This window comes from Protopterus annectens, chromosome 6.part1 (assembly GCF_019279795.1).
Source record: "Protopterus annectens isolate FY-2018-M chromosome 6.part1, PAN1.0, whole genome shotgun sequence".
Lineage (NCBI taxonomy): Eukaryota > Metazoa > Chordata > Ceratodontiformes > Protopteridae > Protopterus > Protopterus annectens.
In genome coordinates this window covers 220,624,216-220,696,304 of record NC_056738.1, presented here as the reverse complement: position 1 = coordinate 220,696,304, position 72,089 = coordinate 220,624,216, and positions in this window count along the sequence as shown.

Sequence of the window (72,089 nt, the reverse complement as noted above, 5' to 3'; positions counted from 1 at the left end):
GGTTATGTACAGACTATGAAGTAATTTTGTGTATGTTTTTCCCCACATACTGTATCACCTTTAAAGATTGTAACATGCTTTCCATTCTCATATATTATTCCATTCTTGTCTATCAAAAACAATAACCATCTATGCTTTTCGTCTAGTTTGCAATACCTCCTTCACACCAACAGTTAGCTTTAAAGTTAGGTTTGATATTGTTATACCCACATCTTTCTTAATCTGTACTGCACTCTTAATGGTTTCATGTCTTTATCTTGCCAGTCCTCATCTGGATCTCACCCTTTCTTCTTTGCAACCATGTTTCCACTAGTCATTTTTCTGCAGCACTAGTCTACTCTATAAGCATGGAAAATGACTTTATTCCACTCTTATCAGTCAGTCTTAGTTCTAGTTAGGACTTATCTCTTTTAATTGTTTTTTTTTTCTTTTTTGACATTTTCCTACATCATCTATGCTCAGGAAAATCATCTTTTTTTACCTTCACCCAAGTTACTCACTTCCTAGTTTACCCCATTTCATACTCCCTTCTCAGTAACCCTGTTCCATATTTGTTATTTTCTCACAAAACACTCTCAGCTCTTCCTTTTTATCTCTCTGTAGCCCCAATTTCTATCTCCACTTTCTATCTCTCATATCCATTGTCTATTACTAAAGGCTAATACAAAACCTATGAAGCCAAACCGCCACACTCCCTGTCTTCGCTGTGCTCTTGTTTTCTTCTTCACATGCCTGTGGTATCTCACAAATACATCTAGATTTCCCTGAACACCCCAGTACTGTGTTTCCAGATGGCTCAGGTAGAGTCTGACGTACATGTGGAACTAGTGAATATATCACAATCCTCACAACATTAATTCTCCTCAAAATTGCAACAACTTTCCCCCTCTCTATTCTCAGGTACTCACATTTATTAATAAAAAAAAAAAAATATATATATATATATATATATATATATATATATATATATATATATATATATATATATCTGTGTGTGTGTGTGTGTGTGTGTGTGTGTATATATATATGTAATTTTTTTTAATTATTTATTTTTTTACTATTTTAGCCAGGACACTAGAGTGAATATGTTTTTCTTATTACATTGTGCTCACGCTGCAATTATTTTATTATTTTACTTTCTACTTGTTGCATAAATACCTGCATATATTAACTTCCAAGTTGCATAGATTCCTATTTGCTCATTTCTGACCTTTAAAACATTGTCCCCTTTTTTCCAGTAAAATTAACAAGGCTAAATATATTGAGCTCTGTTTTTCTTCAGAAATTATTAAGGAACTTCATCTCTTATGACTCGGCCACAAAAAAATCTGCTTTTTTTCAGTTACATTGCAAAACAGAAACTCAAGTGAATTTTGAAAGCTTGCAGGGCTGTTTCAGGTACTCCTCTTTCCTCTTCTCTCATTATAATGCAGCTCTTCATGAAAACAAATGACCCAACTCTATTGGCTGTCTCCATGATTTTTCAATCTACATCTGACCTCTGTTGCTAGTGATTTGATCTCAGATATGAAGAGGCTTGAGGACAGTGTGTAACTGGATAGGCCCTATTTTTTTTTTCCAGCCCATTTTTCACCTATCTCATAAAGTTTATTAGTGCTCATCACTTGTCAGTCACATGCATCCATTTCACAAATCCTCATTGAGCTGTTCAGTGGGTTGTAGGAGTACAATTTCTAGTCACAATACTGATGTCTTTGCTGATTTTACATCACTATTCATTAATGAGACAGGCCTGTAGTTTACAGTATCTGTTAACTCTTTCCTGCCATTTAAAATGGCTACTACTGTTGCTCACATGACATTCTTCCTTTGTTGACTGTCTTAAATGCTTCAGTCAAGGCCTCTTGTTGTGCATGACTTACTTACCTCTAGAACAATATGGGGAAAACACTGGGCTCCACTCCCTTTCCTAGTTTTATCTTCCTAATAGCCTTTTATTCTTCCTCCTGGAGATCAGCTTATCTGGGTTCCAATGGTATTCCTTTCCCAGTTTAGAACCATCTGCCTCCATTCCATCCCAAAACAATCTGTTATCCTCTGCAGATAGTTTTACTTAGAATGAATTAAAACTCTGATTTTCATGATCCATGTCTTTTCTTAATTTTCTTTTCTCTCGCCATTTACTCTGTCTTTCAATATCTTTGTTAACTAAATTTTCTCATGTACCACTACATCAATTTCAGCTGATATTTACTAGATTATACTTGTTAATGAATGACAGTGAGCGAGTGAGCACAGGAGGTTAGTTATGTACATTTCTACAGAGGGCATCTTGAATACCATTGCTTTTGTTTATAAGGATTTTCTGTGTTCTTCATTCTGCCAGGGTATCTTTTTTAAGACAAGCAGGGCATCCTCCTCCTTTCACACTTGTACCGTTGCCTTCTTCTTCGACATTACAGCAATGTTAATCTACCTCTTGCTTCCACTTTTACACCCTCCAACCAAACTTCTTCTAATTCTCGACTTTTGTTTGATTTTCCTCAGTCACTTGAATTGCTACTATTCAGAGTCTATTATCTTGTTACATGCTTCCCCTTTTGTTGTTTGCTTATCTACAGTGCCATATCATCCTGGTGACCCCACTAGACTTAGAACCATAGGACTGGAGCATAACCAGGCATTCTCTTTTCCTGTACTATTGCTTCCTTTACCATATTGATATGCAGCCTTATTCCCAGAAACGTATTCAGATGACAAAGCTGGGAAATGTCTGCTTCCTGTGAAGGTATAATTTCCTCCAAATATCTTGCCAATTCCCATATCTCACCACTGCCTTAAGACTGTCATTCTTCTTATAATGGTACTTACATTTAACAGAGTATAACACTGTAATCCCCAATATGTTTGGTTTCTATTTTCCCCTCTGCTTGGTTTCAATGTTCAAGTAAAGTTTTGTAAAGACACTCCCATCCCTGTTTGGTGGGTAAAAATTGCTTAACTTTATCACAGTATGCATGGTTGCTCAGAGTAAAAATCTCTGCCTCACAGATCTAGGACTCAGTCCAGAGTTCCACTCACTGTCTATGTGGAGTTTATATGTTCTCTCTTTGTTTGTGCGGGCCTTCTCTGGTATGTACATACTAATGCACTGGCTATACTAAATATTCCATATATTTACATATAAAACATTTACCAATGCATTTGTGGGGCAGATCATGGCTGAAAAGAGTCTATGATCCAACTCATTTATCCAGTTAACAGATATTAATACAAAATAAAACAAAATTAACTAAAAAAAAGGAAGCCAGCAAGTATCTTCACAACTGTGGTCTTTTACCCCTGATAAGAGGCAAGCCTATATTGATACATCACTTTCCTACTCTTACCTTGTTGTTTGGGAGCACTTCTAGGATTCTGACACAATGGCAATTATAGATAAGCAAGCTGTCGTCACCCTTCAGGTTAGATAGTTTTAATTTATTTTCTTCTGATTGATAAAGTGTGAACATTTCCATATATTTATGTGCCAACTGAATTGGAATTCTTTTTTGATGACATTTGCCCTCCCTACTTTGCCTGTCAGTGTTCTTATCCTAACAAAACCCTTCCCCGATAATCTGAGTTCCCCATTCCAAGTCTGACCAAGATTCTTTAGCCAAGCCTACACTTGAGTCCCTTTACCCCTACAGCCCAATACATCCCATTCTTTATTTCAAGAAGAAAGGTCTGTGCTCTCTTCTAGTCCATGTCTTGCTCCTATCTGTAACTGTGTGTTTCCCCTTCTCCCCTATTTTCCCTGAAGCACCTCATGAAATCTATATCTCTTCTTCTGTTCATCCATTCCCTATAATCCCATTATTAAAATCTCTCTCAAAGTATTGATTAGCTCACATCTTAGTTCATTACATCCTATGTGCTTGTTCTGTATCCCATGCTATCAAGTTTTTTTTCACATTTGTTGCTGCTGCTGCATGTATTCCACTGTATTCAGACCTTTTACCCTTTGGTACAGTTGTCATTGTTTCATTCTCAAAGACTGGGTTTTAGCTTATACTTTATTTAATGATTGTATTATTGTTCTATGGTGGCCTATACTGTTTCATAAGTTGCTACTTCAGCTGGCTGCAGAAAAAGAAAATGGATTTGCTATGCAGTGAGGATTTCTCTACAGTCTGTTAATGTTTTGTCTGTATTCTCTAGCTCTCTAGGAAGCAGACTTTTTTTAATCTGAGATGAACGTTCTGTCTGGAAATAGGGAGGTTTACTCACCCTCCAGTCAATGACTGCTCATTGACTAAATCCACATGCCAAAGTGTTCCATTCTCCAAAGATTGCATTAGCCTTCACAAATAAGTCACACAGGTGGGAACACTTGTGAGGGGAAGTATGATTAAAGAGAGGCGTGGAAGACTTGTGCTGAGATCTCATGATAAAAATGAAGTCCTGGAGAGTATTCTAATAATGTAATAACTTGCTTAGCTTCATAGTAAAACTTGGCACATAGGCCTCATAAATCCATCATGCTTCTATCTGCTTATTTTCACATATGCAGATTAGAGAGGCTGCTCCAAACTGGCTAAGAACATGGGAATTTGCTGATTTTATAAATCCTATATGCACCTTACTGATTTGTATAGCTCACCATTGTTGAGTATATATATATATATATATATATATATATATATATATATATATATATATATATATATTTAAATATCTATATATATATATATATATATATATATATATATATATATATATATCTAGAGAGAGCTTTAAATAATTTTAAATGCATTTTTTTTTTTATTTTAGCAACCCATTTGTTTAATTAATTCATAAAAAAAAATAATTTCAAATGAACACCAACTCTATAACCAAAATCCTGGATATGCTGAACGCTGGATAAACCGCTTGTACACAAGGATGTAGAAATTATGTTATTATCACACGAACACAGAGTAAATACTGGTTAAGCGCTTTCAACTGTACATCACAGTCTTCTTCAGAACAAATAATTGTAAGGCATTCTCCATTTTATAGTCATCTAATTGATTAATTAATGGATTAATTGAAGAAAAAAATGCCAAAAACCTTAAAGGAATACATATCCATGCATATACTATTTATAGGACTAGCAGCAACCTAATACCTATAACTACTAAAATACAATAAAAATTCAATAAAAAAATAAATAATTAAATCTCCCTTGTTAATAAAAAGACGTGTGTGGATGTGTGGATGCAGGAATAACATTCTTAAATATGTTAAAAAAACAGGCTTATGAATAAAGTATATTTCCTGTACTAACTAATACATAGTATATAATAGATAAAACTCTTGTGATGTTAAAACAATGAAAATATGTAATATATAGTCATAAATACAATACATGAAACTTTATGATAAAGCTAAAAAAGGTTTTATACTAATGAAATCATTTAAACCAGGCCATCTAGTAGAATCGGTGTAGATCTGCCACCTGCTTTCACATAGTGCCAACATCATTTTCCAATTTCCTCCAAAAGGTATGTGGGTGATCTGATCAATAATTGCAAATGTGAAACCATGATCTTTCCCTTTCTCTGAAATGTGTCTGTATAACGCATTTTTAGTATCACACTTCTGTATTTTGTATTGATGCTCGTAAATTCGTTTTTTCAGCTGTCTTTCCATTTTACCAATATAGTATGCAGTGCATCTATTACACATAGCTGCATAAACCACCTGTTTTGTATTACAATTCCCCATCTTACACTTAATGATAGTGTGGTTTATGTCATCTAGTCTGATGGACCTGGCTTCATTAATATATTTACATTGTTGGCATCTTCCGCATTTAGATGTGCCTTTATATATGACATAAACCACACTATCATTAAGTGTACTACATAGCAGGTATGGTGTAAAACATACCCATTGAATTGTGTATTTAGATTGTTACAGATATGGTAGGGGGGAGAGAGAGATGTCATTTAACAACTTGTATATCCTTGCAGTGCTCACAAATTTAATGATCATTGCCCTAATCATTACTCTACAGGTATTATTACAATACCCTATGGCCTTGGTCTGGGCAGTGTTATGTTAGTGCATAGTGTATAATTCCACCATCTTATAGCTACATTCTACTTTTCTTACCTGGAAGACCTGTGGGGGGAATGTTTTTTGACACTACCTGACAGTTTCTACACATATTCACAAAATCCTAGTTGAAATTATACATATAGCTACCACTCTCGGGATTTGAACCATGGCTGTGTCTGCTAAAAATACAACAATTTGTATTTCATCCAAGTGAACTATTCAGAACCGGATTCTTTTTCCTTCACTGTTTTCTTTCTAAGTCTCTCTTGGTTGTACAATCTGACCTTGTAATTACAACATTCATTTACAGACATTCCTAGACATATTTTTATGTATCACAGTGTGGGAAACAGTGGTTAACACAACATTACTATACAGATATCAGATATCGGTAATGCAACATGTCAAGACATACAATACCAGAGTAAACACAAGTAGTCCAGGATTTAGAACTTTATTGCCAGGCAGTTATAGTTCTCTTACCTGGAAGACCTGTGGGGGGAATGTTTGTAAACACTACCTGACTGTTTCTACACATATTCACAAAATCCTAGTTGAAATTATGCATACAGCTCACTACCACTCCCAGGATTTGAACCATGGCTGTGTCTGCTAAAAATGCAACAATCTGTATTTCATCATAGTGAGCTATTGCAAAACTTCTGCCACTTCCTTCAATGTTTTATTTCTATGTCTCTCTTGGTTGTACAATCTGACCTTGTAATTACAACATTCTTATACAGACATTCCTATACATATTTTTTTATGTAACACAGTGTTAACATGACATTACTATTCAGATATCAGATCTTGGTGAATGCAACACACAACCAGTCCAGGATTTAGAACATTATTGCCAGGCAGTTGCAGTTTTATTTAAATATGACCTATGTGGGACTATTACTGTTGTATTGTCTGGTTTATTCAGTACAACCATACACATTTTTTATTCTGCCAGGTGACATTCTACTCCTTTATATTTATTTTGTGTGACTACTACAAGCAGGATTGTTACTCATCAGCCTCATGATGCAGCCTTTGCAACCTACTGGCATGGGCTTCCTGGTTCGGAGCTCACTCAGCTGGAGCTGTAATGAAAATAGAGAAACATTTAGGCATACCTATTCATCACATACACAGGCTGGACTTTGGTAAACAGTTATTGCTATGAATACTTACACACTGCTGGGACATCCCCCTCTGTCTTCCTTCTTGGACCTACTGTTCCAAGAGCTCCCTCTTCCTCCGTTTCAAGTTGGCATAATGGTGCTGGACCTGCTCACCAGTCCAAGGAATACCAGTCGCACTGGTGAGATCATGGGCAATACTTTCCCAGGCTTCCGCTTTATATTGGGAGCCCTGGTACTGGTCCTGCAGCAGTATCATGTCATTTTTTTTTTACCAGGAGTCCTACCATGACTTTGGACTCCTGTATGCCTCAGTGCTGCAACCAAAAGCACATACCCTCTCCAACACCTGCCATACTGCTTACAGTGGGGAGCTGCAACCAGTTATGAGCTGTATTCCCACCTGTAGAGCTGATTTCCCACCCTTTGCCATGATTGAATATGCTGAGCTAAACTAAGCTACAGAAAAATCTGCTTAGCTAAGGTTGGCAGTGCTTAAAGGGGCAGCTTAAGCACTGCTTACTGATGGGAAAATCCACCTAGTTGGGCTAATCATTGCTTACTATTCATATGTACACAATGCTTACACCCGGTCAGCATAGCTGTGCAATGCTTAGGATTGCTTATGTTTTATTTTATTAGACTATCACCTGTATGGGATTGATTCATCATTCATTACATAATATAAATTTGTTTACCTTCCCTGAAATCCCCCGATGTGCCTTAATTACATTTATTCTTGTGTGATTGTACTCTATGGGGCACTTGTGTTTATATGGGAGTTTCACTACTTTATTACACTGACACATTACATCTGGGCCTAATACACTACTCTGGTTGAGAAATATAAATTACTTCATACATAAATATACAAATAAATTAAAATTGTAATGTTTGCACATACAAAATGGAAATGGCTTTTGTGAGGCTTGAACCACGAATTAATACAGGCAAGGTGTATGCGCTAACCAGTACACTATTGCACTTATGCTTACATTCGATGTCTACTGCTATTTAACTTATCATGCCATTTCAGCTGGGCTAAGCATAGCTAAGCAACAGGCACACCCATGCAGCTACGATTAAACTTTATTGCACATCTGAAAAAAAAATATTTTCGTGTTTTTTACTTCGTACCCTTCAGAATATCCATGCTAATGATAAACCTGTTATTCTATCGACTTTCTGGGTTTGTAGGGACAATTGTTTCTTATGACTTTGTCCAGATTTCTTACTCTGATGGGTGGGGAGGTGTGCGTTATGTACCTCATACCCTGTCGGAAATTCATGCTAATGTTAAACCTGTTATTCTATCAAATTTCAGGGTTTGTAGGGACAATTGTCCCTTATGGCTTTGTCCACTTTTCTTACCCCAATGGTTTGAGAGGTGTTATGAGTGATCTTGCTCTATTTAAATTTCCGTACGGCAATTCTGGTGTGCAGGGGACATGTGTATTGTGAGAGCACTGCTGTCAGATACATCCCCTGCACTCGTACACAGAACTGTGTCTGCATTACAGCATGGCAGCACGCCTTCATGAATATGCATGGCACGCTGCTGTGCTGCATGGGAATGGTCCCTTCCATGCAGGAATAAGCTATTCCTGCACGGAAGTTTACTGAATCCAGGGGTAAGGGCTATGGTGTGATAGGGATCTTAAGGTTAGAGAGGGGAATGCTGTGGTCTGGGTAAAGGATGGGTTGGTAGTTTTAGGATTTGATTTGGGGTTCTGGTAGGGCTATGCAGGCTGGCATGGTCAATTGGTGGGAGGGATAGGTAATTAACTAGGATCAGGTTAGTGGTAGTTAGGACCCTTGCCATTTACAGCAAGTGGTAGAAAGCAAGTGAGATGTCATCTACTAGCATGCAAGCACTTGCAGCAGACCAGTCCATAGCTCGTGGGACTAACTCATTCAAAAAATGCAAATATCTTCAGAAAATATATTGTTTAATCTGCAAATCAATTTGCCCAAATGGCAAGAGCTGTTAAAAATCATACCAAGATTCTGTCTTATGTGCTACATTAGAGTCTATGGAAGAAATCTAAAGCATTCACAAAGGTGCATTCCATACTGGAGCCACATCAGTCAAGGAGCACCTCTCTGATTTGCTGAATACATGCAAAGTCTTATCTTACAGGCTCATTATGTAGCTGAATGGAACAATTATCATTCAGTACAGAGAAACCAGCTAAGCCTAGATAATAACAGATTTCTGTAAGTATGTATTGAGAATATGTAGTATTGGTCAACAAATATTGAAATGTGTTTCTATTATTGTTCCATGTTGAAATACTATCATTGGTGGCCTGTTGCTATCAATGTAACCTGCATGCTGTTGTAATGGCCACTGTGGTTCCATATATGCATGTGTTCTGTTTGCTATGCAACTGTTCCACATCTCTCGTTTTTGGGTTAATGGGAATATCTATGCATGCTGTTATAACTAAACCTGGATTGTGTTGACTATTACTAACTGACATATGTTCTAAAACTGCAATATCATAGCATGTTTGGGGAGGCCAGTCCAAACGGACCCACCTCTCCCTCCTCATCTGGCCATGGCTCCCGGACCCAGCACATCTTGGAACCAACCCAGGACCTCCTCGTCTGCTGGTCCTGCACCACCTTCAGGTAGCACCACCTCAGGAGATGAGGATCATCCTCCCCCAGGAGAGGGCACAGACAGGATACCGTTAACCGAAGCCAGGTCTGGGAATTGGTGCGTAGCAAGCTCCGAAAGGAGTTTGGAGATCTGCTACACCAACTTGAGGGCCACTTGGCACAATTAGATGGTCATCCTGCCTCTTCTGCTCAGCCCCCAACACAGCCACCTTTGGAGCCATGAAGGTGCAGTGGTGACTGGCCAAGGGTGGGGATCTCACTCCCACTGTTTCTATTTCGGGGCTCATGTCTTCTGATTTCCAAACATCCCTCTCCATCCAAGGTGTTTACCCGCCAAGTGTCATATACTGCCTCTGTATGCTGTCTTGTCTGTCTTCTCTGTCTTCCTACCAAACCTACCTCTCCAAATATACCTACTGTCCTTCCCCAACATCCCACTCTCACCTTAAAAAAAGGGTAATCTGTTCCCAAAAAAAATAAAAAAATTGCCTCATACATAGCAGTCCATTTCGCACATGAGTCCACTAGGCACATGTAATCTCATCTAATTAGCTTCACAATGCATTATTGTTGTCCTCACCACTCTCTCAGAGGCATGAGTGTCCAAATATACCTCCAAATTCAGTATATATGCACAGCTGTTGCTGCAGAAGAAAATTACAGCTATGGACCTTCCCTACACCCATCCTGCACATCCCTAGATACTTTCCCTACTGTCTTCCCCTCGGTATGCCCCCCTTTTCACCACATTCTTATCACCCCTTTTTTCTTTTCTTTTAAAGAAATTAGCACAGGGGTAAGCAGGAGTAAGCTGTGCCTACACAGATTAAGCATTTTTAAAGCTAACTGTCTGTAAGCATATTTAACTGGAAATTTGCATTGCTTACCATCACACAAACCTGCACAGACCCACTTACAACTGCTTAAAAGTGCCTTAATCACTCTGTATCCAACAGCCCTTGTTCTGCCCAACAACAAAATAATCAGCCCTTAAACCCATGACCCTGCACACCATAGCCACAGCAATTTACCACATATCTACTGTAAATATGTCTGATGTTTTTTCAAACATATCATGCAGCACAGTCGTTCAACAGTAGGGAAAATGTATTTATATATGCATATGCATATGTATGTATGTATATATATATGGGTCTACTTCTAAAGACCGAACCAACGATTCCCCGACACAGAAATCACCGACGCCAGAAAACCGACAACACACAAACCCGACAACGCGAAACACCGAACACCATAACACCGACACACTACACGTAAACAACACAGTACACTACAACACATATCCACTAGCCCTAACCCAAACCCTAACCCTAAGGTCCGACACTACCGCACACTCTCCCTACCTGCACCCTAACCCTAACTCACTTACACACCTCGAACCCCAAGCTCCGACACTACCGCACACTCTCCCTACCTGCATCCTAACCCTAACTCACTTACACACCCCGAACCCCAAGCTCCGACACTACCGCACACTCACCTATCACACACCCTAACCCTACATCCCTGAGTATTGCACACTTACCTGTCCGCTCCCTACTCCTAAATCCCTCACTATCGCATACTTACCAGGTCGCCCTTACACATTCCCCTTGTCGGTCTTCCGTCTGTCGGGATTCGCGCGTGTCGGTCAACTGCGTTGTCGGTCGTTTCATGTCGGTGATTTCACTGTCGGCGAATCGTTCGGTCATTAGAAGTAGACCCATATATATATATATATATATATATATATATATATATATATATATATATATGTATATGTATGTATATATATATATATATATATATATATATATATATATATATATATATGTATATATATATATATATATATATATATATATATATATATATATATATATATGAATAAAACATATAAATGTATATATATATATATATATATATATATATATATATACATATATATATATATATATATGAATGTAGTGCAGTTGGACTTCGAATCCACACTCTGAACCTCTTACTGCAACAAATCTGACCAAATGCTGTGTAAATGGGGGTGAAGGGGCCCAAACTAGGGACCTCTTGCAATTATTGCCCTTATTCCTTCCTCCACAACAGAACTGTTCTACCTTGCAAAAAAATAATAAGGCCTGCCAAGTCATGGCCCCAGGTCCTTGTAAACTATGATCAAAGCAATGTACCATTACACCATCTGAGCCTTACAAAATAGTGATGACATTCCAAACATATCAGTTAGTATAGTCATCCAACAGCATGAAAGGAGTCTGTAGAATCAGTCAGGTAATCTATATGTCCATGTATATATGTATGGTGATCCATATATGTGGACAAATATATACATGATACATATATATATATATATATATATATATATATATATATATATATATATATATATATATAAAATTAACCGCACTCAAAAATAAACAAAGAGAAGAAATTTTAACTAAGAAATGAACATTGTGACAGTAACAGCATTCAAAGAATAGTAAATCACATCAACTCTTGTAGTACTTTAGTGCTTTCATCTTATTTATTATCAAGACTTCTTCAGAAAGGCATGTTTCATAACTATGCTTCATTTATATTATTATTATTAGAGAATATTAGTGTCCAATTCATAACTAACATAGTTATGAAACGTCTTTCTGAAGAAGTCTTGAAAATAAATAAGACAAAAGCGCTAAAGTACTACAAAAGTTGTTGCTGTGATTTACTATGCTTTGAATGCTGTTTTTGTCATTAAGTTCATTTCTTAGTCATATAAATATATATATATATATATATATATATATATATATACAGAGGGAGAGAGAGAGAAAGAGATATACATCCACATTGATATCCACATATATGCATACATACATATGTATAGAAAGGTTAATAAATCCATACACACACACACACACACACACACACATATATATATATATATATATATATATATATATATATATATATATATATATATATAAATATATATGTATACATAAGTATACATAAATATATGACAGCTACAAAGACATGCAATCAGAGGGTCATGCTGCTGCACACTGGAATTCTAAATCTGGAAATTCACTCACTGGAAGTATTACTTAAAATGGGGAACAATGACATCTGTGCTGTAACAGAAACCTAGTTAAAGGCAGCAGGAAGTACTCATGCAGTACCAGCCTATAAACAATTCCACAACTTTTGGCTGCAGAACATGGACTGAAGCTCCAAATATGGTGGTATTTTCATATTCATAAAGGATGCACACACCTTCAGAATGGTAGACTAGCATTATGCATTACAAATCTTGCAGTCGTAGCTGACATTGGGTAAGACAGTGGTTCAGGTTGTAGCCTGCTATAGGTCTCCATACATGTCCCAAGACTCACACTCCATGTCCATAAACACCCTGGAGAATATTAGTGTTCAACCTTACACTATCATACTGGTTGACTTCAACTACCTCACCATTAAGTGGGAAAGCTACTCATGTACCAATGCACATGCCCATCACATCGACATGGTCCTTCCTAACATGGGTGACTGTTGCTCTACACCAATAGTCAACACCTCCCTTGTTATATTTGAACACAAATTAATCACCTTTGGAAATCCACAGACCTCATACTCCCACTACACAGGTAACCACCATGCAAATCCTTTCCAAAGCTAACTTTAGCCTCATAAAATCAGAGGTGGCTAAACTCACAGCAGCCATGCAAATGGAGACTAGTTGCATGACAGCTGAATCAAGCAACAATGCACTATGAACATGTACACATATGCATGGATACCCCCTTACCCAATACAACCAGGACCCTCTCCTCCAAAAAAAAAAGGAATCTGATCTGGTAGTCCCCTGCCATAAAGAAACTGTACAACATGAATAGTTGAGATCCCTCATCAAATACTACAAAGTTAGCTGTGAGACCAGAATTGGAGCACATACTAAAGACAACCACAAGGCCTCATACAGTTATGTAACGAATCTCCATGGCAATACCACAAATTATTCTGAGCTACTAGACAATGGTACCTCCCAGACTGAGCCAACAAATAATGCCAATATACTGACCGGCATCTTGAGTGCAAACATTGCCATTAACTACCCTCCAAAGGACCGATCACAATACTTGTGCACCACCAGGCACCCAGTATTACTGCAGTACAGGTTAAAACACCACTGTCCAAGGCCAAGAATACAGCTTCTATGGGACCTGAGAATATCACTGGCTGTGTTCTGCATGAACTACAGAGTGACCTGGCACCTAATCTTTGTGTCCTGTTCAAGCACAGCCTCACCTCAGGCTTTGTCTCTGCTGAACTGTGCACTGTTACAGTCACCCCTCTTCACAAACGAGGTGTAACTACAAACCCTGGGAAATACCGCCCCAACTGCCTGACAAGTCTTTTTATGCAAAGCTATGGAATGTGTCATCATGCATCTAATAAACAGGGATTTGGGAATCTGCAGACTCAGGATCCCACACAGTTTACCTTTGTGAAGGGTAGGTCATACTCCCTCATTCAACCTGGTCATCTTCTTGCTGTCAGTCACCTGAACTGTGGATAAAGGCAAGGTGACACATACAGCCTACATTGATCTGGCCAAAGCCTTTGATAACATTCCTCACTCACTAAGCTTGGCATCAACCCCTATATCACTAGGTGGGAACAGAGGCACAAACACAGGGTTAGATTGGTCAACCTGCTGTCATACATTGAGACAGATGCAGATGTCGCTGGGTTTGTTGCAACATTCTTTATGAGGAATATGACATTGGTAATATCAATAGATGTGAGTATTTACTGACTGTGTTCCCCAGAGTCCACAACTGATTAATCACGTCATACATTAAATGCAATTCCACACAAACCCTGTCAATCTCTCAATCCATCATGTGTATAACAACAATGATGACATAGAATCTGTTCACAAATCTGAGTATATGCCCCCCATGTTAGTTGGCTGTCTCCACATGTCCTGTTCTGTGATGTATTGCCATCCACTGTATGTGAATCTGTAGGCCACCACCTCAGTAATGTCCCTCACACAGGCAAGGAAATGAGGAAAGGCCCACATTAAGGAATGTCCCATATGTTGGAATTAGCAGCAGTGTCCAGGACCACAGCACAATACAATGTGGGCACATACATAGTGGTATGGCCATTGCAATACCTGACATCTGCACATATGTACAGAGGACAGACAGAAAGTAGATAGCCAACAGGTTATGCACTAGGATGAATGTTTTGAAAGATACACATCTGAAACTAAAAGGTATGCCATTACTACATAACAGCAGTCCTCAATGACATGTCCAAAAACATAGTAGTCTACAGTTAATATCAGCATATCAGATCAATATCCAGTAGGAAATACATATAAACATGCAGCTCAAACACCAAGAACAAGATGCTCAGTACTCAGAGTCCAGCTTTGCATGCAGGAGTGTATGGGTCCAGTACTGCAATCTGCAATCTACTCTTACTTGAAAAATCAATGTTAAAAGTATTAATGTAATGATAACATAGTTGTTGAACTATTTATGTCAACCAGTGCACTGTAGCTGGATAACATGCAAGTGTGACTGCAGATAACCTGGGATACTACCCATGTATGAAACAAATCCAAAGAGAAAAGATGAAGGTACTACTCATGTATACCCAGGTGTCCCTTACAGTATAATCACACCCCTTGCTACTGTAATGACAGCACATAGAAGCATGTTACGTACAGAACATTAAATACACTTATTAAAGGTGTCATTACCCTGCTATTTTATCAGACTGGAATGTGATCACTGGTTACCAGGACTAAGTTATGCTTAGCAGGTTTCAGCATTGCTTAAATGTAAATGCAAAGCAGATTTATTCACTGGTAAGCGAAGCATATATGGTGTAAGTGCCTTTTCATTTAACCATACATTAGCACTGCTTACCGTCACACAAACTCGCACAAACACACTCAAAGCTGCTCAAAACTGCCTTAACCTCTCTGTATCCAACAGTCCTTGTTCTGCCTAGTAACAAAATAAACAACTCTTGTAGGTCTTGAATCCCGCACACTATAGCCTATCTAATTTACCAGTAAGCCACCTCAGTTGTACTGCTTGAGGAGGTTTTCTCAAACATACCCTTCTTTACAGCCAGTTTATGATAGGGAAGAGACAACTGTGCAATTAGAAAGGATTGGTATCCATAAATATATATATATGAATAGAAACATACATAGAAAGAGAGAGTGAGATATGTAGGGAGATCCATAATTGTGTACAACAATATATAGATATAATACCAAAAAATACTGAAGTGTACATATATATATATATATATATATATATATATATATATATATATATGTGTGTGTGTGTGTGTGTGTATACATATATATATATATATATATATATATATATATATATATATATATATATATATATATTATATATATATATATATATATATATATATATATATATATATACATATATATACACACACACACACACACACACACACACACACACACACATATATATATATATATATATATATATATATATATATATATATATATATATGTACACTTCAGTATTTTTTGGTAATATATCTATGAGCATGTTCAGCATAGGGCCACCAACCTCAAATGCCATGACCATCAATGGGCTGCTGTTATACCGAGGGACTGGCTATCCACAGGTGGGGGCCCTGCCATCCAGCCCCCACTGACACCCATCGAGGAGCTCCTCATCACACTTGGGCCAAAGGCCAAACGCACAAGTTATGACACTGAGGGAAGCATTGTGGAGGTGTGTTGCACACACACACACACACACACACACACACACACACACACACACACACACACACACACACACACACACACACACACACCCACACCCACACACCCACACACACACACACACACACACACACACACACACACACACACACACACACACACACACTGGATGAGGAGCATGAGGCAAGGGCCCAGTGGGGATTAGTACACTAATGTGTCAGACATACATGTATCTTTAGTATATCTTCATGCATGTGTCAGGTCCAATTTCAGTTGTGGATGGGGTTTTCTAATGCACAGAGGTGCCCAGCTATGGTGAGGACATAACACTGTGTATTGTTGCAATTAGTACTGTAGATGTGCAGACATGCTGCATCCATCCTCTACCAAGGCCACATGTGCGTCAGCTGACAATAACTCCCTCTCACAACTACCTAGGACCCTCTAGTCTGCATATGGGAAAGTAGCCTGAAGCTGGTGAGTATTACATTGTTCTGTTGTTGCCTGGCAATGCCCCAGACATGTGAAGTGCATGCAATTTACCATGCACACAACCATCAGTAATAGCTATATTGCTTTATGTAATAGCTTCATTGCTTGTTGTGCATGTTCACTCGTGCTGGGGTTAACTGTATTGCGTCACAGTGGTCACCACTGGGGTCTATCTGACATGAATTCAACATTCCTGTAGCATACTTCATAACTTGTCAGTGCCAAGACGTCTGGACAGAGGCCAGCAAATTGTGATGGACAAATGGCATAAGATAAGGTCATGCGTGACACATTACTGGTTTACAGTGGATATAAATTGTGTACACACTCCTCTTAAGATGCAAGGTGTTCCTGTTACATACTAATTAGGATCACAATATGACAGTACACACATTTTCTGGCCTTTAATGTTCACTTGTAAAACCAAACATCTGTACTCATGTATTGCACCTACAAGGCAGGCTACCTGTGAGGGCAGCAGACGTCCTATCAGCATGATGTTTCAGTCAAGTTTGTTACCTTATGCTGCCATATGTGTCAGTACACTCACTGTGGCCTATTTTTCTATAATATCACATACATGGGCATTGTTAAGGCACACAGACCACTTCTGACCACGTATAGGTTTCAAACATATGGATTTTCCAGACACATCACTACAGAGGCTTGTACAATGGTTTAACCTGCTGCATGTTAGGCAGATGCTGTTACTACACTATATAAAGTAATGGCAGCAGGAGGTGGTCACCAGCCATGTATGGTATACACATCAAAATGGTGTAAACCACACATGATATGATCCTCACACACACACAAACAGCTGCCAGCATTAGGAGTAGAACTCCTGACTATCTAGGTATTCCTACTATAGTGCTACATAGGTATGAGAAGTGCCATAGAGGTTACACATTTTCACCTCTTCCAAATATACTTCTAAGGTGGATGATATCAACAGGTCTACTAAATCGGAGTGAAGGGAAGTATACAGGTCAAAACTGGTATGAACCAGACAGTACATGATTCACACACATACATACATACACATACACACTTGCCAGTATTAGTATTAGAACACCTGGCTATGAAGGCATTCCTAATATAGTTATACACAGTTATAAGATGCATCACAGAGCTTATACATTTCCAATTCTTCCAGAGGTACTTGTAAGGTGGATAACATCCACAGGTCAAATACATTTTTACTAAATTTTCTACTAAACTGTTATTCTAAGCCTTTCGGTTTAAGCACTTAGGCTTCAGACCAGTTATTTTGCATTAAGAAGGTTTGTGGTCTGCACTCTTGCAGGAGGAGAGGTTAGATTCTGGCCTTCTGAGCTGGGAATTTCTGGTTAAAGGATTATTGTGCCTGCTTATTTGAAGTGTTTCTTTCTGAAATTGGCGTGCCTTGTTTGCTGTAGCATAGACTAGATTCAGGCATGCTGAATCTAGCTTTGTTTGTATTGTTTGTATAACTTGAGCACTAATCTAGACCATCTTTTTTGGAGAAGGTTCCCCTGCACCCTAGTGGCAGCAGTGTGCAGTTAGAACTTGTCTGATTTAAGACTGCTAGACCAGGGTTCAGTTTTGAGCTTTTTTACTGGTTAATTGGGTAATATGTTTAAATCAGTTTGCTAATTTTTTATTGTTATATAAAAAATGCACTTTATTCATCTGCTTTTACTGTATTTGTGTTTCTTCCTACTTTACTGCATTTATTCTACTGCATTTATTACTGCTTGTTAGTCACCTGATTAAATTGTAACTGTTATTCTAAGCTTTTGGCTGAAGCACTTGGGCTTCAGACCAGTTGTTTTACATTAAGAAGGTTTGTGGTCTGCACTGTTGTGGCAGGACAGGTAGCTTACATCCTACTAGGTTGGGAGTTGCTGATTGAAGGCTTAGTGTCTGTTATTCTAAGAATGTATTAGTTCTGGTTTAAGCACTTGGTCTTCGGGCCAGTTATTTTACATTAAGAAGGTGTGGTCTGCACTCTTGTGGGAGCGTAGATTCTGCCCTTCTGAGCTTGGAGTTTCTGGTTAAAGGCTAATTGTGCCTGCTTATTTGAACTGTTTCTTTCTGAAATTGGTACGCCTTGCTTGCTGTAGCACAGACTAAATTCAGACCTGCTGAATCTAGCTTTGTTTGTATAACTTGAGTACTAATCCAGACCATCTTTTTTGGAGAAGGTTGCCCTGCACTCTAGTGGCAGGAGTGTGCAGTTAGAACTTGTCTGATCGATGACTGCTGGAATGGGGCTCAGTTTTTATCTTTTTATTGGTTAATTTGTTTAAATCAGTTTTTTTCATTTGCTACTGTTATATTTCCTTGTGCCATAAAGTCTGCTCTTCAAAATTTCTTTTAGAACTAGCCAGTTTTTTAGTTTTAGAACTCAAATCTGTTTGAGCTCAGCACTTGTTCAGAACTTGTTTTAAAGCACTAAATAAGCTACAAATTACTACAGCACTCAACTTTCCTCACTTGTCTAGAGGAAAAAAAGTTTTTAGTACTTAATAAATAAGCACCTATCCAGGCATGTCTAAGGTACAGCTCCTGGTGTTTTCTCCTGTCTACCTGATGAATCTGGGTATCTTGGGGCAATGCAGCAACTGCCTCATGTACACAAACAACCCTGTCCTCCTACCACCCAACACTACAACCTGTGAGAGATGCATTTATATAGCCAAACTGGAAGCAAAGCTCTCTTTGCACAAGACTGGAGTAGATAGTCAAGAGGAGAAGGTAAACACTTGCACCACACCACACTCATCACATAGTCCCTCAAAACCTACACCACCAAAATACACACATAACAACACAAAACACACACCTACATTTGCAGAGGCTCTCAATAAAAATCTGCTCAAGCAACAGAGACCTCCAAAGCAGAAAAGCATGCAACCTCCACCCCCCAACACAACCCAAATGACACATATACCACAAACTCAGTGTGCCACTCAACCACAGCCCATAAGGCATAACAACGTACCCAACAGTCTAGTCATAGGTGACTCTATAGTCAGGCACACTGATGTTCCACTCACCAGGCTAAACAAAGATCAAGTCACTGTCAGCTGCCTGTCGGGTGCCAGGATCCGCCACATAATGCATGCACTCAGGTCACTCCACAACAAGTACAAATATGAATCTGTCATTGTCCATGTTGGTGTGAATGACCTGAGATGTACTTCCCTGGACTACATGAAAAGAGGCATGGCGGAGCTCTCCAATCTTGTAGCCCAGGCAGCTATGACCCTAGCCCTGAGTAGCATACTGCCATCACCCAGAATGATACCATATTACAAGAACAAAATGATTGACTTCACCAATTGGCTAAGCTTCTGGTGTCATTTTAAGGGGATCCAGTATCTGTCTGCCTGGGATGTCATGATCGTCAGACCATGATACTTTGCCAGAGATGGCCTGCACCTGTCGTCCTTGGGATTCTGGATACTGGCTAAAGCACTTGCCACCCCTATAGTGCCTAAATGACTCAAGGCACTCCTTAAAATGGAGATCATCGACATCTGTGCAGTTACAGAGACCTGGTTCAAGGCTCCAGAGAGCACCCCTGCATTACCAGGCTATAATTCATGCTACACCTTTCGGCCACCTAACCTGGACCAAAATACTAAAGGTGGAGGCGTGTCCATATTCATTAAGGATATCCACACCTCCAGGCTAGTTGCTCAGCATAATGCATCCAAGATTATCCAAGTGCCACTAACTCTGGGTAAGACCGCAATCCAAATTTTAACTTGCTACAGATCCTCCACCATGCCCCAGGATTCCCACTCCTCATTCCTTGATACACTGGAAAATATTAGGGTACAACCCAACACCCTAATAATGGGTGATTACAACTACCCCACCATTAACTGGGAAAACTACTCATGTATCAACTCTTTTGCTCAATATTTTCTGGAATTCATAAATTCCAACGCATTGAATCAGCTTATCCACACCCTGACCAGGGGCAGCAATATCCTAGACCTGGTTATTACCAACGTGGGTGACTGGTGTTCCAAAACAGAGGTCAATTCCTCATTTGTCAGATCTGACCACAAGTTAATCAGCCTGGACATCCGCATCCCACCCCACCCCCCATTAGGGAAACCACCGTAAAAAATTTCTCTAAAGCCAGCTTCACACTTTTTAAGACAGAAGTAGCAAAAGTCACGACACCCATGCAGACGGACAATAGAGGTATGACTGCTGAATCCTACAAAAATGCACTTTATAAGCACTTACATAACTGCATGGATCGTGAATAGAACCAATATGCTATCTTCCAAAAAAAGGAAGACAATCTGGTGGTCCCTTGCCATAAACAAACTCGACAACAGAAGAAAGAAACTGTTGCAAAAAAGAGTAAAATCCCATGACTGAAAGAACTCCTTGGTCAGCCTCAGTAAGAAGCTGAGATCCCTCATAATATCCTCCAAAGCTAGTTATGAAAACAAAATCACCATTGATTCTAAAGACAACCACAAAGCATTCTATAGCTATGTCCAGAATCTCAATGGCAACACTCAGATCTGCTACTAGTTACAGCACAATGGCACTAAATATACAGAACCAACTAATATCATCAACATCCTCGCAGATAGGTACAGTGCTAACTTTACCTCCCACCCCCTAAAGGGCCCATGTCTATACCAGAAGAATGCAAAGTTCTTGTAATCATGGCTGCACAGGTAAAAACATACTTTCCAAAGCCAACAACACAGCATACATGGGACCTGACAACATTCCAGGCTGCATTCTACATGAACTACAGAATGAACTGGCACCCCACCTAAGTACCATGTTCAGTCATAACTTCACCTCAGGCTTTGTGCCCACTGAATGGCGCACAGCAACGGGTATTCCACTCCACAAAGGGGGAGCCACCACGAACCCCAGGAACTACCGCCTCATTAGCCTAATGAGCCTGGTTTGGAAGGCCATGGAACATATCATCATGGAACTTATAAACAAAGACATTGGTAATCTCCAAACTCTGGACCCCACCCAGTTTGGGTTTGTAAAAGGCAGATCATGTCTCCTAAACCTGATTGACTTCTTTGAAACAGTCACCAAAGCCGTAGATGAGGGTAAGGTGGTTCACGCAGCCTATCTAGATCTCGCCAAGGCTTTTGACACCATCCCCCACTCTGGAGTTACAGATCAACTCACTCAACTAGGTATAAATCCCTATGTCACAAGATGGGTTGCCAACTGGCTCACTGACAGAACCCACACTGTGAAAGTAGCAGACTCCAAATCTGACTTCAGACCAGTGACAAGTGGAGTACAACAGGGTTTAGTCCTGGGTCCTCTTCTGTTTGGTATCTACTTTTCTGATGTACAGGCTAACACAGAAGGTTTTTGGCTAATGAAGTTCAGAGATGGCTGCAAACTAGGAGCCATGATTGAAGCTCCTAATGATGTGGACATCCTACAAAAGGGCCTCATTGAGACAGATGCCTGTTGACAAAGCCATGTCCTCAAGCTCAATGTCAAAAAGTGCATTGTCATCCCCTTTGGTAAAAACTCTGTACCCATGAGTTACCACATAGGTGGTAGTCTACTTAACACCGAAAGTGTGATAAGAGACCTTGGGACACAGGTGGACAGTAGTCTCTCCTTTGATAATCACATCACCACAGTAGTCAGGAAATCCTTCTACATGGCACACCTTATCACAAAAGGTTTCTCATCCAGAAGAAAAGAGGTCATTGTTTCCCTCTACTTGTCACTCATTAGACCCATTATACAGTGCAACACCCCTTTTGGTATGTACCTCACAAGACATCTACAACAACTGGAAAGGCTGCAAAAATACCTCACAAAGAGGATTACTGGCCTCAAACAGATGCCCTATGCAGACCGTCTCAAAAAACTCTAGCTTTACTCCCTCTCATATTGCCTACTCAGAGGCGGTCGCTGCCTAACATACAAAACTATGTCAAACCCAGAGCTGTTGGACATGCTCCACTTAAAGATATCCCAATCCCTCTGAGCTATAGCCTCTAGGGACATAAACCTTGTCTCCACAATAAACAGAACATGCTGGAGGGATAGATTCATGTCCCAGAGACTTCCCATACTCTGGAACAAACAACCTATCTATATCAAACAAAGCTCCTCATTAGCACTCTTCAAGAAAAATCTTGATGATTGGATGGGAAATAGGAAATTCACCCCAAGGATCACCTCTGTAGCTCTGCTCGACAGGGACACAGGATAAGAATTTTCTTGGGGGGCGAAAGCCAGGGTACATTTTTGGCTAGGCTTCTGTAGGCCCTAGGGCTGATAGCCTACTACCTATCTATGAACCTATGAAATTTGAGAGAAAGATAGTATAAAGGGTAGTATACAGATCAAAAATCGTATGAACCAGCCAGTACATGATTCATACACACACTTTCTAGTATTGAGATTAGAACTCTTGCCTATCTAGGTATCTCTACTAAAGTGTTATGCAGTTATCAGACATGCCACAAAGCTTATACATCTCTACCTCTTTCAAAGGTACTTCTAAGGTGAATGACATCAACAAGTCTACTAAATTGGAGTGACGGGAAGTGTAAAGGGTAGTATACAGATCAACAACGGTATGAGCCAGACAGTACATGATTCACACACACATGCATATATACATACATGCACACACACTTACAAGTATTGGAACTCCTGCCCATATAGGTATTTCTACTATAGTGCTATGCAGTTATCAGACATGCCACAGAGCTTATACACTTCCACCTCTTCCAAAGGTACTTCTAAGGTGGATGACATCAGTAGGTATACTAAATTGGAGTTAAGAGAAGTGTAAAGGGTAGTACACAGGCCAAAAATGATACGAGCCGGAGAGTACATAATTTATACACACATACATACATACAAATACTTGTCGGTACTGGGATTAAAACTCCTGTTTATCTAGGTATGTTTACTATAGTGTTATGCAGTTACCAGGCATGCTACAGAGGTTACACAGCTTATGGAACTTTCACATGGCCAAAGCTGCTGATAACTGTACAACTGTGGTAAAGTATTACAGATGGCAGACAGTCTGCCTTCTATACCACCCATACATCATGCTAGTTCTTTCTGTTTTGAACTAGCATTATGGCTTGGCACTTCACCAGTTTATTGTATCAAGAAGTGTGGCACACCTGTGAGCTGTCAGCAGTACTCATTCATCACAGATGTCACCCCAGTACTTACTAGTTATGTCCACCCTGCCTGGCATATTTGAAGGACAATCTGTTCTTTCTTCCATTAACCTGGTGCATTTGTACATTCTGGGGCACTGTTGCAAGTGCCGCATGTACACAGACAACCCTCCCTTCTAAACAAACACTCAGACCTGTGAGGGTTATCCATATATCTCCCAATGTGGACATATGCACTCCCCAGCAAAGACTGGACTAGCAGGTCAAGAGTATAAGATCAACACCTGCACCTCACCATGTGGAACATATAGCTCACCATGTCACCCACTTTGACAACCATGACATACAGTGAAAAGTCACACAACCACCTTCCCAGAGGCACTCACTGGACATCTACCTAAACAGCACAGACCAGCATAGCAGGCACCCACTCAGATACCACAACATGGCACATGCCAAGGGACACATATTTCACCTACACTGTGTGTCCCCAACCTAAGCCTTTAAGGCTAACCACCTTACACAATACAGTGACCATGGGTAACTCAATACTGAGGCACACACATCCCACTCACTAAGTTGAATATGGAGCAGGTAACAGCAAATATCAATCACGTGCCAGCATCTAACACATGACACAGCCAGTCATGTCATTTTATAACAACTATGGCTATCACTCCATTTCCATGTGGGTGTGAATCACTTGAGACACACCTCCCTGGACTACATAACAGGAGACATGGTTGAAGTCTCTGACTATGCAGACAAGGCAGGTGTGACAGTAGCCATGGGCAAAGTACCGCTGTCACCCAGAATGATGCTGCAGTACTATCAACAGATGGTTGATTGCAACATTGGCTTACATGTTACGTGTCATTCTCATGGGATCCAGAAGCTCTCTGCTTAGGATGGCATGATTGACAGAACCCAATGACTTGCCATGGATGTCCTACATCTGTCACCGCTGAGCTGCCAGGTATTGGCTAAGTGTCTTGCGACCCCTATGGTGCCTTATTAGGCAGTGTTCCTAATGTTATTACCACCATAACAGCTACACATGTATGCAATCTGAGGGTCATGCTGCTCAACAGTTGACACCTGACTGTCAGGTTGCAGTCACTCATAGCAGTCGGAGTGGAGGACACATGTCTGCTATAATGGAGAGGTGGTACACAGCAGCAGACAGCAGACCTGCAGTATCAGGCTATGACATATTCTAAAGCTGTCAGCTCTCAAACCTGGACCACACCACACCTCCACAGGTGGTGTTGTCTTCATATTCATTATGGATAGGAACACTTCCAGATTAGAATCTCATCATAATGCATTGGAGATACTGCCGGTACAACTGCCTTGAGGTAATAGCGCAATCCAGACCATAACCTGCTATGGGTCCACCTCTACATCCCTAGACTGTCAATGCACATTCCTCAACACCCTGCCATCTGTGATGGTCCAACAAAACACTGACATAGTACGAGTCCTCAACTACCCCACCATCACCTAGGGAATGTAGCCAAGCACCAGTACAGTGGCCCAACACTTCTGGGATTCATCATTTCCATTTCCCTAGACCAGCTCATACTGACCCCTGGTAGACAATGCAACATCCTTGACCTGTATTGACCACTTAAATATGAGACCGTTGTTCATACCCAAATGTCAATCCCTGCATGGTGAGATTCACACAGGCTGTAATCAGCAAACTCAACATGTTAGCCACAACCCCCCACAAGGATAACCACCTGGCAAAACCTCTCCAAAGCTGACTTTGCAGCCAAGAAAACAAGGGTTGATGTCTTCACTGCACCCATGTAATGTAATGGAACATAGCTGCATGACTGTGGAATCATACACATATGCACTGTACAAACAGGTACATGAATGCATGGTACTAGCCAGAGCCAACAGAACCCAGACACTGTCCTCTAAGCACTGGGAGACAATGTGATGGTCCCCTGCCATTACTAAAGTGTACATCAGAAGGAGGACACTGTTGCAGGGAAAGGTGGTGTCCCATGACTGTTGAACTCCCTTATCAGCCTCAAACACAACTTTGGATCCCTCATGGAGTCCCTGACAGGGAACTATGGCATTAGAGATGCAGCAGTCACTGACAACAGTCACAACAGCCTTTGATAGTTACATCAACAACCTCCACAGCATTAAACACAAGTGCTGTGAGTTACTGCACAAAGCTAATACCTATCCTGAGGCAACAGATATTGGCCACAGTCTTGGCAATACATCCAGTGCCAGCTTTACCCCTCTCTCCCCCCACAAGTGAAGTACTGAGTGAATGTGTTCTCACATGCTGTATCCCATTTCCATTCTAGGCATCTGTGTGTCACCAGGATGTGGCCCTGCAGCAAGGCCACAGGGTATGGCAGTGTGGTGACACATCCACCATATCATAGGCAGGGTACAGTATGTGCATGGCAATCCCCGGTCTGTAACACAGTGATTGCATACGCCTCACAGATTATAGAGCTGAGGGTTGTACATAGGTATATGTTGATGTACATCTGTTGTAGAATGAAGAATGGTATATGTTCTGGTTTGAACACAACTCCAATTGCTAATAACCACAGCCACAGGGGATATTCATCAACTAAACACATTGGGATTACTATTCACACAAGCACGCACATACGCACACACACACGCACACACACACACACAAACACACACACACACACACACACACACACACACACACACACACACACACACACACACACACACACACACACACACACACACACACACACACACACACACACACACACACACACACGTGCTAGTACTGAGATTTGTTTCATAGGTGTGTAGTAGGTGAATGGGCCTGAAGGCTCTACAAGGCTAGCCCAAGAGAATACCCTGGCATCAGGCCACATGACAATAGTCCCCAGTGTGGCTAAGGAGTATAGTCACTGGAATGGTCCCCAGGGGTGGGTATTGTATTCCCCATCCACTCATCAAGATTTCTATTGTGGGTGGCCAGTGATGTGCACTGCTTCCCATTTATTTGATCTATATTGCATAACATGGACAGTGTCTGGTTTGTGCACATCTCCCACATGCATGTTTTTGACATGTGGAAGTGTGCTTGAGGTGTCTGGGACATGTTGTGTGGACAGATTGGCATCTTCTGATGTAGCATTCCTGACCTCATTTGGTGAGACCTGGCTATGTAACTGAGGTAGTGATTGCACCTTCATTGACAGTATGATATGGATATTTAGTGGAGTTACTGGCGTCTGTCCATACAGGGAATGTGCATAAGGCATGGTATTCCCTTTCTGGGGTACATTTGCAGACTCTACAGTTGTTGCAGGTGTCCAGTGGGGAACATGGCAATAGGACCACTGTACACATTGATTGAGTTACTGAGGGGATGGAACAGGGTGACATGTCCTTTTACTTGCTGGATAACACACTCTCAGTCAGAAGTACTTTCTGATGTCAGTGGCACTGCTGTGGTCAAGAGGCATGTAGTCCAATGCAATCACATCATGGGTACTATCTATGAGGCAATATGCAGCGGAACTACCGATATAGTGGTTGTTGCCTAGTCAAGTGTGTTTGTGTATGATACGTGGGTGGAGAGTGATCTCTGAGTATTAGAAGGGTTGCCTATATTGTTCACTAATCCATGCTGTCACGTAGTCATTGCACATGGCACTAAACATTTAGGGCTGTGGATTGTCTACACCAACCTCTATGCTGTTTGACAACTGTTGGCCTTGTAATGTGAACATTGGGACATATAATAGGTCCTCAATGTAATAATTTAGAAATACCCCCCCCCATGTATCCTGTTATTACACAATCACGCAGATCCCCACACAGGATACTGATGACACACACGCACTTGCCAGTACTGAGTTTCAGACCCCTGCCTAGCTATATATTGTTACTACACGGCACCACATTTATCACACGAGCCGCATAGCTTATAGGATGGATGTTGTCCCAAGGTACTTCTAAGGTGAGGAACATCACCAGCTCTTGTAAATACTGACATTGGGTGATGTAGTGGGTGACAGATTCCAAAAAATATTTTACCCTACACACACATTTATTTTTGCCAGGGGTGAGGTTCAAACCTCTACCTCACTATATTTTTTGGACCATTATGGCTATACATTTGTCACATGCATCACTGACCTTACATGGTTTAGGGTTGCCAACAGGTACTTCTAAGGTGTATGATATCTGCAGGACTGATAAAGTCAGGCACTGAGATGTGTACTGGGTGTAAATGGGGCCAAAGTCTTAGATATGGATGTATAGCTGTACCCACACAAACACTTGCCAGAGATGAAATTCAAACCCATACCTATATAGTTATTGCTACTACATTGTTCCACATGTATCACATGCACAATGGAGCTAACGTATTGGAGAGTTGTGCAAATGTATCTTTGAAGGTGATTGACATCAGCAGCAGTGCTAAAGGAGGGGTAAGGGATGTGTTGTAAGTGGGAATGACCACAAAATCAGGTCTCTACAAGGATACACATACTCTCTTACACAAACACTCACATTTATATAGTTGCCAGGATCAGGATTGGAACTCCTATCTAAATAGTTTGTTACACTATAGCATTTCACAGTTATCACAAGCGCCACAGAGCTTATATGCTAGAGCACTATCCAAAGGTATCTTTGAAGGTGAACAACATCAACAACAGTGCTGAAGAAGGAGTAAGGGAGGTTTAGTGAGTGTGAATGCCTCAACCACATTCATCTAGAAAGACACACATACACACTCACACACAACTTTACATTTGACAGGACTGAGATTACAACTGCTACATGGATACCTATTTGTACTGTACTGTTACACAGTTATCACAAGCACCACTGACACTATAAGGCTGAGGGCTAAACAAAGGTATTTCTACAGTGAATGACATCAGCACATCATGTGATATAGGCCAATGGGATATGTAGTGAGTGGGAAATGCCTCATAATGGGCGTCTCTCTGTCACTGTCTGTCTTTCTCTTCCCCATGTCTCTATGTGTGTATGTTTGACATACTATATTATGTTGGCCTTGGGTATGTGTGTGTATTCCTATCCAATGTGTGTGTGTGTGTGTGTGTATGAAGTATTAATGGTGTACAATCTGGTGTGTGCACAGACAGCTGTGAATAATCGATATCTGAAATCCACTGCATTGTGGGACATGGGCTTCATTTCTCTACGTGTAGGAACATGCCTAGTATGACCTTCTAAATTGAGTGTGTGCATCCATTCCAGGGAGGGTTGGACTCCAGTTCAGGGTTTTGTGTGCTACAGCTACACCTAGCAAATTGTTTCTGCAGGATATCTGTAGATAGGTTGCCAATGGGCTTATAATGCAGAGTATAGTGTAACTATTGCTGTCTCTGCTGCTTGTGTCACATGTCTAGTTGTAGCATAGATATTCTGACATATGTACTGTTTTACACTGTGATGTGTTATGTCATCAACTACTGACAGTTATCATTCTTTGCTCACAATTATTTACTGGGAAATATGAGATGAATGAAACTGAGACCAATATTCCAAGGCATATAGACTACACATTCTGGCACACACCTGCCATTGTGGAGGGGTAGCTACAGACAATAGACTGCTGGTTCTGTGTAAATGGTGCAGCACCTTGTTAGTATGCTGGCTGGGGTCCCCCTCCTTGTGCTTTTCTCAATTTCATGGAATGGCCATATCCTGCTGGTGCCATACCTCTCAGCTGTACAGATACACTCAGGTTATCCAGAGGCAGGACTCATATATCTGGTCAGTTTACATTCACATTGTGGTTTACAAGCATTTTTGTGGCCATTCATTCATGGGTTTGCAGCTGGGAGTAGTATGGGTGGATATTAGAGTTTCAGACTTCACACACTCTATGATATCCATGCTTCTACACCCCCGCCATTATTCTTTCTTCCACCTAACATTATGTAAGCAATATCTTGGAGGTATCCCTATAGTTGGGCCTTTATCCCAGTAGTATTTATGGCCCAATCTACAGTCCTTGCAGTAGGACATGGGGAGGCATGCTACTGCCATTTGTCAATATGACTTTGCATTTGTTTTCTGTTTACTGTGTTAGGTTGTTAGCTGGGACCCCTGATATTCCATACATTGGCACTGTGGGTGAGGCATGGGCCTTTGCCAGAAGACTGTAGGCATTTGAGAGTGCTGCAGGCCATCTGTTACTGCATTTCTGCATGGGATTGTGGGGGGGGGTGCACACCTACAGACTTTAACATTTGAAATGACTGTACTGGTATTTTGGTTACTCTGTTGGCTTCCATTTCATATTGTATTGTGACCTATCATGCAGACAGGAGGCATATCAGTAGAGTACACATGTTAGATCTTAATGGCATATATTTCAGTTTCAGACATCTTACCCTTCAGAACTAGAATGCAACTGCCAGACCTGTTGTAGTATGTCTGTGTAGGTCTGGTAGGGGATGTTCACCATTGCCATCATTTGGGGACCTTAGCCCAGCCTTTCTTCATGGTCATCTACACCTGTCCTGCTGGGTGAGGTTGGTGGTTGATATGTGCCCCTCACTGACATTCATGTGTGTGACCTATTGACACCCACAGTTCTTTGGGCCATCACATGTACTGCAGTGGGGGTTGTCACCTTGTGTAGTGCTGCCTAGTATGTTCACACAAGTATTTGTTATGAATTTCCTGCTGTCCCATATAGCTGTCTGCTGCTATCCCATTCAGCCACCCAATTCCCTTCCATGCTTGCATCCAGATGATACATATAAGTATGAGAACATTAACAAGTCTCTCAGAAACTAATACAAACACCAACAGCAAATTCCACAGCAGAGAAATGACAGGCTGCAGCAAACTGTAGTTTGAAGTCTTTTAATAACCTTTAAAATCCAAAAAACATCAAATATCTCAAGCACTTTCGCCTAGCTCCTACCAGGCTTTATCAAGATACAAACATAAAAAAGTAATGCCCTTAAATACAATAACCATTGGTCACATGGTGTTTTTTAATTGCTTCAATTTAAGTTAATTAATCAGTCAGAATTACTTCAATTGAATTCCTTTAAAAAACGGATGTTAAAAACCTCCCCCACATTTTTGCATTGCAAAATGTTTAACAAGCCATATACTTACAAAAAAACAATACATTAATACCAAAATACTTCCAAACACATTGTTCACTATTAAAAAAAACATTCTTTCAACCATATTATGCTATGTTAATGTTCTATCTATAAAATTCTAAAATAATATATATAATATATATATATAACCATATATAACACTACAGTTTCGTTTTACGTAGTTTGAGCACACTTGAAATACTAATACTATCATTTAAACCTGGGGACCTAGCTGCATCTAATTTTAATTGCCATATAAGTTCTCTATATTCCAGGAATGTTTCCCAGTCTCCTCCCCTAGGGTCCTGTGCAACCTGCTCCAGTACCATAAATTTAAGTTTCATTTCAGGGCACTGTATATAGTGCTTATAAAAGGCGTTTGTGTCTTTCTTTTTAGAGATGTCATTTACATGTTCATAAATTCTTCGCCTTAAAGGCCTTTCTGTCTTCCCTATATAAAAACTCCAACATAGAACACAGATCCCCATGTAAACCACACCAATCGAGCACGGATGAATAGTTTTTGAAAGAGGTGGACTTTTTGAAAGAACTTTTTGCAGAAAGGGGGTACCCTATAAAGCTGGTGAATAATCTACAAAAAGAAGTGATGGCTAACAGAGGGTTAATGTATTCCCCTCTACTCGGCACGGGTTTGTTACCCAATGTGCAAGGTAGGCAGGAAAAACAATTTAATGGGCATAGTAGCTTTGTCTACACCTATACTAGGGACGCTGAGCAGTTGGAACAAATTGTTTTGAAATACTGGCCTGTTTTGACCCTTCGGGAGAATTTTCATGACATTATTCCAGAGAAACCAAGTTTTGTAAAAAAGAGGGACATGAATTTGAAGGGTCTTTTTGAAAGTAAAAATCATCTTTCAACTAATTTTGCTGTGGTTTCAAAAATAGGCACACATAAATGTGATGCCTGTAGACAGTGTTCTCTGATTATTAATGATAGTAGTGTATATATACCTTCAAGGAACTTTAAGGTCCATACAACTGGATACTATAATTGTGCAACCAAGGGTGTGGTTTACATGGGGATCTGTGTTCTATGTTGGAGTTTTTATATAGGGAAGACAGAAAGGCCTTTAAGGCGAAGAATTTATGAACATGTAAATGACATCTCTAAAAAGAAAGACACAAACGCCTTTTATAAGCACTATATACAGTGCCCTGACATGAAATTTAAATTTATGGTACTGGAGCACTTCCCCCTCCGAGTATGTCTTTGCCTGACATACAAGGCCATGTAAAACCCAGATTTTATGAATATGCTTCACCTCAAAAAATCTAGATCAGTCAGAGCCACAAGGGCGGGAGACTTAAACCTCGACACGGCTATTAATAGGACGTGCTGGAGGGATAGATTCATCACCCAAAGACTCCCTATGCTGTGGAACAAAATCCCGGTATATGTGAGGCAGAGCACCTCGCTGGCCTTGTTCAAGAGAAATCTTGACCAATGGATGGGAGATCGCAGATATACCCCAGGGATTACCTCAGTGTCACTGCTCGACAGAGGCACAGCAAAATAATGGGTATAGTTCCCCATACTAAAGTGGTGGTGTAAGCCACAAAACTATGGGCTAGGCTTGTAAATGCCCTCGGGCAGATAGCCTAGTATGAACCTATGAACCTATGAACCTATGAACCTAGGGGAGGAGACTGGGAAACATTCCTGGAATATAGAGAACTTATATGGCAATTAAAATTAGATGCAGCTAGGTCCCCAGGTTTAAATGATAGTATTAGTATTTCAAGTGTGCTCAAACTACGTAAAGCGAAAATGTAGTGTTATATATGGTTATATATATATATATATTATATATATTATTTTAGAATTTTATAGATAGAACATTAACATAATATGGTTTTTTTAATAGTGAACAATGTGTTTGGAAGTATTTTGGTATTAATGTATTGTTTTTTTGTAAGTATATGGCTTGTTAAACATTTTGCAATGCAAAAATGTGGGGGAGGTTTTTAACATTCATTTTTTAAAGGAATTCAATTGAAGTAATTCTGACTGATTAATTAACTTAAATTGAAGCAATTAAAAAACACCATGTGACCAATGGTTATTGTATTTAAGGGCATTACTTTTTTATGTTTGTATCTTGATAAAGCCTAGTAGGAACCAGGTGAAAGCGCTTGAGATATTTGATGTTTTTTGGATTTTAAAGGTTATTAAAAGACTTCAAACTACAGTTTGCTGCAGCCTGTCGTTTCTCTGCTGTGGAATTTGCGAAGTATGAGAACATACTACTCCATTCAGTAATTGATAGGAAGAGTGACTTACCTTGTTGCTGAGGGAGTATTGAGGACAGTGCTGGAGGGCTGACTATGTTGGATGCATATAGTACACTCCCTGTACATGGTAAAGCTCAGGTAGTGTCATGTTTGGCATCCCATTTACTTTATGTGAGAGTCAGAAGGAGGTATCAGTCCCTGGGTCCCTACAGTGTCAGTGTGTGTGCTATGCATTGCCTCTTTTCCAAGGCCTGGGCATACTGTGCATGCCTCCTTCTGCCTACGGGGGCAGGCTCAGGATGTTCCTCCTCCAAGTCCCTCTGTGCCTGTGTTGGCCTTGGCAATGGTGGGGGGCTGGGTGGCCCTGCTCTGTGCTGTTCCTGCTGCAGCTGTTTCCACAGGATCATATTGTGTAGCATGGCACATATTATGAACATTTGTGCACATGTAGCTGGAGAGTACTGCAAGGCTCCACCAGATATGTCAAGGCAGTGGAACCATGACTTGAGAATCCCAAACACATGCTCTGCAATGATCCTGGTTTGTGTGTGTGCCTCATTAAGGTGTTCTTGTTCAGATGTGTGTGCATTTCTGATGGGTGTCATCAGCCATGGCTCCAGTGCATAGCCAGCATCCCCCACTAGATGGCCATATGGGATGTCCCCTCCGCCCTGGCAAACGGCTGATGCAGCTGTGAGCAATACCAGATGTGGGAGTCGTCATAGCTTCCATCGCTGCCAGCACACTCGTTCATGATAATGACCTGGGAATTGCACACAGCTTGGCAGGTGATGGAGGGGAAGCCATTGCAGTTTATGTAGACCCTGCCCTGCTCACCGGGTGGTGCTTTGATGTGGGTGTTGCCCTGATCACCGAGTGGTGTTTGATGTGGATGTTCATGCAGTCTATAGCACCAACAATCTCAGGGTATTCTGCTATACAGTGGAAGAGACACATACGTGTGGTAAGCACCTCACAGGAAGTGGGGAAATATATGTGCTCATTGACATGTTGTGTCATGGCGTCCAAAAACTGGAGGAGTCCCTTGGATGCTGATGCCTGTGAGATCCCCATGATATCCCCAGTTGGTCTTTGGAGGGTACCTGTTGCTAGTATACTTACACTTAGACATACCTTAGTATCCACTGGGATGGGTTCCCCTCTATTAGTTCTGTGTGTAAGGCTTGGCCAGCACAGTTCAATGATTTGCTGTAGAATGTCCCTGTCCACACTATAGTGCTTTACTATCCCAGGACCTGGTAGGTTACCCTGGGTATGTACACTCTTCTCTTCCTCCTCACTGTGGGTCAGTTGTCAGCATTCTCCTCCTGACCACACTCAGTCTCTAGCACATACTGATGGAGTAAAGCAGCAGCAGCCTCTAACATTTTTAGTTAGTTTTGCCAGTTAAAAATCCCCTGTCTGTGTACACCGGTGGTGTAGAGTTTGTGGGAAAAACAAGTCTGTAGGGTGTTTGCATAGTTTATATTAGTGTGCTCGGCTGCTGCATGTGTAATTGGCTGATTCTGATAAATTCCATCTGACAGGTATGATAGTTCTCCTGATTGGCTTCCTCATGCTGTTTCCCCTTCCCATTTCCACCCTATTTAAGCCATGAGGCATGCTGTGCATACCCAGTGCTCAAATGTAAACAGTGCTGCCATTTCTTCTTTTTGTTTTTTTTTTTTTTTTTTTTTGTGTTTAAATCCAGATGCATGGTGCGCACACCCATTTAGTCTATATACATAGTGCTCAGGCATATCTGACACACTCCCTTTCATAGCTGTGCTTAGCTAAGGGCAAACACCGGCCACATAACTCCAATGCACTTAGAGCAAGCATGACACACCCCCTTATGAAGTCATTCAGCTCTTACACTTGCACTGTTGTATTGCTGTACCTACATGGTTAGGTACAAGCTGACACTTTGAGGAAATCTGTGATTCAGTACAACTCCTCTCATTTGCATACCCCAGTGTGTAAGTCATTAGTTACTGCACTTAATCTGACCCTTTTCTCATGACAACCAGTGCTGCCTCGTATTGTTTACATTCTGCATGCCATTGGCTATAATGGCAAAATGCAGAATTAACCTAAAATTGACTTTTCTCATTTTTTTTTTCGACACAATCTCGTTTGTGAGCCATGGCCCTACTCTTAAATGGACCTGACTGGCCAAAAAAAAAAAGTTTAATTAAAAAAAAACAAACTATTATTAATACCAGTGGCCTTATATATGGCCATTGGCATGTGTGTTTGACTTTAATACATGCTTCCGCAAGCTGTCCTGCCTCGTTTTTTTCAGATGCAGAAATGTATTCATTTACTAACTGAATGTATTTCTGCTCTGACACTGTTCCTGTATGGAATCTGGCCAGCTTCATGGATCACAAAATCACCTTATTTGCATGTTTTTTTACCAGCAAATGAGGTGATTTGCATCCTGCAAAACTTTCTGTGCAGGAACAGTGTAGGGCCGCTCATGCATGTGAAAATGGGACTTTCCTGGATCGCTTGGTGGCCATTCTCCATGCAGGAGCTCCTACACTGTTCCTGCATGGAAATTGGTCATTTATGAATCCTGGGGTTAAACTCCACTCCCATTCACTAATGTTCCAGCCCATTTTCTAAACCTAAAACTCTCTTCCCACGCACTAGCCTTAAAGACCCTGATTGATCCCTATCCCTAAACTTTCCTTTCTCTCCTTAATTCTAAAATCCCATGTCACTCACTAAACCTGAAACTTCCTTATCACTCCCTAACTCTAAAATTCCACCATCACTAAACCTAACTCCTACTCCTGTTTACTTCCTGATGCCATTGTTCAAGCACCCACTTGCCTCCACCACCCCCTCCCTCCTCCCTGCCTGTCTCACTGACCTTGCCTGACCTTGACACCTGTATTGGTTGAGAGGTGAGAGTTCCACTTAGTCCACAGAGTTGCTGCACCTCAACTGACCATGTGATCAAGATCAAGTGATAGTATCTGGCCATGCAGCCTACAAGATGTATCTCTCCATTGCCGTGCAGCAGTGATCTTTGAGTGCCTGGGACTCGGGTGATTGTAGTAGTCCCACAATTAGCTATTTCCAAGGGAAAACTTAAAGGATTTTCATACTGACTAGGTTAATTTGGCTCAGAGACTGTGGGAAGTCCTCTAATCATTAGTAGAGGGAGGATTGGAATGACATTTCTGAGCTGGTAATGGTAAGGCTTACAAGAAGCCCTTGACATAGAAAATGAAGAAAGATAGTAAGCCTTACTTGCTTTTTATCTACCAGGAAAGAAGTACAATTAGATGTAAGAGAGAGCTCCCAAGTGTTTAAAGCGATGGATGTAGCTTTACAGCAGTGCATATTTTAGCACATCAAAAGGGGAAATCATCTGCAACCCTAACAGAGTTTGTATATAAGCAGGCTCTGAATCTTGTAGAGTTAGCATTAGAACACTCTAACTCTTGCAAAGTCATCATTAGAAGAAAACTAGTATTGAAATAACTGTAGGAGCTTCTGCAGCTGAAACGTGTGACGTGAAGTTAGTGAAAAACTAAAGATGATGCCATGAGAAAAAAGGCACGTGGGACATTTGTGGGAGTAAGTGATTCAATGACAAGTCAGGCAGAATGGAAATGCTATCATGTGCAGACATGGCAATCGCTTTTAACAACATTTTTGAAAAGTTCTTTTTTTTAATTACATAACACAGGATATGCTTAGGAACAAAAATTTTGTTTGGAAAAATTGTTACTGCACAATTTAGAATAAAAGTGCTTCCTGTAGTCAAACATCCAAGTTTTGATTCTCTATTTCAACCTCCATTTGCCTACTTGATGACTTCTCTCAAATCAATTAACTTGAAAATACCCAAACTTCATAGCAGGAAAAGCACATTTGTATCTAGTGTACTTACCTGCTTCACAAATGTATATTAAAAAGTATTCCACTCAAGGCATTATTTTATGGAAACTATGATTTAGCTTTAAAACCCTTGGGACACATTCATAATTGTTTATGAAGACCCTGGAGCAAATACAAATGGTGTACTCTGGAAACACTATCAAATATACACTTTGCATGTGAAAAAAGAAAGAAAGGCCCAAATAAAAAAAAATAGCATTTAATATAAAGGACATTATAAGGGAACGAAATAAAATTGTGTGGTAAAATCAGACTTTAAACAAATAAAGAATAGATAGGTCTTGTGGCCTGTGGGTTGGATGTGAAATTTGATTTATTAGGTGATAATGGAGATTAAAACATTTGAATAGCCAGTCATTTCTTAATAATACTGAAAGAAGATGGGGTGGCTCACAGTCTTAATACATACCATATATAATTACAGTCATATTGACATCACCCATGAACATTTTTCTATTTTTGAAAAAGGATTAAAATGTGTCCCAATAGGGAGGTTTAACATTTGTGATACACTTATAAAATTGAAGTTATTTATGCAGGTAGGTGTGTGCATGAATGGGTGTGCCTTCTTTGAAGGTTGGGCATCGGGCTGGCAACTTGGCACCATACAAATCCACTGCCAATCATTAGCGGACCGGAGTTCCACTGTGGCAACCCCTAACTGGGAAAAGCCGAAGGAAATTATTTATTAGAAAAATTAATCTGGCACTAATTTTTGTTAAATCAGAAGACACATGTAAGCATGGGAATAAAATACTTTATAATAAAAGCCTTTATAATCCCCACTTCATCCCACCTTACAGGTATTTCAGTCTGCATTTATGGCAGTTTTATACAAGCTTTCTATGGACAAAAACCTTTACAAATCCTATAATTTAGCTCCTACAGAGAAAACTACCTTAGATGAGCTGACTTGAAATTTGAATATAAGAATTATGAAGCCTGACTAGAGAGGGGGTACAGCTACAGTTGGCAAAATAGATTAATCAAGTGCCATGTCTTAAATATTACAAGACACTACTAAATATTCCTTGATCTCTAGAAATAAAATCAACATCACCTATCATAAAATTGATTTAGTTTTGGAAGATTTACAGACAGAGGGGAGAATTCCTACTAAAACATATGATTTTTTAAAGGGTGACAAGCCCATGGCCCCTCCATGTTTGGGATTCCTAAGATCCAAAAAACATTTTAAGTCCACCATACAAGCAAATTGTAGCAGCCAGTGGTTCAAAAACACTTCCCATAGCTGTATATTTAGATCAATCTTTGAAATTCACTGTGAACATTAAACATGTGGTTATGGATTCCTGGGATTTCCTGGTAAGGTTGATCAGTGATTTAATCACTCCAAACATTGTTTCTTTTAACTGTAGATATAGTTGACCTTTTTTCTTCCATTCCTCTGGAAGAAAGTTGGGATTGTTTCAGTGACAGCCTTATCAGCTTTGACCTCTTGAAAGGTCAGGACACTAATCTTTATGTTGCATTTATGAGTGTTGATTTAGGGAATAACTTTTTTTTTTTTGAGTGGGAAAGATTTTGACAGAAGCAAGGTGTCACAATGGGGGCTGCCTGGGAACGACTGTGTGCAAATCTGGTCTTACTAAGCTGGGAAAGGAAATTCATTTTTTTATTCATCTTTTTAGACATATATCAAATTATACATCGGATTCCTGGATGACATCTTTAATTTATGGATGTACCAGAGATGATGATTGGAGAATTTTTTAATTATCTGCATGACACCACTGCATTTTTGAAATTCACACACAATTACAATAAGGTTAAAATTAATTATTTGGACACTAACATAGAAATTTTTAGGAGAAATCCAGGACTAGAATTCTTAGGAAATCAACTTTCAGTAACTAATACTTGACCTTTACCAGCACACATCCCTTTAAACAGAAAAGGAGCTTAGTAAAGGGGCAATGTGTAAGGTCAGCAAGAATGACTTCCCATTATGATGACTTTGTAGAAGAAATCAGATTTATTTCAGGTTTACTTACGGAAAGAAGTTACCTGAATGAGTTTGTGTTCAGCATATGTCAAGAGGTAGTTGCAGAATGGGGGAATAAATATAAACCACTGGTTGGAGTAGTAGATGACACCTTCAAATTTGAAACTACTAATTCAGATAAAAATTTCAACAAAGCTATGGTTGTTAAATTTAATTATACTGCACCAGCTGTTAAGAGTGTTATCAGAAAAAAAAAACTGGAATATGCTAAGATTCAATTCTGATTTAGTTGGAGTTTTAGGAATGGAACCCAAGTATGTTTTCAAGACAGGTCGTAATTTAAAAATATATATGAAAGAAATCCCTATAACAGGACTAGGAAAAAAGGTGGTGGTGCCAAAAAATGTAATAATTGTAGCCAAGTCATTTTATTTAAGACAAAGATCACATTATATTAGAAAACATAGCCCAACATAAGGTTTGGTTAAAGAAAGGGAACTGCTGCAGCAAAGGGATAATTTATTTAGCAATTTGTAAAAATTGTGAATGTTTTTATATAGAAAAGACAATAAGAACTTTACAAAATACAATTTATGAGCATAATTACAGTATGAAAACACAGAATCCTAATAATGCTTTATTTAAGCATTCACTGCTTAAGGTCTCCAATGTTGAGTTCTTATTTTATATCTTGGAGCAAGTGGATAAGGATCCCAGGGGTGGAGACTGGGAGAATACTTTGTATTAAAAGGAATTATTGTGGTAATTTAGACCTAATGCCTTTACTTACCCAGGACTCAATGATTATATTTCTATAAAGCCTGTTTTGAAAAAAAAACAGCATTAAAACTATAGTGACAGGATTATTTATTTTGCCTTTCCCCCTTTTTTGACTCCTGAGTGTATTTAATTTTACAAAGCCAATGCATACTACCAGCAGACCTACGAAGTTTTTAAGGCTTCATTTTTATTTATATATTTCATTTGTTTTGATAATTTTTTAAAGTCTTATATAAAAAGTTTTTAACTTTCAACTTTTAATATTTAATTCTGATTGCAATTGTTGTGTTCATTCATATTTTTTTTAATATGTATTGTAATATATTGCACAGTGATTATTTTAATGGATGTAACATTATTTGTTGTATTTGTCTTATTTGCCATGGAATGCATTGTTCCTTTAAGAGTCGTAACAATCTAATTAAGAAACAATAATTGGTATTAATTTATGTTATTATTTAAGCTGTGAAGCAGGGAGTCAAACTTTTATTCTGATTAAGTCCTATGTATAAAGGCCAAAAACGCTTAATGTGTAAATAAAATTTTTGGTATTCATTTTAGATTCTTAGTATGAAAAAAACAATACTAAGGAGCAAATATCTAATATTGGGTGGAGACATTAAAAGATGGGAACATATTTAGGGCAAGGAAGATATATAAATAGAGAGGGGGTGATATGGAAAAGAGGGAAACATTAAGGAAGATGTTTATAGAAAAAAGTTTATAACAAGTGAGCAAGGAAAGCAAAAAGTATGTTAGTGGATGGTTCTATTAAGGGGCATGAGGAAAAAGTGGTTGAGAGACACCAGTAGAGGAAGTAGGAAAGAGTTTGATGAAATGGTGAGATATGAAAAGATAGTTATCATTTAGGGATTAGCCTGGTGTTATACAAGGGCATAACATGTTGGTATTGTCCTGACTGGAGTTTGAAGAACTTGCTTTTGTTTAATTTTCTTAGAGTATGGGTAGAGAATTCCATAATTTGGCTGCATGCGTAGAGTATAAGCAATCTCCTGCATGGTTATTTGATTAGTTTTTTTTTCAGAGGAGCATCTTATCTGCAGTGCATAATGATCACATGAGTGAGTATAGATAAATGAGGTTTCTAAGGGTAGGACAATGTAAGAACTGTGGAGGATTTAGGGGCAGGTCACCAGCTGGGTAGATGCTAGATTATGTAGTATTTCTAGTGAAATGAGCTGCTTAAATGCATAACAGTGATGAGTTTTATATGGTTTGTTTATAGCAAATTTGGCAATTTTATTATACAATCGGTTTAGAAGTTTGATTAGAGTATAATTTATGTTTACAAATATGGGAGAGGCATATACAAGTGTAGGTAAGAGAAATAAGTGAGCATTTGTATGTGGGAAGATTTTGTTACATGTTACATTTGGTATGTATAACATAATGCACTCTAAGGGCACCTACAAGAATGCATGGATTGTGCTATCCCAAACAAAAGCAAGACTCACTCCTCCATGAAAAGGAAACCAGTCTGGTGGACCCCTGCCATAAACAAGCTATACAATAGAAGAAGGAAAGTAGTACAGAAAAGAGTAAAATCCCAAGAAGGGAAGACACCCCTGATCAGTATCAGGAAGAAACAGCATTCCTTCATAAAATCATCCAAGGCTAGCTTTGAAAGAAAAATTACCATGGACTCCAAAGATAGCCACAAGGCATTATTTAGCTATGTCAAGAATCTAAGTGGCAATTCTCAGATCTGCTCAAAGTTAGTGCAGAATGGCACAAAATACACTGAATTAACTGATATAGCCAACATCCTGGCAGCCAGGTTCAGTACAAACATCACCCCCCTGTCACCCCCAAAAGGGCCCATAACTATACCAGAAGAATGTAGTGCCCCTGAAATCACAGACACTCAGGTTAAGACAGCCCTCTCCAAAGCCAAAAACACAGCATCAATGGGACTGGACGGTGTCCCAGGCTGCATCCTACATGAGCTCAAAGATGAACTAACCCCTCACCTAAACACACTGTTTAAACTCAGCCACTCTACAGGCTACATGCCCACAGAGTGGTTCACGGCAACTGTTATTCCGCTTCACAAAGGTGGATCCACAACGGACTCCAGGAACTATTGCCCTATAAGCCTGACTAGCTTGGTCTGCAAAGCTATGGAGTGCATCATCATGGATATCACTAAAAGATACATTGGAAACCTCCAAACATTGGACCCTACCAAGTTCAGCTTTGTTAAGGGCAGATCATGCCTCTTAAACCGGGTGGACTTCTTTGAAACAGTTACCAAGGCTATAGATGAGGGAAAGGTGGTCCACTAAACCTACCTAGACCTCGCAAAGGCCTTCAACACCATTTCCCACATCCCTACATCACAAGATGGGTTGCCAAATGGCTTATGGACAGAACCCACATGATAAGAGTTGCAGGAGCTAGGTCTGACTTTAAACCGGTTATAAGTGGCGTTCTCCAGGGCTCAGTCCTAGGACCCATCCTGTTCAGCATATACTTCTCAGAGGTACAGGCAAGTACAGGAGGACAATGGCTGACCAAGTTTGCAGACAACTGTAAATTAGGGGCTATAACTGATTCTCTGGCTGACACAGATATCCTCCAAAAGGGTCACACTGAGACAGATACTTGGTGTCAAAACCATGGCCTCAAGCTAAATGCCGAAAAGTGCATAATCATCTCCTTTGGAAAAAACAAAGTACCCACAAACTACCACATAGGTGGTAGCCCCTAAATACGGAAGGCGTAATAAGGGATCTGGGGACCTAAGTAGATAGTAACCTCTCCTTTGATAATCACATTGTCAAAGTAGTTAGAAAATCATTCTATGTGGCCCACCTAATCACAAAAGGGTTTGCATCCGGATTGAAAGAGGTCATTGTGCCCCTGTACTCATCAATCATCAGACCCATCATAGATTACAATGCCCCATTTGGGATGTACCTTAAAAGACACCTGCAACAACTGGAAAGACCACAGAAGTACCTCACCAAGAGGATCCCTGGCCTCAAGCAGATGCCCTATGCAGCTCGACTGAAGAAACTTCAGCTGTACTCAGTTGCATACCGCCTACTCAGAGGTGATCTCTGCCTGACATACAAGACCATGTCCGACCCAGAACTGATGGACATGCTCCACCTAAAGAAATCCATATCTCCTCAAGCCACATGCTCCAGGGATCTAAACCATACCACAACAATAAATAGAATGTGCTGGAGGGATAGATTCCTGTCCCAGAGACTTCCCATGCTCTGGAACAAGATTTCAATCTACATTAGGCAGAGCTCCTCGCTAACCCTCTTCAAGAGAAACCTTGATGAGTGGATGGGAAACAGAAAGTTTACCCCAGGGATCACTTCAATGGCTTTGCTGGACAGAGGCACAGGGAACTAATCTAAGGAGGTGGTGAAAGCCAACACATTCTGGCTAGGCTTATAAATGCCTTTAAGCAGATAGCCTAGTACCTACCTATGACCCTATAATGATAACAAATATTTTTAGAGAATGGACAAACTGTACATCAGCACCCTGATTGGAGAATGAATGTTTTCAAGCAGGGTATTAATGTAAAAGTAATGCCTGCTGAAAAACAAGTCCACCATTAATTTACACTCACTTTTGCTGTTTAGTGAGTGTAAAAAAAAAAAAAAAAAAAGAGCAAAAGTGTATCGGCTGGATTCAGCAAGCTCTGCACTGAGTGCCTGGATAGTGCAAGAGCTGCTGCATGCAATATGGCTGGCAAGTGATCCAGGAACAATCTGTTAAGTTGATATATGTACAAGAAGGGGATCCTCAGCCACCATAGTACCAAGTTGCTGGACTGTTTACACAAACCCATCAGCAAATGTCTGCAGCTACCCCTCCAGAATGGCATGAGTGTGCAAGAATGTGTAGGCTGTGGACCACAATACTGGACAAAGCTTCATTCATCTTGTATTTCCCAAGAAATAACTGTGAGCAGATAAGTATATCTGTCAGTAGATGATGACATAATGCATCACAGTGTAAAACAGTAATATGTCTGACTATCTCTGCTAACATCAACCATGTAACAAAAGCAGCACTGACAGCAATAGTTACAGTATCCCACTATCTGTTGCCCATTCTGACTCCATATTGTCAACATATTTACAGATATCCTGCAGAAAAAGGTTGCTAGCTGGAGGTATAGAACGCCAAACCCTGGACTGGAGTACAACCCTAACTGGAACGGATTCACACACGCAATACAGAAGGTCATACTGGGCATGCTCCTACACTTAGAGAAATGAAGCCTATGTCTGACAAAACAGTGGACTATACATATTTGTCATTCACAGATGTCTGTGCACACACACCAAATTGCACACCATTCGTGATTTGCACACATTGGATAGGAATACCCACACATATCCAAAGCCAACATACTATAATATGTCAAACATACACACACACACACACACACACACACACACACACACACACACACACACACACACACACACACACACACACACACACACACACAGATGTGAGAAAGAGAGAGAGAGACAGTGACAGACAGAATTCCATTATGAGGCCTTTCCCACCCACCACACATCCAATTGCGCAATATAACATGATGTGCTGATGTCAGTCACTGTAATTCTTTTTGGTAGCCCTCAGCACGATAGTGTCTGTGGTGCTTGTGATAACTGTGTACAACGATAGTACAAATCAGTATTCATCTATCATTTGTATACCCAGTCCTGGCAAATGTAAAGTTGTGTGTGACTGAGTGTGTGTGTGTTTCCAGAGGAATGCTTTATGGCCCATTCAGACACACTGCACTTCCCATTGCCCGTGTTAACACTCATGCTGATGTCAGTCACCTTGAAATAACCCTCTGTTGAAATCTCTGCCAACCCTCTGTCCAAATCTCTGCCAACATCCTGGCAGATAGGTTCAGTGCTAACTTTACCCCCCCTCACCCCCTAAAGGGCCCATATCTATACAGGAAGAATGCAGAGTCCCTGTAATCACAACTATGCAGGTGAAAGCTGCACTCTCTAAAGCCAAAAACACAGTATCCATGGGACCGGACAACATCTCAGGCTGCGTTTTACATGAATTTCAGAATGAACTGGCTCCCCACTTAAGCACCATGTTCAATAATAGCCTCGCATCAGGCTTTGCACCCACTGAATGGCGCACAGCAACAGTTATCCTACTCCACAAAGGGGGAGCCACCACTGATCCCGGGAACTATAGACCTATTAGCCTGACGAGCCTGGTCTGCAAAGCCATGGAACGTATCATCATGGAACTCATAAACAAAGACATTGGTAACCTCCAAACTCTGGATCCCACCCAGGTCGGGTTTGTAAAAGGCAGATCATGCCTCCTGAACCTGATCGACTTCTTTGAGGAAGTCACCAAAGCCGTAGATGAGGGTAAAGTGGTTCACACAGCCTATCTTGACCTCGCCAAGGCTTTTGACACCATCCCCCATTCTGGAATTATAGCTAAACTCAATAAACTAGGCATAAATCCCTACATCACAAGATGGGTTTCCAACTGGCTCACTGACAGAACCCACACTGTAAAAGTTGCAGACTCCAAATCTGACCTCAAACCAGTGACAAGTGGAGTACCACAGGGTTCCGTCCTGGGACCGCTCCTGTTTGGTATCTACTTCTCTGAAGTATAGGCTAACAGAGAAGGCCTCTGGCTAACGAAGTTCGCAGATGACTGCAAACTAGGAGCCATAGTCAAGTCCCCAAATGATGTGAGCATCCTACAGAAGGGCCTCTCTGAGACAGATGCCTGGTGTCAGAGCCATGGCCTCAAGCTCAATGCCAAAAAGTGCAGTGTCATCCCCTTTGGTAAAAACTCTGTACCCATGAATTACCACATAGGCAGCAATCTACTTAACACGAAATGCGTGATAACAGACCTTGGGACCCAGGTGGACAGTAGTCTCTCCTTTGATAGTCACATCGCCACAGTAGTCAGGAAGTCCTTCTACATGGCACACCTCATCATAAAAGGGTTCTTGTCCAGGAAAAAAGAGGTCATCATTACCCTCTACTCATCACTCATTAGACCCATTATAGAGTACAACGCCCCTTTTGGAATGTACCTCACAAGACATCTGCAGCAGCTGGAAAGGCCACAGAAGTACCTCACAAATAGGATTACTGGACTCAAACAAATGCCCTACACTGACCACCTCAAAAAACCCCAGCTTTACTCCGTGGCATATCGCCTACTCAGAGGTGATCTCTGCCGAACATATAAAGCTATGTCAAACGCAGAGCTGTTGGACATGCTACACCTAAAGAAATCCCAATACCTCCGAGCTACATGCTCTAGGGACCTAAACCTTGTCACCACAATAAACAGGACATGCTGGAGGGATAGATTACTATCCCAGAGACTTCCCATACACTGGAACAGGCTATCCATCTATGTCAAGCAAAGTTCTTCATTAGCACTCTTCAAGAAAAATCTTGATGAGTGGATGGGAAATAGGAAATACACCCCGGGGATCACTTCTGTGTCTCTGCTCATCAGTGGCACAGGAAAATAACTTTCTTGGGTGGTGTAAGCCAGGAAACCTTGTTGACTAGGCTTGCATAGGCACTTGGGCCGATAGCCTAGTACCTACCTATGAACCTATGAACCTATAGAAGCTACATGGTGCTCACAATACATGTGTAATACTGTAGTGTAAAAAACTAGTTAGGTAGAAGTTTTAATCCCAGACATGGCAACTGTGAAACTCTGTGTGTGTGTGGGGGGAGATTAATGATTTTGAGGCCATTCACACTCACTACACTTCCCATTGCCCTACTTTAACATGTCTGCTGATGTCACTCACCTTGAAATAACCCTTTGGCCAAGTCCCAGCCCTGTAAGCCCCGAGACACTTGTGATAACTGTGTAATACTATAGTGCTGCATACTAGTTAGGTAGGAGGTCTACTCCCAGACATGGCAGCTATGAAACTGTGCATGTTTGGGTGAGACAGTATGTGTGTCTTTAATGATACCTTATTTTATGGACATTCACACTTACTACTCTCTCCTTACACCTCTTTTAGCACTGATGCTGATGTTACTCACCTTCAAAGATACTTTTGGAGAACTCTTCAACATAGAAGTTCCATGGTGCTTGTGATACTATAGTGTAGCATACTAGTTAGGTAGGAATTCTGATCCCAAACATGCCTACTGTGTGTGTTTGTGTGTGTGTGTGCATGTGTGTGTGTGTGTGTGTGTGTGTGTGTGTGTGTGTGTGTGTGTGTGTGTGTGTGTGTGTGTGTGTCTTTGATGATACTTGATTTTATGGACATTCACATTTACAACTCTCCCCTTACCCCTCGTTTAGCACTGCTGCTGATGTTACTCACCTTCAAAGATACCTTTGGACAGCTCTCCAACATATAAGCTTTGTGGCACTTCTGATAACTGTATCATACTATAATGTAGCATACTAGTTAGGTAGGAGTTCTAATCCCAGATATGGCAACTGAGTTTGTGTGAGAGAGTGTATGTGTCTTTGATGAAACCTGATTTTATGGACATTCACACTTACTACTCTCCCCTTACCCCTCCGTTAGCACTACTGCTGATGTTACTCACCTTCAAAGATACCTATGGACAGCTCTTTAACATATAAGCTCTGTAGCACTAATGATAGCTGTGTAATGCTATAGTGTAGCATACTAGTTAGGTAAACGTTCTAATCCTAACCCTGGCAACTATGTGAATGAACGCATGTGTTTCCTTGTAGAGACCTGATTTGTTGGTCATTCACACTTACAACACTTCTCTTACCCCTACTTTACCACTGCTGCTGATGTCACTCAGCTTCAAAGAAACTTGGCACAGTTTTCCAGCATGTAAGCTCTATGGCTTGTGCCATAAACACAGGACAATTTAGTAGCAGTAACTGCATAGGAATGTGTTTTAATCTCATCTCTGGCAAGTGTTTTTGTGTGTACATATGAATGTCTGTACCTCAAAGATTTTGGCCCCATTTACACCCAGTACACCTCTCAGTGCCTGACTGTAGCAGTCCTGCAGATATCATCCACCTTAGAAGTACCTGTTGCCAAGCTTAAACCATGTAAGGTCAGTGGTGCATGTGGTAAATGCATAACATAATGATCCAAAAAGATTGTTAGATAGAGCTTTGAAACTCACCCCTGACAAATGTGAATGTGTGTGTGGGGTAAAATTATTTTTGGCATCTCTCACCCACTACATCACCCAGTGCCAGTATTTACATGGGCTGGTGATGTTCCTCACCTTAGAAGTGCCATGGGACAACATCCATCTTATAAGCTTCATGGCAAGTGTGATAAATGTTGTACACTGTAATAGCAATACATAGCTAAGTAGGGGTTTGAAACTCAGTACTGGCAAGTGTGTGTGTGTGTGTGTGTGTGTGTGTGTGTGTGTGTGTGTGTGTGTGTGTGTGTGTGTGTGTGTGTGTTGGTCATCAGTATCCTGTATGGGGGTTGCTGTGATTGTGTATTAATAGGATCCATTGTGGGGTGGGTGTTGCTAAATGTTTATGTTGAGGACCTGGTATATGTCATAATGTCCACATTACAAGGCCAACTGATGTCAAACACCAGAGAGATAGTTGTAGACAATCCACAGCCCTACATGTGACAGTATGGATTAGTGAACAATATAGGCAACCTTTCTATTACTCAGAGAACATTCTCCACCCATGTATCATACACAAACACTCTTGGCAAAACAACAACCACTATATAGATAGTTCCCCTCCATATTGCCTCCCAGATAGTAACCACGGGGTGATAGCAGTAGACTATATGACTCTTGACCACAACAGTGCCACTGAATTCAGAAAGTACTTTGATGTGTTACATCTCCTGACTGTCTGTTATCCATCAAGTAAAAGGACATGCTACCCTGTTCCACCCCTCAGCAGCAAAATAAATGTGTACAGTGGTCCTTTTGCCATGTTCCCCACTGGATGTCTGCAACAACTGTATAGTCTGCAAATGTACCCCAAGAAAGGGAATACCATGCCTTATACACATGGCCTGTATGGACAGACACCACTAACTCCACTGAATAGCATGATTTTCAGTATTGTTATTTTTTTGTATCCTATGTATACTGTATTGGTCTAGCCTTATTGTGATTCCTTTTGGCTCATTAGACGATTCCGAGTTGCAGGCTTCGGTTTTTCAGTATTGAGTGACTTTTGAGTTTAGTAACAGTCTTTTTCTTAATACATACTGAATGTCTTGCAACCTCTTTTTTTAGCATTATAGCAAGATTTTGATCATTGCACATTTTTTTATGTCAGACAGTTTCCTTTTTGGATTACATATCCAATATAGAGGCCTTGTTGTTTTTTTATTCATAATATACAGGGATTGATTTTGGTTGTCTTTGCTTAGACTATGTATTTTAATTATTGGATTGTTTCATCTTTCAAATTATTTTGAGAACTATTATTGTCAGCATGATCAATACATGTCAATTGGGGATGTTACATGTTTCTCACAATTGTTGTCTCTTTCTCTATAGTATAAGTCTCTTTAGAACAGGTTTATACCTGAACTTAGTATTTTGCACAGCGCCCCCTTGTATTTTACATTTGGGTGGGACAAGTGTTTCTTAACATAACATAGTTTTGGTGTATGTTTCTATTTACTAACATATGGGTCATATTCTATTTATTTATGATAATATTCCATCCAGGGGATGGTAGTATATATCATCTTCTAAATTTTATTAACACGTTTGGTTTCAATATTTGTGAAGATTAAAGTTTTGCAATTTGTAGTGAGTGGTCAGGGTTGGCCCCCTGATTTTCTGAGTATGATCTAATTGAATTTTCATTATTATTTTTGGTGAAATCATTTGCAACCAATATATATATATACATATATTTTTTGCATTATTGCCCAAGTCTTTTTGCAGTTATTATATACTTGTTATTTTTCATCTTATTTTATCTCATTTCATATATTGTTTTTGACCATTGGTATTTGGCTACATTTGTCTCTGGGAACATAGCAATATAAGACAGGTGATATTGGCCTGTCCTTTAGAGCTATTATTGTTCCCTTCATATTGATGTGGCAATTTTATTTGAAGCCATTATTGTCATCTCTATTAACAGATAAAATTGACCTTTTTAATTTGGTTTCAGGGCTTTCTGCTGATAGAGCAGATTTGAGTGAATTTGGTCTTGGTGCATGTTCTATTAGCAACTCTTCTAATGACCCCTTGGGATCTGAGCCATCATGTAGTTTGGCCTTTGACAATCTTTATAAGCATTTAAAATTGTTAAGATCTAGTGTTTGGCATTCAAAACTTTTCAAAGCTTATATTGCAAAAGGAATTACACCAAGGGGTCTCAGAATTCGAATTCAACCACATGTGGGGCATCCAGATGAGGAGCTCAATAACCAATGGTCCAATATACAACAGCATGCTACTATGTCATTTGTTGAAGCTTTGGATAAATATCATGACAGAATTATTGATTCTGAAATTAACACTGTAACAGACTTGTGCAATGATGTACAAAAATTTGAGGGGGAAATATTCTTCAAGAAATATCTTAATAAGGTGGCCAATGATCTCAACAACCTTGAAGAACAGTTAAAATCTAGAAAAATTAAAAAATTTAAGCGGGATCTAAATGATTATCAGGGAGCTAACCCTTTCAGTTTTCCTTCCAAACATGTTCAGTTTAACCCTCATCCGGTTAAAACACCAAGAAGAAAGAGACCTAGATCCATATTAAGTAACAAATCTATAACAAATGGATCATCTACTGATGATCCTTCATCATATACAGATAGTGATATACAGCCAGCATCGGATTCACCTATACCCCAAAAGAGCCCAAGGCTTTGTCCCTTTAGGGGGAAATACAAACGTGGAGGCAGAAAACACAAAAAGAATCGAGAATATTCAGAGTCTGTTAGAAATGGTAATACAGAAATAAGTAATGTTAATTCAAATGTTCTAAATTTGTCTGATTGTGTTTTGTCTTCATCACAAGTGGCTATTCTTAATAAAGGCTTAACTTTTATCCCTGGGTTTGTTATTTCTGAGGAGCATTTGGTCCAGGATGTCTTGTCATTTTGTAGAATTCTTAATTTGAAATTACAGTTTGGAGATGGGGATGCATCTTATGATCAAAATAAATTTATTTATCATAAATCTAAATATCTTCCTCCGATGCACCCCATTGTACACTTGTTTCAGAATATCATTCTCAAAGATGTACATTTTGACAGTTCTGATATTCATTTTAAACCCAATAATTTGTCATCTAGTGAAAAACAGGCTATTGTTGAATTACAACAAAACAAGGATTTGGTTATTATTTCAGCAGACAAAGGTGGGGCAATCGTGGTTATGAACTGGTCGGATTATGACAAGGAGGCCAGGAGACAACTTTCTGACAAACGGTACTATGCTGAAATGTGTTTAAATCCTATGCATAGGTTCAAGAAACAGATTGATGAGTTTCTTATTAGTGCTAGAGATACTGGCCTCATAACCACTTCTACATTACAACAACTTACTATTCAGGATCCTATTAATCAACATATTTATTTTCTTCCCAAAATTCATAAGGATCCTGTTCATCCCCCAGGTAGACCTATTGTTTCTGGTCGAGGTTATCTTACAGAACCATTATCCTTGTTTTTGACTAGACATCTTAAGCCTTTGTTGTCATTTGTTCATTCTCGCTTGCAAGACACGACTGAATTTTTACACATTATATCTGATGCACAATTGGAACCTGGTTGGCTGATGTGTACACTTGATGTTAGTTCTCTGTATACGAATATTCCGCATCAGGTTGGGCTGGAAGCATTAACTCACTGGCTTAATATAGCCCATCTATATGAACAAGATTTCAATTCCTTTCTTGTTGGTCTTGCAGAGCATGTCCTTACTAATAATGTTTTTTTCTATCAAGACATTTGTTTATGGCAAATCAAGAACAGCTATGGGAGCATCATTTGCTCCTATTTATGCTGACCTGTTTATTGCTTATATAGAAGAACATATAATCTACAATAGTAGCCATAATATTTACCTTCCAGAAATTGATATCTGGAGGCGATATTTGGATGATTGCTGGATGGTGTGGAGGGCTGATGTTGATTATTTAACTGAATTTGTCTCATATTTAAATGATAACATATGGGGCTAACAGTTTACTGTCAATTATCATGTTGACATAATAACTTTTCTGGATGTGTTAATAACAAGACAACCAGATGATACTCTTAGTACACAGGTTTTCAGGAAATATCCTGAATACAACACAGTCCTTCACGCATCCAGCTTTCATCCTCCACATATTGCCAAAAACATACCTAAATCACAGTTTATACGTTTGAGGCGTATATGTTCTCAGGAGGATACTTTCCAAGAAGATAGATGTGATTTAATCAATAGATTTCACGTAAGGGGATATTCTATGGGACATGTTTTGTGGGCCAGCAATTGGGCCAATACTTTATCTAGGCAGGAACTGTTAACTTATAAACTTAGGGATCAGAGGACCACACAGCCAATCAGGTTTTTAACAACATATGCCAGGAATTCAGATGTACTCATGAATAGTGTACAGAGAAATTGGAACATTTTGTTAAGTCTACCGGAATTATCAGATGTATTACCGGACAAATGTTTATTCTCATTTCGCAAGGGTAAGAATCTAGCCTCATGTTTCAATCATTATAAACATACACATCATGCTAGTATTGTAAAATTTTCACAAACAACTATGACTGGGGAACCTTTGGTGGGGTGTTTTGCCTGTGGTCATTGTAGCAATTGTGGCAAAATTGTCAAATCTAAGGAATTTACTTGTAGGAATTGCTCAAAGGTCTATGATATTTCATTCTTTGCAAATTGTAGCAGTGAATGGCTCATTTATTTGGCAACATGTATTTGTGGCTCCTTCTATGTTGGTCAAACATCTCATCCTTTAAGACTACGGATATCTGAACATATGAGCAATATTAAAAATAAGAAAATAAATAATGCATTGTACAAACACACTTTAAAACATCACACTGCTAAATTTTCTTTTATGGTGATTGATTTGGTTAAGGGCATCAAATTTAATAAAACAGGATGGCACTCAATGTTAGATACAAAGGAAAAGAAATGGATTACTAAATTAGGTGCTCTTTTTTCACCTGGATTAAATGAGCATTTTTAACTGAACAGTACAAACCACAAAGAGCCAGCAAAATTGACTTCAAGAAATGTTTGTATTCACAAATACATACAGCAAACAAACCATTCTTTACACAAACAGACTACATTGTCAGGCAAAGCCTTATATGGATGTTTTCCATGTGGTCATTGTTCAAATTGTAAATATGTGACTACATCTAAGGCTTTCTCTAGTAGAAATTGCTCCAGGGTGTATGATTTAGGCTTTTTTGCCAATTGTAGCAATGATTGGGTTGTTTACCTTGCTACTTGCCATTGCGGAGCATTCTATATAGGGCAGACGTCTCGCCCACTAAGATCACGGATTTCAGAACATATGAGCAATATTAAACATAAAAAAATAACAAATGCTTTGTACAAACACCAGTTAATGTATCCCACTGCGGAGTTCAATTTTATGGTTATTGATGTCATGAGAATCGCTTGAATAAAACTGAATGGCATAATATATTAAATAATAAAGAAAAAAAGTGGATCATCAAGTTAGGGGGTTTATTCCCACCTGGACTTAATGAATATTTATGAATGTTCAACCAATGGGAAATGGCTTTATAGTATTTAAACAGCATGTTTTTTGTGTGGTGCTTTTATACACTGAGGAAGGCTGTGTCTGTCCAGCCGAAACCGGTTTGTTTGCTGTATGTATTTGTGAATACAAACATTTCTTGAAGTTAATTTTGCTGGCTCTTTGTGGTTTGTACTGTTCTGGTGTGTGGAGCCTGGCAATTGCTCACGTGCAGGGGACATTTTCTTTTTGATACTCCTCCCTTGACTTCCTGCTGGGGCCTGTGACTTCGATGCTGCTACAGGGATTCGTTGTAGCAGCCTTCAGTTGTTATGCTCTTTTCCCATTTTTGATCCACATTTTTATTTTATCTTCTTTTATTATGGACATACATTTATCTATCATTCAGTTAGAGATTTGTGGTGGTGTACATCTCAAATTCAGAGGGATTCTCTGATATCGCCGTTTGGCTGCAATATGTGTGTTGAGTCATCAAGCACTCGATTCTAGTCTTGGTTGATACTGGTGGGTGTATGGACATATCCGTGAAACCCAAGGCTTTGATTTATTCAACATCTAGCGTATATGGAACAGGGATCATACGCAAGTATAAGCAACACCATTTGGATGTTTTCTGTGGAATACATATTGAGTGAATTGTCGTCTTGCTGTATTACCCCATTTTTCTTTGTGGGTTTAATGGCTTCGACGCTCGCATAGTGTAGGAACTGGACTGTGATGTTATTTATACATTTTATACATACTTGTGAGGACCAGGGTATTACCAAACAATAATTGTCTCCTACGAAGAATGTTTTTTGTCTTTTTTGTTAATTGTCTGTGTAGGATCCAAATATTTCTTGGATTTGTATCCAATGTGGGAGTCATATACTGCACTTTAAACGTTTGTTGGATTTTTTTCAAGCAATTATGTGGATTGTACAATTATAGGCAATTTCTTTCTGCCATTCAACATCTATAAACACGTTGTGCTATATACAGTTTCGGACTTCCGACTATGTGACTGGGGGAATTTACTTCTACACTTCAACATCATTTTCCTCGTGAGTTTCTATGCAACGTTGTTTGGATGTTTGGATTGTTATGTCATGTATACACCCTATTTACAGCTTCAAGGATTAATACATTTCTGGACATTATTTGTTTGTCATGGAGAATACCATATGGTTTTCTTTTTTTATTTTATGTATATGGTCTTGATGCAACTCGGCTTTTGAGTAAAGTTGGGAGCCATCTTGAGCGTTTCAAGCATCTTGCTGGTTCTGTTTTGAGCAAGTGTTGGAATATCTATTTATTGGTATTCTTTTTGTAACTAAACATTTACAATTATGCTGCACTATATACAGCTTTGGATTTCCAATTTTTTTGGAGCATGCATGTTTACCATTTTAGGCAATGTTTTTGTATTACATTTTTGATCCATACTACTATGTAATTAATATTTTATATAGGATGTATGGGGGGGTCTTTCATTAACATCTATTCAAGATCCTATTTTTCATTGCCTATATAGTTACATGTGTATTTGAGTTGTTATTCTTGACCATACTTCCTTTTTTCTTGTATACTGTTTTGGATTATACTTTAGCAGTCTGGTATATTTTCTACACTTGGGGATGTTGAGTTGGTATGTCAGCTTTGGTGAAAATATTTTCCAATATATGTTAGATTTTGATTCTTTAAAGTAATAATTACAACTACATGTCATAGGATAGTTATATGATAGGTACTGTTGATATTTTGGGTCTCAGGTCATTATTGTCTATGGACATAGGTTGCTCATTGTTTCTTTCATAGATATGCTACTGTTTTTGTAATGATTGTTATGCACATTTATGATTAGGGTCTACAAATTGTTTCAGGTGTCCTAATTGTAGACTTTCATATATTTTTTTCACACATTGAATACATTATTTACTGTATTGTGGTTCAAATACAACAATTGGTATGGAATATTATTCTAGTATTTCACTCCATTAATCCTTACATTTAGCAGTAGCTATATAGTATTAGCATGCGGTGTTATGCTTGGGTATGTTCAATATATATGCATACTATAATTTAGGATGCTCGAGTGTTTGACTACACCAGGCATATAATAACACACATGTTATACTTTTCTAAGTGTTCATTTTTCGTTATCACCTCGAGTAGATTATTGTCTGTCTTGGTCCCATTGGGGTTTATTCTCTTATCTCTATTTGGGTAGGGGTATTTGGATTTCAATTCAGCTTATATTGTATTTCAAATTTTTGTCCGCTCCTGCCTTAATCCTTGTAATGCTTCCCAATATTATATATTTGGCTGATTTGTACTAATTTGTATTTGGACCTTTGGCTTTTTTTAGTATTGCTGTGGACGCAGCTATTATACATCATTTTTGGTGTTTTTTTCTGCTGTTACTGTCCATTGTGGTTTATAGTTGTCGTGGTTTTTTTCTATAAATAACCATTATTGACAGCTATCTATATCTAGACTATTTTGATTGGACTGTCTTGGTTCAGTTTTCTGATACCAATATTGACAGTATATATTTTTCCAAATTGTGGTTACCAGCATGGATCTATCAAACCTTATTTCGGGTTTGGTTGCAGACAAAGATGACTTAGGGGTCTTTGGTCTATCCAATAATAATAATGGGAATATTGAACCCATTGAATCGAGTAGTTCGGAGTCATCGTGTCAAGTTTTGATTGATGACTTAAATAAGCAGCTTAGACAATTGTGTGCTAATGTATGGCACAGCAAGCTCTTTAGGGCATATCAGACTGCTAACATTACCCCTAGGGGGTTACGTATTCGTACGGTCCCACATGTCAATAGTATGGATGATGAGCTGACCAAAAATTGGTCCAAAATACAACAGGAAGCCACTATGGCTTTTGTCATTGAATTGCTAAATTTTCACAATAGGGCAATTGACAGGGGACTTACAGGCATTACTGCTCTAGCGGACAGACTTAAGGTCTTTGAAAAGGAACCTTCATTTGAAGCTAGACTGAATAAGGTAGCAGTAGACCTTAAAAAATATGATGCTGAATTGAAATCTAGAAAAATGAAGAAATTCCATAGGGACCAGGAAGATTATTTACGTGGGAATCCATTTTTGCATCAGACTAAGCATGTGAGGTTTAATAACCCTCCAGCTTCTACTATGAAACGTAAAAGACCTAGGTCTATTTTACGCAAAAATTATAATGGGACCACCTCATCTTGTGATGATACATCGTCTGGCACAGATAACGAATCCCTGGCAGCATCGGGGTCCCCCTCTCCTAAAAGAACACCTGGGGTTGTCCCTTTAGAACTAAACGCAGACGGGGGGGACGTAAACATCCGAAAGGTTCAAAATATCCAAGGCCTATTAGCAATGGCTCTGAAAAATTGAATGATGTAAAACCTAACAATGTGTTGAATTTGTCTAATTTTGTTCTATCCTCCACACATATTTCTATTCTGAATAAAGGTCTCAGTTTTATACCTGGGTTTATGATTTCTGAAGATGCACTTGCTCAAGATGTAGTTAACTTTTGCAGATTGCTTAATCTTAGACTATTTTTTGGTGATTCTGGTTATAATGTGGATCATGGTAAATTCACCTACCATAAATCCAGTTTTGTACCACCTATGCATGACACAGTCCATCTGTTTTTAAACAGTGTGCTCAAAGATCTACACTACTTCAGTTCTGAGGCTGCTGTTAAATATAACAATGTATCCTTCATGGAGAGACAGGCAATATGTGATTTACAGAATAATAAGGATATTGTTATTACTACAGCTGATAAGGGAGGGGCTGTGGTTGTGCAAAACTGGACAGATTATGATAGGGAGGCTCGGAGACAGCTTTTTGATACCAGATACTATTCTTATATGTCTGTCGATCCTACTTCAAGATTTGTCAAATGCATAAAATGTTTTCTTGTTGATGCCAAGGATCGGGCAATCATTAACAATGAAACTTTTCAACATTTGTCTATAGTGGATTCCCGTGCACAATATATCTATTTTTTACCTAAAATCCATAAGAATGTTACTAATCCTCCGGGCAGACCCATAGTATCTGGTAGGGGCTATGTTACAGAGCCGCTGTCTATGTTTTTGACCAAATATTTAAAACCTCTATTACCATCTATTAGATCTAGGTTAAAGGATACTACAAACTTTCTGCAAATAATATCAGACACACAACTTCAGGCTGATTGGTTTCTATGTACATTAGATGTGAGTGCACTCTACACGAATATACCACATCAGGCAGGATTGAAAGCCTTGGCACATTGGTTAGATGTTGCCAAATTGTATTCTCCACTGTTCAATTCCTTTTTGATTGACATGGCCAGATATGTTCTTACATGTAATGTATTTTATTATAAAGATCTGTGTTTCTGGCAAACTAATGGTACAGCTATGGGGGCATCTTTTGCCCCTATATATGCTGACCTTTTCATGGCTTATGTTGAGTCTATAATTATTTATGACGTCTCCAGAAACACTTTTTTACCTGATATGGACATATGGAGACGTTACCTAGATGATGTGTGGTTGGTTTGGAGGGGAACTGAATCTGGACTTGCTGATTTTGTTTTATATCTTAACAACAATGAATGGGGACTGACATTCACTGAACACCATGACAAAAAGAACATTACATTTTTGGATGTTCTTATACATAAGTTGCCTGATGGCACTTTGGATAGTGAAATGTATAGAAAGTTCCCACAATATAATTCAGTTCTGCATGCTTCCAGCTACCATCCACCACATATCACTAGGAACATCCCCAAATCTCAGTTTATAAGGGCTAAACGTATTTGTTCCAAGCCACATACATTTTGTTTGAATGAAAGGGACTTAATGGACAGGTTCAAACAACGAGGATACAAAGTTGGTAATATTACAATGGCCAAAAACCAGGTACACAATATGGATAGATCAGATTTACTTCAATACAGAGACAATACTGCTGCTACATTAACTACACTAAGATTTGTTACTACCTATGCTCGTAACACCAACTGCTTGCTGGATAGTGTTCGTAGGAACTGGAATATTCTCCAATCTGATCACAATATTGCTAATTTCATTCCGGATAGATGTACTTTTTCATATAGAAATGGAAAAAATTTGAAATCCTATTTCAATCATTATAAGCGTTGTGACAGCAAACATTCTTTACACAAACAGACTACATTGTCAGGCAAAGCCTTATATGGATGTTTTCCATGTGGTCATTGTTCAAATTGTAAATATGTGACTACATCTAAGGCTTTCTCTAGTAGAAATTGCTCCAGGGTGTATGATTTAGGCTTTTTTGCCAATTGTAGCAATGATTGGGTTGTTTACCTTGCTACTTGCCATTGCGGAGCATTCTACATAGGGCAGACGTCTCGCCCACTAAGATCACGGATTTCAGAACATATGAGCAATATTAAACATAAAAAAATAACAAATGCTTTGTACAAACACCAGTTAATGCATCCCACTGCGGAGTTCAATTTTATGGTTATTGATGTTATTCATGGGAATCGCTTGAATAAAACTGAATGGCATAATATATTAAATAATAAAGAAAAAAAGTGAATCATCAAGTTAGGGGGTTTATTCCCACCTGGACTTAATGAATATTTATGAATGTTCAACCAATGGGAAATGGCTTTATAGTATTTAAACAGCATGTTTTTTTGTGTGGTGCTTTTATACACTGAGGAAGGCTGTGTCTGTCCAGTCGAAACCGGTTTGTTTGCTGTATGTATTTGTGAATACAAACATTTCTTGAAGTCAATTTTGCTGGCTCTTTGTGGTTTGTACTGTTCTGGTGTGTGGAGCTTGGCAATTGCTCATGTGCAGGGGACTTTTTCTTTTTGATACTCCATTTTTAACTGAACCAATGGGCTATGCTTATACACTATTTAAGTTGCATTAATTGATTCTGTGTTTTTTGTCACTGAAGAAGGCTGTGCTTTTTTGCCAGCCGAAACCGGTCTGAGCTTTTTTGATGTTTATTCAACATTAAAGATTTTTTATCGGATCTATTTTGGTTTCTGGCTTCATTTTGGCTGTGTGTAGGCTTGCATAGGCCCTTGGGCCGATAGCCTAGTACCTACCTATGAACCTATATAAGCTACGTGGTGCTCACAATACATGTGTAATACTGTAGTGTAAAAAACTAGTTAGGTAGAAGTTTTAATCCCAGACATGGCAACTGTGAACCTCTGTGTGTGTGTGGGGGTAGATGAATGATTTTGAGGCCATTCACACTCACTACACCTCCCATTGCCCTACTTTAACATGTCTGCTGATGTCACTCACCTTGAAATAACCATTTGGCCAAGTCCCAGCCCTGTAAGCCCCGAGCCACTTGTGATAACTGTGTAATACTATAGTGCTGCATACTAGTTAGGTAGGAGGTCTACTCCCAGACAGGGCAGCTATGAAACTGTGCATGTTTGGGTGAGACAGTATGTGTGTCTTTAATGATACCTTATTTTATGGACATTCACACTTACTACTCTCTCCTTACACCTCTTTTAGCACTGATGCTGATGTTTCTCACCTTCAAAGATACTTTTGGAGAACTCTTCAACATAGAAGTTCCACAGTGCTTGTGATACTATAGTGTAGCATACTAGTTAGGTAGGAATTCTGATCCCAAACATGCCTATTGTGTGTGTTTGTGTGTGTGTGTGTGTGTGTGTGTATGTGTGTGTGTGTGTGTGTGTGTGTATGTGTCTTTGATGATACTTGATTTTATGGACATTCACATTTACTACTCTCCCCTTACCCCTCGTTTAGCACTGCTGCTGATGTTACTCACCTTCAAAGATACCTTTGGACAGCTCTCCAACATATAAGCTTCGTGGCACTTCTGATAACTGTATCATACTATAATGTAGCATACTAGTTAGGTAGGAGTTCTAATCCCAGATATGGCAACTGAGTTTGTGTGAGAGAGTGTATGTGTCTTTGATGAAACCTGATTTTATGGACATTCACACTTACTACTCTCCACTTACCCCTCCGTTAGCACTACTGCTGATGTTATTCACCTTCAAAGATACCTATTGACAGCTCTTTAACATATAAGCTCTCTAGCACTAATGATAGCTGTGTAATGCTATAGTGTAGCATACTAGTTAGGTAAACGTTCTAATTCTAACCCTGGCAACTATGTGAATGAACGTGTGTGTTTCCTTGTAGAGACCTGATTTTTTGGTCATTCACACTTACAACACTTCTCTTACCCCTACTTTACCACTGCTGCTGATGTCACTCAGCTTCAAAGAAACCTTGGCACAGTTTTCCAGCATGTAAGCTCTATGGCTTGTGCCATAAACACAGGACAATTTAGTAGCAGTAACTGCATAGGAATGTGTTTTAATCTCATCTCTGGCAAGTGTTTTTGTGTGTACGTATGAATGTCTGTACCTCAAAGATTTTGGCCCCATTTACACCCAGTACACCTCTCAGTGCCTGACTGTAGCAGTCCTGCAGATATCATCCACCTTAGAAGTACCTGTTGCCAAGCTTAAACCATGTAAGGTCAGTGGTGCATGTGGTAAATGCATAACATAATGATCCAAAAAGATTGTTAGATAGAGCTTTGAAACTCATCCCTGACAAATGTGAATGTGTGTGTGGGGTAAAATTATTTTTGGCATCTCTCACCCACTACATCTCCCAGTGCCAGTATTTACATGGGCTGGTGATGTTCCTCACCTTAGAAGTGCCATGGGACAACATCCATCTTATAAGCTTCATGGCAAGTGTGATAAATGTTGTACACTGTAATAGCAATACATAGCTAAGTAGGGGTTTGAAACTCAGTACTGGCAAGTGTGTGTGTGTGTGTGTGTGTGTGTGTGTGTGTGTGTGTGTGTGTGTGTGTGTGTGTGTGTTGGTCATCAGTATCCTGTATGGGGGTTGCTGTGATTGTGTATTAATAGGATCCATTGTGGGGTGGGTGTTGCTAAATGTTTATGTTGAGGACCTGGTATATGTCATAATGTCCACATTACAAGGCCAACTGATGTCAAACACCAGAGAGATAGTTGTAGACAATCCACAGCCCTACATGTGACAGTATGGATTAGTGAACAATATAGGCAACCTTTCTATTACTCAGAGAACATTCTCCACCCATGTATCATACACAAACACACTTGGCTAAAAATGACAACCACTATATAGATAGTTCCCCTCTATATTGCCTCCCAGATAGTAACCCCGGGGTGATAGCAGTAGACTATATGACTCTTGACCACAACAGTGCCACTGAATTCAGAAAGTACTTTGATGTGTTACATCTCCTGACTGTCTGTTATCCATCAAGTAAAAGGACATGCTACCCTGTTCCACCCCTCAGCAGCAAAATAAATGTGTACAGTGGTCCTTTTGCCATGTTCCCCACTGGATGCTTGCAACAACTGTATAGTCTGCAAATGTACCCCAAGAAAGGGAATACCATGCCTTATACACATGGCCTGTATGGACAGACACCACTAACTCCACTGTATACCTGTATCATACTGTCAATGTAGGTGCAATCATGACTTTAGCTACATAGCCAGGTCTCACCAAATGAGGTGAGGAATGCTACATCAGAAGATACCAATCTGTCCACACAACATGCCCCAGAGACCTCAAGTACAATTCCACATTTCAAAGAACATGCATGTGGGACATGTGCACAACCCAGACACTGTCCATGTTATGAAATATAGATCACATACATGAGAAGCAGTGCACATCACTGGCCATCCACAATAGAAACCCATATGAGTGGTTGGTGAATACAATACCCACCCCTCGGTACAACTCCAGGGAGTACACCCCTGAGCCACACTGGGGACTATTGTCATGTGGTTTAATGCTAAGGTATTCACTTGGCCTAGCCTTGTAGAGCCTTCATGCCCATTAACCTACTACACACCTATGAAGCACTGAATCTATGGATCTCAGTACTGGCAAGTGTGTGTGTGTGTGTGTGTGTGTGTGTGTGTGTGTGTGTGTGTGTGTGTGTGGAGATTAATGATTTTGAGGCCACTCACACACACTATCCCTTCCATTGCCCTACATTAGGATGCTCGCTGATGTCAGTCACCTTGAAATAACCCTTTGGCTAAGTTTCAGCCCTATAAGCTCTGTAGTGCTTGCAATAGCTGCATAATACTGTAGTGTAGCAAACTAGTTAGGTAGGAGTTCAAATCCTGGTTCTCGCAACTGTGATATTGTGTTTGTTTGTGTGAGACAGTGTGAGTGTGTCTTTGTTGACACCTGATTTTGTGGACATTTACACTTACTACACTTCCCTTGCCCCTCCTTTAGCACTGCTGCTGATGTCAGTCACCTTCAAAGATACCTTTGGACAGCTCCCCAACATGTAAGCTCCATGGTGTGTGCAGTAACTGCATAACACTGTAAGAGCAATACACAGCCAGGCAGGTAGGGGTTTGAAACTCAGTACTGGTAGTGTATGTGTGTCATATTCTGTGTGGGTCTTTGAGTAATTATGAAATGACAGGATCCATTGCAGTATGGGTTTTGATACATTGTTATATTGAGGACCTATATGTCCCAATGTCCTCATTACAAGGCCAACAGTTAGCAAATACTGAAGAGGTTGTTATAGACAATCCACAGCCATAAATGTCTACTGCCATGTGCAATTACTATGTGACAGTATGGATTATTAAACAATATTGGCAACTGTTGTAATACCCAGAGATCACTGTCCACCCAAGGATCATACACAAACATGCTTGGCTCTTTCTCTCTTCCTTTCTTCCTTTCTTACCTTCTCTCTGTCTTTTTCTCTCTCTACCTCTCTGGTAGATGTGGAAAAATATATCTGTTTTGCATAGGCAGCAGCTTGACTTTTGTAAGTAATGCTCATGATCAGGTGATGGCCTGTGCATGAATTGGAGTCCCCCACTTGCGAATTGCATGTGGAACAGCTGTGGTATCATTCCTATAGCCAATTGCATGGAAATACACTCCTATACTAAACACTTCATGTGGGTGTTGGCCCTTTTCCTTTACTGTGAGCATGACTTCATGTGGTTGCCTGACAAACAGCATCACAGAGTGTAGTTGGAAATATCTCTTACAACAAACACTGTGAGGACAGGCCAACAGACTGGAGGGGTGTGTTCCAGACATGAAGACAGAATGTAAGCATTGTTGTTCTACATTTGAAGTAATATTGGTTTAACAGGGTTTGTGTGAGTATGGCTATTCTGCATTATTTAAAGTCTGGCATGACAGTGTTATGTGGTTGAGGAAACTTTCACCTGTAGGGCTATCTGCAGACTGGCCAGAGTTTGGAGTCTTAGATGTGGTGTGCTACTCACACATTTTCTGTCCTTAGAAATGCAGTAACATACTTTGATGATTGAGTAAATGGTGACATCCATGTGTGTTACTGACTTCATATTCCTCAGAAGATATATGTCATAACAAACCCTGTTACACTAGCAATTTTCTCAGTTTATCACAGCATTATATCAATATTGCCCTGTATTTGTGCCTCTGTTCCCCAAGTCTGTCACCCTTTTTCTATATGTCATGCAGTAAGAGGTGCATATGTACTGACATCATTCCTGATATTAAGCCAGTGATATATTAGACTGCCATGCATGTTATGTACAGGAAGACTTACATTTGTGGACAAAAACTGGACATTCTGTTGTAGTCTGTACAGTAGTGAGGTCTGTGTACTTATGGTGATTGTTGACAGAGTGTCAGTATTGTGTAGCAGTGTATAGTGAATATGTTATTTGACCTGTTTACAGACTGGGGTAGATGTCAGTGTTCTTGGTCCTGTTCTATCTGATGTTGCATGCTGCTCCAGTTTCTGGTATGCTATCAGAGTATATGTTTGTAGGGCCAGACTACGGCATGTCCAATATCACAGTTAGGCATCAGACTACACTGTGAATTGGGCCAGTATATGTAGGGTTATTGTATGTGTGGCAAATATGAGGATGGGTTTGTTCACACAGACCATATACTGTACTATTAATTAGGCTTACCATAATGTGACTGTGTTGAAACTGGTTGTGGGTATACACTTTCACACTGGTGTCTTTTACTCCATGCTGTTACATGCCTGTAGTGCTTGCTATATTTGCAATTACATGTGCATTCCCCCATAGGAAACTTGGGTTAGTGTTGTGGCAGTCTGCTTGTAATTTCAACTTGGTGACATGCCTAGCAGCTCAGTGTATTTACCTAGTGTGATGTTATGTCCAGATATTTGTTAAATGTACTGTTGCCTGGCCACCATACATGTTGTGTATTTCTGAAAAAAGCAGTGGGATGCTGTGAAGATGTATGTCACTAACTAGTGGGAAGTATGTGGGATTGGGACCTCTGCTCCTCCAGTTAATGTATTAGGACAGACAGGAGGGTGTGAATGCATCAACTGTGTGAGCTTATCTACTCCAGTATTTGTGATATATCCCCATTTTCATGGCTGTAAACATCCCCTTTGTCAGGCTTGGTCTGCACGTCTTGCACTACAGAGTTCTGTGTATACCTCTGGGCTGACCAGATTGTTTTAGACTGTCCACATTGATTATTTCTGCTGTATTCCACAGGATCATTACTGTGATTTGTGTTGTACTTCGCTATGATGATTTGATGATGTCTGTCGGTAAATGATGGCATACATGTCAGTTTCAGAAGAGCCTTCCTACACATGTCTGATGACACAACCCCTGTTACTGTAGCAACATAGTGCAATACTTACATTACGTTCCCTTGCACTAAGAGGTTGAGAGTCATGGTGCTGAGGTATGACTCCACTACATGTTATGGGTATATGTTTTATACATATATCTATCTATCTATCTATATATATATATATATATATATATATATATATATATATATATATATATATATATATATATATATATATATATATATATATATATATATATATATATATATATATATATATATATATATATACATACATATATATATATATATATATATATATATATATATTATATATTATATATACATATATATATATATATATATATATATACACACACACACACACACACACACACATATATATATATATATATATATATATATATATATATATATATATATATATATATATATATATATATATATATATATATATATATATAGCTACACTAGACAATCTCGACGTACTGAAATTTCAGTATGTCGAGCCTGAATAGTGGAAAGTACAGTTACTCGAAACTACATTATGCCGAATGCGGAAGCGTCGATTCCGCAAATGTCAAATCTGCCACTTTCGTGGTGTCACGTTTGTTACATGTGGTGCGGTTTGTGGATTTATCTGGGTTTCAGGTAAGTGTTGTGTGTTTGAGGATATTGGTAGGGATTTTAGTGTGTGAGTGTGTGTGTTGTTTTTTGTGTGTTTGTATGTTTAATGCAACCTCGGAGTTAGAATATATAAGTAGGGAGGTGTGGAGGGTGCAGCCTCCCACATGGGGGGTTAAGGGAGGCTTGCCCCCTGCTTATAGGTAGGTTAGGTGTGTTTGTGTGTATTGTTTTGTTTGTTTAGTTAGGTAGGTCTATGTGTGTGTGATCATGTCCTGGTTTGTGTGTGTGTGTGATTGGTCAAGACTGTGGTATTCCTGATTATGGTTTTTCATGTATGTGGGTTTTCGACTATTCAGTCTCGAAATACTGAAATTCAACAATTCAGTACTTCGAGATTGTATAATGAATCCATATATATGTATATATATATATATATATATATATATATATATATATATATATATATATATATATATATATATATATACATATACATACATACATACATACATGGCTTCACTACAAAATTTTGAAATCCCAAAATCTCAAGTTTCAGAATATCGAGTTCAAAATCTGGAGATCTTGGAATCTCAAAATTGTGAACCCCCTAAAACACCACCCAACACACTAAAACATGTGTATGCAGGGTGGGCAAGCCTCCATGTACCAGATACCTCCCACAACTTAAATATACCATCTCCAAGATCACACTACAGAGAGGATAAGGGAAATTTTCCAGTCCGTGCTGCGGTGGTGGTGCTGTGGTAGCGTTGTCGCCGCACAGTAAGACATTGTCCTGTTCGTTTCTCAGTTAGAGCGTCTTCTGTGTGGAGACATGCGTGAATGGGCGTACCTTCGTTGAAGGTTGTGCGTCAGGGCCGGCAAGTCGGCACATAAAAATCTACTGCCTATTATTAGTGGACCGGAGTTCCGCTGTGGCAACCCCTAACTGGGAAAAGCCAAAAGACACAACAACAACAAATATATATATATATATATATATATATATATATATATATATATATATATATATATATATATATATATATATATATATATATATATATATATATATATGTATATATATATATGTATACTTGTTATGTGCAAACACGAGTGTTGTATTTACCTTCTCAGATGTATCCCACCATATTTATCTGATATGTGTATAATTAGATATAAAAATATGACTGATTCAACACTATTTTCATTAACAAGTAGTAACCAATTGTAGTAGTCAAAGCAGTTGTTCACTACTATTCAGTACGTATAGTGAATGATATATTTGAAAAAGCAACGGACATATTTGCACTTCAGATGGCTTAGTGGTTAAGTGCTGTGACAATAGTCTAGAGGGTCCTGCATTCAAAACCTGCAAGGGCTGTTTGTTTTGTTGCTAGGCAAAACAAGGACTGTTGGATACAGAGTGGTTAAGGCAGTTCTGAGCAGCTTTAAGCGGGTTTGCACTAGTGTGCATGACAGTAAGCTGTACTAAAGTACGGTTAAATGAAAAGTCGCTTACACCGTGTAGGCTTTGCTTACCAGTGCACAAATCTGTTTAGCATTTACATTTAAGTGATGCTTACACCTGCGAAGCATAACTCAGCCCTGGTAACCAGTAATCACATTCCAGTCTGATAAAATAGCAGGGTAATGACATCTTTAGTAGGTGTGCTTAATTCCTTGTACATAACATGCTTCTTTGTGCTGTCATTACAGTAGCAAGGGGTGTGAGTATACTATATGGGACACCTGAGTATACATGGGTAGTACCACAATCTTTTATTTTTGTATGTGTTTTATACATGGGTAGTATACCAGGTTATATGCAGTCACAGTTACATGTATTGTATCATTATGTTACTACTTTTAACAGTGCTTTTCCAAGTAAGAGTAGATTGCAGATTGTAGTATTAGAACTATACACCCCTGCATACAAAGCTGGACTCTGAGTACTGGCTATCGTGTTCTTGGTACTTGTGCTATATATTTTTAAGTATCTCCTATTGGATATTGATCTGATGTGTTGATATTAACTGTAGTCTACTATGTGATTAGGACATGTCATTGAGGACTGCTGTCATGTAGTAATGACCTACCTATCAGTGCCAGACGTCTATCTGTCAAAACATTCATCCTAATGCATAACCTCTTGGCTAGCTAATTCTGTCTGTCCACTGTACACATGTGCATATGTCAGGTATCCATCTTGGCTTCTTACAGGCAAACCCTGATTGACTGACACTGTCATGTCTGCACAGCTGTGTTATGAATGCCACAGCTAGGAAACCCTACTCTGTATGCACCACATACCATGGATACCTCAACCAGACTACCACAGTCAACAGAACATGCTTGGGTACAGGTCCCTAACCCAGAAACTGGCCATGTTATGTAATATATGTTGCATACATGTCAATTGGACCACCTCACTGGCCCTCTGCAAGAGAAAACCAGATGATTGGATGTTGAATTTAACTGTCACCTTGGAGATCACTCAAGTGGCATCAGTTGATAGATGGCCTGCTGACAAATGTCAGGTGGCATGATACTAGTGTACCCACATCCCTTACTCTTCTCATCTCTCCATGGACATTAGCTTGGTACACACCTAGGAACACCTACACCTATGGACCTCAGTACTGACAAATGTGTCAGCGTGGATTACTGAGAATAACAGTGTCTGTGTGTTACTAAACTTGTAGTTGAAAATACTCTGAGGGCCTTTTCACCCACTACACCCCCACTGCTATAGTTAGAAATGGCTGATGCTGTAATTCACATTAAATGTACCTTGTTACACTCTTCACCCTATGGTGTATCTGAAGCTTGCAGTACCAGCATGACACTGTTCTACAAATGTTTAGATAGACATGGGTTACCCTCAGAGTCCTAGCAAATGTGAGTATGTGTGTGTATATATGAGTGTGCATATTTGTAAGAAACAGCATTCTGAGGCCACATTCTCCAAATACACTAAACCTTGCCATACATTATTAGGGATGGTGATGTTGCTGACATTAGGAGATCCGTGGCAAACCCTCACCCTACTATCCTTGTGACATGGGCAATAAATGCATATCCCTGTTGTAGCACTGATTAAATAGACAAGGTTTGTATTGCAGTCCTGGTCAACGTGTGGTTGTGGGTATGTCATAGCATTATCATGGGTTTCAATGAGTACAATATCCAATGTGGGGTGTGGGTGCTGGGTATACTGTCTTTACACCATGATACCCCCAGTACATGTCCCAAGGTCCACTGTATGAGGACCACTGTCACCATCAACCATACAGGTAACTGATTTCACTATCCAGCCCAATGATGCATGTGCTATGTGCAAAAACTCTGTAACAGTATGGACTCACTGATGAGGTAGTTAGCACTGCTAAACCCAGGTCTGTTAAATGTGTCTATGACTGTATGTGTTTGTCAATGTGTATATGACAGTATGTCATACTATGTGTTGTTCATTAACACCCAGTACATCCCCCATTACAATAATGTACAAGGCCTGGTGATGGTCTTCACTTAACAGGAAGCTCGGGACACACCTCACCCTAAAAGCTCTGTGGTATATGCAATTAAGGCCAAACACATTAGTAGCAATAAGTACCTAGGTAGGGGTTCTACTCTCAGTGTTGCCAGGTAAGTGTGTGTGTATATGAAGGGATCTACTTCAGTTTGCAGAAAATTGATTTCCCAGGAGATCATTTGTTTGAGAACTAACTGGCAAAAGGTAACATTTCAAAGCAATCATCTTGTGGAAATTCATTCCATCAAAACTAGTAGTAGATGTGTAAATGCCCTCTTCAGCACTGTATAGCTGTACAGCAAATACTGGAAAATATATATATATATATATATATATATATATATATATATATATATATATACATATATATATATATATATATATATATATATATATATATATATATATATATATATATATATATATATATATATATATACATATATACATATATATACATATATACATATATATATATATATATATATATATACATATATATATATATATATATATATATATATATATATATATATATATATATATATAGTTGGCAGTTTCAGCTGGTGACTTCAAATCAAAGGGAGGCTGCAGGAGACAGGTGAATGGGTGGAGTCAATGGGAAGGGGTGTGGTCAACTAGAAAGGGGAGGAGCTATGCTAAAAACCTGTAACTTTAATTAAATACGCTGCCCTGGGTGCCAAACCATCATTATGAGAGTCCAAGCAAGACAAAATGAAGTGTAGAAGAAAAAAAATATTTCAATTCATTGGCTGCATGACAGCTTACTTAATATCTAGATGGAAACAAAAAGGTTGTGAGGCATGAAAAAATAAATTACTTTTTAAATACATTACTGGAATGCCAGTCAAAATCAAGTATAAGAAAAACAAGCAGCACTCAACTCAAACCACTTCTCCTTGCACTGCAGTTCTAATTATAATTTATATTCAGCTTTATTAAAGTACCAAGTAACATGCTGAAAGTAGCAATCTCTGTAATACCCCCACTTGTAAAAATGTTTCTTATCCAATAAAGACTTGCTGCCTAACAATTATCTATTTGTTTCATGGGGAAAACATGATCAAAGTAAAAAATGAAAAGCAAACAAGAAACAAGATCAAGATACATTGCTTAAAGGATTACTGTACATGTAATGGACCACACATGATAGATTGGCATTCTGTTTGGTTTACAGCCGGTAAAGCCTGGAAAGATGACTGCAAGTCTCCAACAAATGTAATGAGTTTCTTAAAATAATGTAATCCTGTCCTTTATTACAAATACTGTCATATGCATTTCAGTACCCAGGGCTTATACATTATCTAGTTATGTAAGTATTCTCTGCATGGCAACAACAGAAATGCTTTCAATGTTAGCAATTCTTTAACATCATGCTTATTAAAGCTTACTTGCATCTTACAATCTCAGACAAGCTTATCTGATGGTCATTAAAGCATTGCTACTTAAGCGCAGAGCAACAGACACTTTCTGAGTAATAATAAGCATAAATCAACAGTATAAAAATATGATAGAAACCAGAACATTCTGCAAAATCAAGGACAGAAAAAAATAAGAGTGTAACAAGGTACATTTAATGTGAATAAAAGTAGAACTTGTGTCTACCTTGGATGGGGGGGATTCTCTGCACATTTACACTGCATAACTGCTCCTTGCCTTGCTTGGACACATCCATAGTCACTACATGGGGAGTGGGTGCAACAAGTATGACACAATTTGAAATGTCTCTGGCTGACTGTGATGGCCCTGACACATTTGTCATACCTCTCAACCTCAGAACAAGAAATATAGACAGAGCCATACATAGAAGTGGGACAAAGGCCCAAAAATAAGGACAATTTTTAAATATTGATCTTATAAACTTAGAAAGATAATAGAACAGTAGGTCTTGCATTAGTATGAATTTTCTGAAAGGTATGAAATCTGAAACTCAAATGTCTGTCATTTTTTTCTAACTTCAGTCTTTAATGATTTGCCACTAATTTGCCAAAAAAACCCCCACAAAAATGTGATGCAAAAATATAAAATAGCCACACAATACAGCTGGGAACCTATCAAAGAAGGGCCACTTTTTTAATATTAGCACTGCTAACTTGAGCAGCTGACAAAATAAAAGAATCTACATGCATTTCTGAA